Source organism: Dermacentor variabilis, chromosome 10 (assembly GCF_050947875.1).
Source record: "Dermacentor variabilis isolate Ectoservices chromosome 10, ASM5094787v1, whole genome shotgun sequence".
In the NCBI taxonomy this organism is placed as follows: domain Eukaryota; kingdom Metazoa; phylum Arthropoda; class Arachnida; order Ixodida; family Ixodidae; genus Dermacentor; species Dermacentor variabilis.
The window spans coordinates 99,473,133-99,526,574 of record NC_134577.1 but is presented as its reverse complement, the minus strand read 5'-3'; the positions used below and the strand labels follow the sequence as shown (position 1 = coordinate 99,526,574).

The 53,442-nt window shown below is 46.8% G+C and overlaps 1 protein-coding gene across 1 annotated transcript; it reads left to right on the top strand.

The window, feature by feature from the left end:
• The first annotated feature begins 4,139 nt into the window (after positions 1-4,139).
• Positions 4,140-23,131, top strand: LOC142559354 (uncharacterized). Its single transcript, XM_075670966.1, has 2 exons — positions 4,140-4,421; positions 22,275-23,131. The coding sequence occupies exons 1-2, from the start codon at positions 4,140-4,142 to the stop codon at positions 22,587-22,589; spliced, it is 597 nt and encodes a 198-aa protein (XP_075527081.1). The 3' UTR covers positions 22,590-23,131.
• Positions 23,132-53,442: the final 30,311 nt, after the last annotated feature.

Here is a 53,442-nt window from a genome sequence, read left to right as displayed (position 1 = left end):
CGCCTAAGCGAGATCAACGTAATTCAAGCAGCCGCCGGTGCACATGAAAATGTAAGGAGAGCGGAGTATAAGCAGGGCTCTACTCAAAAATCTCTGTTGAATCCGTTCCGACTTGGCCAACTTGCAGTCGTCCTCGAGAGCACCTGCCCATTCCATCGGTGCCAAGTGTGGTGAAAGCCCCGTAAACGGGTGAAAGAGCGGAAGAAAGCTGTTTGCTCGCTCAAAGTCCTTTTGTTCTTTTCACGAGGCTGTCGTGTAACTTGCGAAAGATAGTCGCCCATCTGCCGCCGACAGCCAAGGCCTCTGTGAACGCCTCGACGTCCTCTCGATTCCTTCTTCTTTATACCACCCTGCCCTTCTGCGTGCTTCCTAAGGGGTTGCAGGAAATAGCGCCTTTTCATCTTCACAATCTCTCTGCCTCTCGTATACTTACAAGTAGCGAGTCCGGAGCAATTATTTTTGCCCAGAAAAGTTATCATTTGCGTTCATCGTTCCAAATAGTTAAAAAGAGGTATAAAAGACAAGCGGTCTATGCACAGCGTTCCGCCATTCCTGCTTCGAGTGTAGGGTAGACACGTACTGGAGGAAAAAAATGAGATGGAGGCAGTGGGGAGAGCCATGAGAGGTACAGACGCTGTTTGAGACAGCATTGATGTAGCAGCTCCTCGGAGCCTTTGGCTATATTACGTGGCAGTATTGAAAACCAATGTAAATCCGCCTGTGTGCCTCAGCTGAAAGTAGCGAATTACAGGCATATGAAAAAAAAAATCCAAGGACGGCTAAGCACTTCTTCATAGTTGTGAACGCGAAGGCATTAATGTCCAATTGAACGCGTAGCTAGGCTGACGATGATGATGATTATTATTATTATTATGAACGCCACTGAGAGGTTTGTCACACAGAAGGGAAGATAGACTCCCTCAAGGGACTTTGTCTTTCTGCGATTTCATCAGCTGTTCTATCGCCTTAAATTCACCTACGCCACCTTACCCTCTTTGAGCACCATCCTACGCTTATAGGTCTTAACCTTTCGTTTATTTTCCTTTTTGATTGCACTAGCTTCGGGATCGGCTTATATTTCTACACCACACTATCCGCAGTATCGGCGCAGATTTTTTGTTTAGTAAAGCCACATTCACGGTTGCGGTCTTAAGTGCATGTCGCTTGAGCGAGCGCATCGGGTATCTAGTTCGATATTTTTTTCGGTAATTACGCAGTATTACTGTTCAGTACATAACTCTATGCTAACTTGGTGCGTTTTTTTGTTTTAAACTTAACTTTGGAGCCCTTCTGGTTACGCTACGTGCACGAAAAGGCCTAAAATCATGTAATTTATGTTGCGAAAGAGGTTAGAGACCGACATCTCACGAACCGCCAAATCGATCCGACCTCGTCAAAAAAGATTCGGTCTCAAAAAAAAAAAAAGAATACCCAGCAGCGACAGCCCTAAAACAGCTGAGCAGCAGCCAGAGTAACCTGCTTCAGACACGGCAGCAGCACACCAGACTTGAAAGATCAATTCACTCATACGCTCACTCCTGCTTGGGCAAGCTGGCCTGCAGCACACTGTGAAATAAATAAATACATAAATAAATAAACAGATAAATAAATAAATAAATACAAGGCAGAACACCGAACAGCGCGCTCCGGACATAACGTCCTGTCAAAGAAGACTTCATTGTTCTTTGGCTTTACGCCAAGGAGGCTAATATAATCCTGTTTTTTTATTCAGTCCCCTCTCACCCCTGAATAAAAAAGTCCCTAAACAAGCCACCAGCCATACATTTCTAAAAAAAAATATTGATTCAAATCTCCTTGGAGTCCACCTAATGCTTTTGCATACCCCTTTTTCAAGTCTATCATGGGGAACCTGGCATAATTCACCTGTCTGGCGCTGCGCTTCTTAATGGTGACGCACTGAATAACACATCTATATGTATTTTACGCGTACTAAACCCGATCCTAAAGACGGCGTTCGCAGGCTGCATTTCCGGGCAAGTTTCATGAGATGAGACTCGCCTGCAGCAAGCAAAATCATTCTCTTCATGGGAAATTAAACCAATGGGGACCGCTATGCAGGCCCCAGACGCACTAAGATCAGTTCAAACCAGAAGAAGCTTGCAGATGTCAGCGCGACGCCGGACTAACCCTTAAATCAAAACGCCGAAAAGATCTAACAATGAATTAACTGCACATTGTCACACGACAGGGATGACTGCACAAACAGAAACACCTGGTGACAAGATAAACCATAAGAATACCACTTTTTAGCGGGGAACTTGTGCACAGGAGTAAAACAAACGCGTAATACGAATAACGGCAAATGACACTGCTTCATCTTCGCAGCGACATAAACATTCGTCATCGTGCCGAATCGGTCAACAGATGTCGGACATGTATTTCGATAAACATGAAATGATCGGCGACAGGACTTTCTCTACTGATAAAATCAGGAGAGGGTAGCACCACAGCGAAGAGGAGACGGCTGCCACGGAGGCGGGGCAAGAGGACCGAAATTAGGTCACCGGGGAAGAGGGAAAGGCACTGATGTGTGGGAACCTCGCTGGCTGGTCGTACAGGGACGTCAATGCCACGCTAGAGATAAGGTTTCTCAGTAAAACGAGTTTTCAAGGTAGCGCAACTCCTTTCCTGCTGGTTTCGTCATCGAACCTCCTCTCCGTCACAGGTACAGAAGGGCCCAAGAAAGCTCAAAACTAATCAAGGTGTGCCTAAAAAAAGGACTATTTGTTACTTTCACATCAATTATAATTACTTCTATCATGAATATGTTATTTCACACAGAGAGCAGGTATTCGTTTAGGTTCTAGCACAAGGTATCTATATAAAGAAGCATAATCAATGCACTCTGTCTGCCAACACTGGGCAGGTTGGATTTTACACCACGAGCCACGCTGCCTCACATGATCCCTCACATGAGCCCGCTTCGATCCTAATTCAGGCTTGTTACTTGCTCTCCATCCCGAAGGCAAGAAATAAATGGTAAAGTCAGCCATTGCTTAGTCTCATCTCATGGCGGGGGTAGGATATTAGGCATGTTTTGTTGTTATTGATATTAGGGAGGCTATTCTGCAAGTGTACACGTAGTCGACGTGTCCATTTCGTGTGCTGCTGAAGTGCTGATTGGCTGGGGGTGCCTGTCTTCTTCTGACGCGTACGCCAGCCCAGCCAATCATGACTCCAGCAGCAGACGAACTGGACATATCCACTAAGTGGACACTTGCACAATACCTCCCAGCTCTCTGTTCTGACGCTGTTATGCCTAAACAAACGATGCGGACGTATACGTAAAAGGCATAGAATGGGAAGAGTGCATGAGGAACATAAATGACAGGTCATTACATGAATGTCATTACATGTGTCATGTAGGTCTTTAAACAGCCGTCTACGTCTCGGTACTCTCATGGTTGTTTCGTTGACTTGATATGTACCAAAACTGGCATAGTATGAAAAGAGTGTACGATGAACATAAATGATAGGTCATCAGATGTGTGTCAAGTAGGTCGTGAAATAGCCGCCTACATCTTGGTGCCCTTATGATCATATCATTACATTGGTAGGCTCCCCGCACACTGCTTCGCATAACAACGGTTCCCACAGGACGTGGGATCTGCTGGCTTTATTGCTCTAGGAATTTTAGCTTCTAGGAATCGCTTCATTGACCTTGCGGGTCGACGAAGCGGCGGCCCGGCTTGCCGTTGTGATTGTTGTGCCAGAAGAGGGACAGGGGTGGGAAAAGCGATGCTTAATATATAAAAATCGTGAAAATGCATTTGCCTTGATCAGGCGGATAATCTATTCAATATTTGGCCAACCGTCCGTAGTGGGTATGAGGCAGCCGTGATTCTAAACTTTTTTGCAATATAATCACCAACGCATCTCGCTTTTTAATTGCGGTTATTCACGATTTTATCTTTTTCAAGGAAATTTTTCTAATTTTATCATAAGTGCGTATAAAAAAACCACCCGACTCATCGCTCGTACCTCCTCCCTCCTCCAATTGTAGGTACATGCCATGATCTGAAGGCCGAGCACCACTGTCAGCCAGCTGTGCCCCATCGCCAGAGTCAGCATCGCGGTACACCAGGCGCATCAGCTTCGGAGGCAGCAGCCGGAGGAGCATGGCCTCCCGCTGGGCCAAGCTGGCGCGCAGCCTGCACGGACTGCACGTCCTGCGCAGTGCGCACTTCCTCAGCCTGCTGGCCGAGGCCGTGGGCGTCTCCTGGTGCGACACGACGGGCCTGTTCGACTCGCTGCTCGAGTCGCTGCAGCGCCAGGACGCGCCAGCGAGCGGCGCCGCCGCCCCCGGTGACGTGCGCGTCGGCATGCTGCTCATGGACTACCGGGCGCAGGCCGCCGCCACGCGGACTCTGGTCGCCGACGTGTTCCTCAACCTGTCCAAGGTAATCTAGAGGATTGGCAGATCCGAGCAACTGATACGTAAAACAGCGAAGCTGTACAAGGCAGCTATCCGAACCTTCGAAAAGTTCGTCGGGTTTAGTTCATCGCTGCCTGAAATGTACCCAAGACTTTGTAAGCGCTTCTTTATATCCGGTGCGACTCCTTCACTGTACCCGATTCTTTATGAATGCTGCTATACATCTGCGTTCTGTGAATATGTAGCCACCGCTATAGCAGGCGCATGTATTGGTATTCTGCAGTAGATTGACCAATGCCGGCTGCGTGCTCCACCTACTTGGCCATATGGCCACTTCGAGGCTGCGATGTAAGCTGCGTTGCTGCAGCTCTTCGCGATGAGTCGTAGCAGACACCGGCGACCAGCTGCGCGTTTTCACCAACGCTATCATCACGGGACCACTTCGGTCCCCTAACACACACTTCATTGTTTGCTGTTCCTTGATTGTCAATTGAAACTTGTTACTCCGTGCCCTCTGGTTTCGGATGTGGTAACCATAAAACGGGCCCTGATGTGTAGCATTGCAATGCTAGCTCGTGCAAAATTCTCAGTCTAGCAACAATGCCTGCAAGCGTGGCCACCTCAAGAGTTCACTATAGCCTCGGATTGCGCCGAGCCTACTACCAGGGATGTGAAATGGTTCGCAGAAGCAAGAGATGTGGCCCGGAGTCTATTCCCGCCGCTTCCTACCGCGTTGGTCCACTCCAGATGATTGGCTGTAAGGCCTACCCACGGCCTGCCAGACACCGAGACAACTAGGGTGCTTCTATGAGCACCTTCTCCCCCTCTCCAGAGCAGTGAGAGGAGAGGGGGAGGAGGTCTGCCACCTCACTCCGGCGGCTTTCGCCGGCGGACGCCGCAAAGCTTTGCTGTAAATGGTCCTGTCATATGTTGCACTTGCAAACTCCCCTTGTGTTTTCGCGCTCATAGAAGTTTGAAGCTGCCGATTCTCTCGGCAGCTTTTACTTTTCGCTTCTGCGGGATGTACAGTCGGCAAAATTAGTTTCCGTACCACGTCCCCACAGAAAACGCTGCATTCCGCTGTAGTATGTGCGTGCAACTTCCAAGTGGGAAGGAGCATCTAAATTTCCCCGTTCGAGAATTGTAGTGCGTCACTCACTTCTTGGTTCTACCTGCTGAGCTCGACGATATTCATCGTGTTCTCTGTAGGCGCGGTCCGCAGTCTTCATTCTTCGACGGTATATTTCATGACACGTAAATTATCATTATTAGTTAGCTTTGTGTTTTGATGCATAACGTTATACAATAATAGCCCTGTTCACTAATATAGTAGCATTCTAACGCAGTTTTGTCCTTTTATCTAATACGTGGTTCTCAGATTTTACACAGGTATTATCACGAGTGTGGCTACTGACTTTGCACTCTATGCACATTTAGTTTACACAACGTAGCACAGCTTCGGCTGCCTCCTAGTTGCTGCCATACAAGCCCTATTGCAGTTCGGTAGGCCTGAACGATGATTCAAGGCTGCCAAGTCTTCACTGAGAAAACTCGTGATAACAGGTAAACGTGTGTGTGGTGGGGGGGGGGGTGCATCAGAATGATTTGATGTTCTTATGTCAGATGTTCTCCAGGGCTGCAACGCAAAATGTAGCTGTGTGTAAGGTGAACAGTAAAATGACGACAGAAGGAAGTGACGAACACGACACAGGAGTACTAATTTGGGCTAGAGGGTGGGACATCGACATACAGAGCAAACAACACAAACATGGCTATGGGAACACAGCACGGGCGCTGACAATCAACTAGGTTGATTGAGAATGCATTATCAGCGCTCGTGTACTGGTGTTAGGTTAGCGCTCTTTTGGTAAGCGAAAGAATTTGCTTGAGTGCATCTGAAAATTTAACTGAATTGACTACGTCAGCTACTGATCTCGGAAACAAATTCCACTCCTGAATTGCAAAATGGAGAACAGTGCGGGCGAAAGGTTTAATTATTGTTCGTTATTGAAACGCGCTGCGAATTGTAAATACTACGAGGTGCCCCTCACATTAATACATGGCCTTCGGACGTCCCCTGAATTGTCTGGTTTGTTGCTTACAAGCTACTCACGATCAACTAAATTGCCATAGTTGTAACGCGGTATGCTTTTACGGCCACATTGATTATGGTTGTCTCACCCGTACAGAGCAATTCGAAGAATACGCAACTAGGGTCAAATGTTTTATTTAAGGAATGTGACACGACAGCATACATTATTTGACGTTTTAAGGTCTCGCTGTGCGCGCCACCATTTAGTTGCAAGCTGTTCGTGTCGGCTTTCGCACGTATTTTTGCTGGTCAATTCAGCGTCTCATTTCAAAGTTCTATGACTTTCGCTTCAAGATGGTATTGCTTAGCGAACTCGTAAAGCAAGGGTGCAAATTCTATGTCGTAATGAATTTTCTGCAACAGAATTATTAACTGTTTGGTTAGTAATAAACATCATCGTCAATTGTCTTTTTTTTCTGATGTATAACCTTCTCCTGCAAAGAAAATAATGAACCTTCAATATGTTTCACACTGTATTCTTACTGCACCTGTATTGACACCCACTTTGAAACGTGATTGCATATTGCACTTATACGAACGCATTGAATTTCTTTTGTTTATTCTGGTCGTAACATATATAGCACTATTATAATAAGCTACTCCGCCATAAATATCCCTACCTTGCTTTCGTTCCTTTCTCTCTACCTCGTGTAAAACGCTTGCAACAACGTGGAAATCAGGCTTTCACCTTGTTTTATAAACAGTAGACAAACATTAAACGAAAACAAATCAAAATATTTGAGTGAAATCAGCCAGTTTCATCCCTTCGTACAAATGATAGCATCCTTTCAATTGCAGGCGGTTCTTGTACGTTCACTGCGGATCAAGCGTCCACACGTATCACGAGTCATACACCTTGCTAAACAAGCCGGAACGAATGTTGTTAATGGGTATGCAATTACACCTATTACTGTATAAGCTCAGATAATCATATCCTGTAATTACTGCCTTTATAATTAAAGTATCCTGCAAAATCCAAGCTATACAAAGACATCATGGCATTTGTGAATCTGAATCGTGCTTTTTTCAGATGGTGAGATGCAGCTGCTTAGTGATCTATTTTGTTATGCGATTTAACGACATGTGTGTGCCCAACCACAAAAATTCTACTCTGCCGAGCTCACCCGGACTCAGAATCACCAGTTCTGCGTAACCGAGCTCACCCAGACTCTACCAAACCTCTACTCTGGCGTGCTTGCTCTGGCTCAGCCACGAAAATTTTACTCAGCCGAGCTCACTCGCAGTCAGGTTCATCAAATTTTACTCAACTGTGCTTGCTCTGACTTAGACTCACCAAAATTCTACTCAGCCGAGCTCCACTCGAGCTCAGAGTTACAAAATTTTACGCAGCCGAATTCACTGGGCTCAGACTCAACCAATATCCTATTCATCAAAATTCTACTCCGCCTACTGTAACGAACTCGGCCTCACGGATCGGCCCGAGTCTTAGTGAGCTGACTCTTAGGTGAGTTCACTCATCTATGTATACATATTACATGATACTTAAGTTGTTACCTGGGCGGCGCCTATGAAAACATTCATATGAGTCCGTGTTGTGTCAGATGAAAATAGGGACAATTCCACACATTGCAGTCAGTTTTATAGAATTTATTTGACCATTGCATGAAAGCTTCGCCTCATGTCGATTACAAGAAGTCCATTGGATCTGTATCCTGGTTTTTGCAGATACTGCCGGCTACCTCGGCCACCACTGGGTGGCCATATTTTGTACATTTCAACACAAAGTTGCATAAATGACTGTCGTGCAATACATTACAAAACGTTTACATCACTACAAGTTCAAGAACCAGGACAGAAACACATGCACATAATAGGACTTTGTACATTTCATCATAACTTTGAATAACTGAGTGTAGTGCAACACATAAAAAACGTTTACATCATTACAAGCTCAACAATCAGAACTGAAACGCATGCACAGCATATGATGCACGCGAATCTTAAACACATCTACAGACAGAATAACGCTTTGGCCGAAATGGCCGCAACCTTTCGCAAACAAAGCACAGGTTCACACCGAAATGGCAACACGCATGGTCATGCCGTTTGCTGGGTCTATGGGCTATAGGAGAAACATACGTTGAACCTAGCAGTTTGCGCGAGGTAGCAGCTACGGTCTATAGCTCAGTCCGCAGCTGGTCACTCGACCACTCCAGACAAATAGATACAGTCGGTACTTGTGCTTGTGCACACTTTTATTGTCTATATCTGAATCATAGCGGTGTTCTGCATAGCGCATGAATGGCTTTAGGAAAAGTACAGGGGAGGAAGCGCGTTGACTTCCAACTAAATTTGTTTTCGAGATGAGCTGTATATTTACACAGGTGTCTAAAAAAAAACCGGGGATAACAAAGAAGGGTCAATTGACTTATAGTGCGTGCCCATGATTGCCCCTCAACCAGGCCAAGTAATAACTCCCAAGGCGTGAAATTGCGATAGAAGGGGTGCTTGCTCAGCAGTCACCGAGCTTACAGATTGCTTCTGCTGGTAGTATTTCACTTGTTAACTACGGCCTGTGCCTTGCCAGTACTAGGCACTGATCAAGAAGGGGATATAGCCACAATCGAGGCAGTGAATGTCGTGGTGGCCCTGCTCCGTATTATGCACATTGTCTCGTTTGCTCACGGAGCCTGTCGTTGAGACTAGTTAAGACGTCTGCTGGTCTGCCCAACATGCCTCTTTCCGCACGTCCGTGGGTCCGAGTAAACGACCCCCACTGCGCAGGGGACGAAACTTGACCTGCTCTGGACAGAACACGAAGACATGTTAGCGCGAAGTGCGTTATCTTGTTTGCACGGTTCTTGCAGCTTCTCAGATGCCGAAAGCACACCCTCACACTGGCGGGCTGACTAATCTTTTCTTGCCTGCGCGAAATGTTGTGTACGTAAGGCAGAACGTCTACCCGGCTCTTTACAATCACGCTTTTCATGCTTGTCGCCTCGTTCGACGACCTTTAGTATCTACTCGGCGCCCCAGAAAGCAAGTGGTTCGAGTAGCCAGCGCCTACGAAAAGTCCCACCTTCTGTGTGAAGCTGAAATACATTGCGTGCACGGCGGCAGGACCATTTGAGGGCCTGCCCCCCTCCTCCCACAGGGCTTTGTCAATGCCATCAAGAGGGCGTTGGCAAAGAAAATGTTTGTGATGCCCCCCTTAATTGAGTGGGCCGAGTTGAAAGGCAAAAGTGGTTTACCACTTCATGGCTCATACATCCTACAGCGTGAATGGGTGACATTGAAAGCGTAAAGTCATAGAGTGTCATCAAAAGGCGATTCATATGTCAGCTCTAGCGCCTGAAAACAGTCACGAAAAACGACCACGATGTGAGGAGTGCTCTGAAAATTTCCACTGAAGCTTGGAAAAAAAGTTCGGCAGACCAGCCGACGCCTCAACGACAGGCTTCGTGAGCACCCAAACAATGTGCATGGTGCTGTGCAGGCTCGTCTCGGCATTCACTGCCGCGATTGTGGTTGTATCGCCCTTCTTGATCAGGGCGTAGTACCGGCAAGGCACCGGTCCCAGTTAACACGTGAAATACTAGAAGCAGAAGCAATTTGTAAGCTCGGTGACTGCTGCATAAGCACCCCTTCTATGGCACTATCATGTCTTCAGCGTGATTACTTAGCCGGGTAGAAGGGAAATCCTGGGCCCGTGCTATAAGGAGTTGACTCGTCTTAACTGTTATCCCTAGTTTTGCTTTTTAGACACCTGTGCTCATCTAGAAAATAAAAATCATTTGGAAGTTGGTGTGCTCTTCTCTGTACTTTTTCTGAAGCCATTCATGCGCGGCGCATGACACCGCCATGAACTGCGACCGACACGCCCAAGCTTCCACCACTATACCTGAATGTTTTAACGTGGTCTGCTAAAAAAATTCACAACTTGTATTCTGAAACTTTTAAGAGCGAAACTTTATTCCATTTTTGACTACGAAAGAACAATACGTTGTGTGCTATTGGCATTCAGGCCACTATTAAACAGCAATAAAAGGAATGAGTTTCTCTTGTTTATAGCATTGGGTTAATGCAGGCAGTTGAAGCAGGCATAAACTTTTGCTAATACTATCCAGATTAGATTGAACCTTGAGGCTTTCCTTGCGTTTTCTTATTTTGGTCGATGAACCTAGTTTGAAATGGCTGTTATTACCATGCTGCAACATTGCTCTTATACAGGCTAAGCATATGGTTTCCTTAACAGACTGGGATGCTTGCTTTTATTTATACTTAAAGGGACACTAAAGGTTACCAGAAACTCAAGTTAAAGTGGTAGGGCAATGTTCTAGAACGTCTAAGGCGTCAATATAATCGCGAACAGAGCTTTAGTAACCGAGAAATTGAGGTAAATGCATGACACGATTTGAGACCCCCCAGCGACATTCCGGTACTAGCCCGATGACGAAAGGTCTCCTCATAATTTGTGTTACTAATACTCAACTACTCGTATTAAAAATATCATTTCATTCGATTATAAGCCGGAAAAAATGCTACTTGTCTACGTCTATTCGATTCTAGGAAAAAATAACATTTTGACGTTACCCTTCAGTAATATGGGTGTTCGAAAGGTTTCGTTTTCGCTCGACTCTGCGCCGCGCACGCTTTGGAGTTTCAGTAGTTTCGTTATCGCGTCGTGCTGTGAGGGTTCTGCTCGCGAAACTTTCATTTGGAACAAGCAGCGAGAATGCCACGTCCATGTGATGTCGTGGGAAGCCCTCGTTGCTTTCCCGCTCCGGAGAGCCGGTGTCGAGGCCGCCGTCGTAGTACGCAACGACGCCGGCAGTGCGAGCCCTCAGAAGCAGGTCGCGCTCGTCGGTGCTCAAATCGCTGAAGTTGAGCCCACCATCGCGAGCCAATCTGTCGGTGTCAGGGTCCATTGCGACGAGCGTCGAAGTTAGCGTCATAGAATGAAGTACCAGCTTATGGGCGTCTTGCGCTGGAGTGTGAGGTATAGTAGCGGCGCCTGGTGGCGGTGCGGGAAACGACATCTGGGTCGTGCCAGCTTGGGTCGTATTGAGCCCTGGCTGTGGCGAAGCACGTTTCTAGGCCGAGTTTTGCGTCGATTCGCACATTTTTATGCCCTGTTGCGAGTGCGAAAAGGCTCTTCGCTTCTCATAGACCACGCCGACCACGCTGCGAGCTCGCTGCAGCCTATAGTTTAACGAAAACGGACTCTCCGTGTGCCGTGGGACGTAACGTGGGACGTAATTCGTTTCTCCTTCCGCTAGCCACGATACTCCCGCTTTCGCTCTGCTGTCGGCTCTGTCTTGGCTCTGTTTCTGGCCGCGCGTTCGCGTTTTGCGCAGAAAAGCCGTAGCGCCGTCTGCGGACGCCGTTCTACTCACCGATGGCGCAACGTCACTATGAGACCATGATGTCAGTTCTCCTCGATCGGAGGGCGGGCGATTTGAACTGCGCTAGAGGTACGCGGACGCTTCAGAACGCATTTTCTCTTAAAATAAGTCTCTCCTTGGCACGAAACAAGCGTTTCGAGGTTTCTGGGATGGTATTTCAACAGTCCACGTTGACTTAATAGTAACCTTTAGTGTCCCTTTAAGGAGCCACAACGTTTACTCCAGCTGCACAGTCTTTTCGTAACTTGGGTTTTCACGCACACTTTAAGATATGCGTTGAAGCACCTAGTACCCCACGCATGTCAACAAGATTGGCCGATAGCTTCTTACTTTACGCTCTTGCCATTACGAGCACAAAACGTCTAGCGCTCTATTTTGTGATTAAAGAAGCAAAGATCCTAAGAACATATTTCATGTTTTCCGTCAGGCCACGGCACTGCACTACGTACTGCAGCACATTGATTTAAGCTTTTTGGTACAGATTCACAGTATACCAATAGCGCGAGACGCAGCACGACAAGGTAAACGACGCCACTGTCTGTTAGAATGCTATGATGCTACGCACGCAAGTGACTACAGCGCCTAAAAATTTTGCGGTGCCGGCTTTTACGCCTTTCGAAATAATCAGAGAGGAACTTTATGCACAATTACAGCACACGCGCCGCGATGGACGAGCCAGGCTAGTGCTAAGAATGAAATTCACAGCGCGAATTCCATTCCACGTTCAGTAGTCAAGCACAGGTAATTTGCGGCTTCCTTCAAGGGCAGACTTGTGCCTACGGCTTGGAGCTTGCTGCTGCGTTTTGTGCAACAATATGGCTAGGAGCAGGCACCGCCTTATGCGCAATTACAAGTCACACAATTTCTTCAGAAGCCGACGCTGTAAGCATAAGTAGCGCGAGGATCTCTCTGTGCTGACATGGCGACTTGGCTGCAGCTGGATGCCGAATACTGCATATGCGATGAGAGTAGCTATATGGGCTTGTTGATAAGAAATCTAATTTTTGTAGCCCAGGCAGAAGGACACGGTGGAAGGCGCGCGAGACAACACACAGCGCTGAACGACCAGCTACGAACGTCCACAGTGTCTCATCACACTGACCTTCAGGAACCGCTGTCGGGCACTCCAAAACAAATGATAAACTTCAAAGCATTTTTAAATTACAAGACGCGTATTATTTGCTCGACAGGTCAATCTTATCCTAACAGACTATTCATTTATTATGTATGAAAAATTACGCGGCCTGTGCCATAAAACCTGGCAGCAACCAGCCCTAGGCGTTGCACCAGCCGCATTGTTGAAATCGCAGTCGTGTGAAATGAGACCTGCAAAACTCGCATGTGAACGCATGTGACTGCATCAATTTATCACTCTCCAGTCGCAGCATGTGAAACAGGCCTGACACTGCACTGAACGCCTTGAAGTAGGTGGCTGTAGGGCTAGCCTCGGCGCGAATGTCCGGTGACGTTTCACATCAGTGAGTAAAAAAATTCGGCAGACACACTGAAGGCTGCTCACGTGGCGAAAGGCGGAAACATTAGAGTCGCTGTTCTGAAATGTTTTGGACTGATGTTTGCGACATGCATTAATGTTTTTTTTTTCTGCTGATTCGGTGTGTGTCTTTACGTATATGGTGGCCACAGACCGGAAACATACGGACCACTTTGGCGTCGAGAGTCCATCGCAGCAGACGCAGCAATTGTGGAATACGAAGAGCAGGTGACGCGCGGGAGGCAGGGCGGCCATTTTATACCCTTGTGACGTGGCGCCACCTGCTCCCGCTCGCGCATTTTGCTTTCCGCGGAAGATTCAACACGCGAGAGTGAAAAAAAGGAGAGGAGGACGGCGCAACTCCCGCCGGACGCCCTTGCACACTATTGGTTCTCACCATGAGGTCACGTGTTGCCTGCGTGGCTCTTCCCGTGACTGCCGGCAACCCCGTACTAAGCTAGCTGACGCGCGCACGTGGTTTTCGCCGACGGCGTCACGCGCGCGCGTTTTGTTTGAGCGTGCGGATGCTGGGTGCCCTGTTTGGGCGTCACCTGTTTCATACGCGCTGCTAGTGGATCAATAATACTTGCAGAACGGAGATGTGCCTTCCGGGTTGCTTGTATTTTCAGTGGAAGACATTACAAATCTATTCGTTTCTATGACCAACGTGGATCCGACTGGCCTGGCGGGCACCAGGACATTCACGTGCGAGCTGGTCGCCAGTTCGAACTGCCCAGCGAGCGTCAAGTGCTTCCGTGTTGACCTCTGCACGGCCAAAGACGCGTACGAGTGGATCTCCAGCTACAGTCAGATTACCAATACGACATGGATTTTCGACTGGGAAGCATATCCTGACTGAATGTGAATTTTTTTGTTATTTGAAAGTGAACTAAGGAAATTTACTTGAAAGTTCGAATATTCAACCAGCTAGCATGTCAAGCCACGCAAGTGTCGCAGCGGCATCTGCTGTACAACGTAAGCAAAATACACAGAATCTTAGAAGCAGCATACTAAACCCTACGCTGGCAACGCTATTTCGCGTACGTAAGCCGCTTGTGATCGCCATGTTAAAGGAACATTCGCTAGAAAATGTTCGTATGCTGATCCCCTTTCGTTGTCAACCCCATTTGCGATTTTCGTTAAAGGCCACGGTTTATTGTTTAATATACTAATGATCTGGGGAATCTTATTTTGGTATCGCACGTGTGAGGCTGACGGTGGAGCCGTGCCAGCTGATAACATGGGACAAGTTTTATTCTCCCTATTCATTCACGATTAGTTTCACGATTCACATAAGCATTCACGATTCGCGATAAGCATTCACGATTAGATAAGGCTGATTATTCTCGAGTGATATTCTAGCTGCATGAAGTTCTTATTAATTTTAAGCATACGCTTTCCTTTTTGAGTTGCATTGGTGCCAGTGATGGCGAAATCATAATCGCGCTACTACTAATCAATTCTTGGCCGTGCTAAATGCGTAGCAGGGCCGTGCCCTGCACTCGTCTGAGCGACGTCGTCTACCGTGATAGGCTCGTTTCGGTCGTCATTTCCCGAATCCGAGATATGGTCGCACATTCTTAAATTTACTAAACCCCCAAACTTAAAAAATAAGATTCCTTTCAGTGTTACTCCCAGTTTCTGAACGCGCCTCCGGTATATGCATTACTGGTACACTGTACGTCTCGACAACTAATCGTTTCTTCATTCGCCGGTATTGTGGACGCGAGCATACTTTCCGCCCGCAAAGACTGCACCATTCACGCACGTGGTACGGTCGCGTCCTTCGTCGGCGCGAACGCAGTAAGAGTCATTTGAATCGTGGCGCCAGTTAATGTAATAATAATATTTGGGGTTTTACGTGCCAAAACCACTTTCTGATTATGAGGCACGCCGTAGTGGGGGACTCCGGAAATTTTTGACCACCTGGGGTTCTTTAACGTGCACCTAAATCTAAGCACTCGGGTGTTTTCGCATTTCGCCCCCATCGAAATGCGGCCGCCGTGACCGGGATACGATCCCGCGACCCAGTTAATGTACGGAGAACGACGTCGACGAAGGGTGCATCAGCGATTGTGTGTCGCTCAGTAGTTAAAATCCTGAAAACCTTACGGCATTGAATTCACAGCTGGCACTCGGAGCGGTGCGAAGAAACACGAGTGGAAGCCACATACGCGAAGCTTGACACAACTAAATTGTGAACTAGCGTGGGGTAATGCATTCGTCAAACTGGAATATACACCACCCACGCGTCACGTAACGTAAAGGGCACTTTTGAAGAGCTACGGTCAATCACACGCCAGAAGTAGCGAAAAGAGCTTCCGTAAATGAAAATTTATGCTGCTGCTATCACGACTTCTTGCCTGAAAGGCGCCATCGAAAGAAACCCGCGGTGTGCGGCGCGCCCTGATGCCTGGAAACCACGTGCGCGCGACAGCTGCTTAGTAGACCGTTGCCGGCAGTAATGGGAAGAGCCGCGCAGGCAATACGTGACCTCATGGCGAGAACCAATAGTGTGCAAGGGCGTCCGGCAGGAGTTGCGCCGTCCTCCTTGCCCTCCTTTTTTTCTCTCTCTCGCGTGTGGAACCATCCGCGGAAAGCGAAATACGCCTCCCGCTCGGCTGCGCCGTGACATGCCCAATGACGGAAGCACTACGCAACCGCTTTAGTCAGCCAGAACCATGGAGCCGCCATGCCGTCGGAGAAGCTTGCTCTTCTCGCACCCCGAAGTTCCGGATTCGATTCCCACTCTGACCTAAATTTACCAAATTTGCTTTTCAGAGGCGTTGATTTACTTTGTTTGCAGGAACCTCCCTGAGAAATTTGACGTCAATCCGAGTATTTTTGACGTGTTTTGCTCTTCGCGTCATCGCTCATTATGGCTACCATCGCTCGGGGACGACGGTGACGACGCCGTATGTTCGCGTAATGGGGCATTAATGCCTTTGCAATTAAATAGAAATAAATATGGGCAAGTACACGTGCTCACTGATCAATCCTGCAGTGGTGGTTATTCTATTCTTTCGTGCTCTACAGTGGTGATCTAAAACCAGAACATGAGTGAAACTAGCAACAATTATGCGAACTCAAGCTCTCGCCGCCACAGTATCGCAGAGATGCAATTTCAGTTGACGCTTTCTTAGACGCAGAACCTCCATGTCTACTTTCTCCTGGCCAAAGCACAATTTCACCTGCACTAGATAAGCTCGCATAAAACGCAGCATTACAAGGTGACCTTGGAACTGTCACCGGAGGCAGTCAACGAGCTCACTGACATGTTCGCCGAGCCGTTGTGCGAAAACCCATACGAGCCCCTCAAACGAACCAAACGAGTACCGCACCTTCAGAAAGGGCCCGCTTACATCTTTGGACCAGCGAAGAACTTGCTCTTATCAGATGCTTCATCGGACGCGACAGCTGCTTGGCAGGCACGATGTCCACAGCGTTCAGCTCAGACAGCTTTTCTTACAGCGCCTACACCAGCCTAGTTGCCTCGTCCTTGTCGCTGGTGTCGCCATGCGACGCTTGATCGCCTGGCCAAGCTCGCCGATAAGATCCACGAGACCGCGAGGCCTTCATTGAGGACCACATTATAGCCATTACTTAGCTCCACCCGTCTAGGCAGCGCCTGCAACCTTCGAGCCCACGTGCTTCACTCTCTGCCCGTGACACTTGTGCAACGGCCCATTGGAGCCAGTGGGACTGCTGGTACCACCTACGCTATGCTCGGCATGCTAGGAACTGTACGCCTCTCTGCTCTCGGTCAAGCCCGAACTGTGCTCTCGATCAGCCGAGTTGCAGGGTTGGGCGGCAAAGAGGAGGGGGGGGGGATGTCGCTCACTCGATCATTCTGACTATTTTTTTGCATTGAACATCATCGTCGACGGTTTCCGAATAACTTTTGTATTGCTGATACTGTGTTTACTAGCTTTTCTGCGCCATTCACCATATATCATCTTGGTTATTTCTTTAGGAAGCTACAATCCGTCGAGACACGCTACAGCGTCCACGGTCTCTGGCTGCTCACCTTGTAAGCCACCATTCGGCACTTTCGCCACTTACTGGAAGGACACAGTTTCCAAGTGTTGACTGATTTGTTTCCAGCCCCAACATTTTGAAACGCGTGGTTTGGAAGACTCCGCATTTTCCGTACATGTCCGCATTCACCACTGAAATGCGGCAGGTCAAGTAGGGTGTCAACGGAGCCGCCGATACCCTCTTAGCTCTGGCGGCAGTTGGTTCCACCTCTACTGCTATTGAATGGCACACCATACAGAAGGCATAGCGCAATGATTCCGAACTCCAAGCACGTGTTTGCGCACTTTATTTTGCGATATGGAAATAAATACTTCTACTGCTTGCTCATCTGTCTCTACCCTGCTCAAATGTAGTGTGGCATGTTCGCGTCTCTTCAGTGCCCCTTCATCCTCGCAGTGCTCCGACGCGCAGTGTGCCAATCTGCGCATGGCGTTGCTCATCGTGGTATAGCGCCCACTAAATACCCCATGTGACTGCGCTAAGTCTAGGCTAATGTAAATTCGCAGGTTAGTACGGGGTCCCGCACTTGCTTTACGTACCAAGCGACCAATGTGACCCGCCACAATACGGCGCCACAGCAACGTTTCTGTTTTTAAACCAGAGGTTCGACAATATGCATGCTGGTATAGTGAGACCACTTGCTCCTTCGGATGATTATTGCTGCGTCTTAAGCAGCGTGGCCACTTTTACACGCTGGTACGAGGTGGTTGCTGGAGTCGACATTACAATGGAGAGTCGACATCACGCGCCTTCGTCTCTGCTTAGGTTTTGCGTTCAGAGTGTCAATCAATTGTGATGACAGATTGCGGACGCCAGTTTGAACATGCCCTAATCGCTGCTCCTTTCTGCCTTCCGGGCATCAAGGACTGTCGCAGTATACTGCTTACCATCTGCGTGTCTCTGTATAGTCAAGCGCCAACATTGACACCTGAAGAAAGACTGCTCTCACAGCAAGCCGAGACCGTGCGCACTGAACCGACTACTTGCCGTTTGTTATGCTTGGCCTTTGAACTGTCCTTCGCCGCGACTTTGGGTGTTATGCGGCTGGACTGATTTGTTAGCTGCCCCATACATCTTCCAGGTGACCTGTTAGCCACTGAGAAGGCAGGACTGCAACACCAGCTTTCTCTCAAGAACTCCTAAGGCTGCTTCCGCTACCTGCAACGCCTCAACCAAGGTCAGCCAAGCAACCAATTTTTGGGCGCCCTTTTGCGCATAGGTTTGAGATGGCGTCCGGGCCTCTGTAACGCTGGGCGATCACGAAACCTGTCCGGTTGCGTGCCACTCCTACAAAACATGTGTTATCGCGCAAAATGGACATAAAAAGACAGTTTCTAGAGATTGTCTCAAGCGGGCGTACGCAGAGCCATCCGTCACCATCTGCGCCTCTGAAACACAAACTTCTCGAAATTCCGGCTTTGAAATCTGGTCGCATTTACAAGAACGGCCACATTACCTATGTTTTACGCTTTAGCTCTCGCTGAGGCACCCTGGAGGGGTGCCCGCCTCCGGTCGGGCGGTGAGTCCAACGGCAGCTATCGCATTAGTTTCAGCGGTGGCACAATCTCGAGTATATCGATGGGATGTCTTCTTCCAGAGTGCGTATACGAAGGCTTCCATTTGCTGACACAGCTTTATCCACTTGTTCAGCATTCACTGAGCCTCCAAGGGTTCCGTTTCGCACTCCGCTTGTCGAGCGGACCACACTGTACATTTGTAAAGCACCGCTGAGCCGCGATTAGGCACGCAGTGACCAGTAACTGTGCCACGCCTCGGCACGTTTCTCCAGCGTCCGCAAGTTAGCACTCGTTTTTTCTCACTGCGCCCTTGTTACTCTGCTTCCTTCGTTTAATGTAGCATTTGCCAGTGCATAGCAGTGTCGCATATCACGCGAACTGCACAAAGTTTTTTTCGTGCTTTTTAAAAAAAGTGCAGTAATTATTTGTCAGGAGCCTCGGTTTTGATTCAGATCAGACGGTCGAATAGTGGAAGGTTTGCATGACGTAGCACATATTTTAAGATCTTTTTGTGTTTTCAGTGCCTTCGCCGGTCTGGACGGTCATTCTGTCATTCGGTCAGTTTGTGTGATGTAATGCATTAAGTTAGAAGTGAACAGCGTGTAATAGACCGCGTTCTTGACCAGATACGGAATTCGGGCTTTTGTCAACTGTTGTCGCTGTTCTTTGGCATATATTGTTGTATATAGGGTGTCCCATCTGACATTAGCCAAGCTGTTCGAGTATATAAAAAAAGGATGCGTATTCCACACACCTTGGGAATTGATGTAAGCGAAGCTTTGTATGCTGTTTGCTTTGATTGACGATTATTAGTGGTGATGTTGGCGGTGAATATGTAATTTCCTCAGCGTTTAGTCCAATACGAGAGTGGCGAGTTGATGTTAAGCGTTACTTTGCGTGCACCACTGCTGTGTATCTGCGTAGTCCACAGAACACGCAGGGAGACGTGCTTGCTCGAGACGTTGTTGTGCGTCATTTTTCATTATATCTGAGAGGGTTGAACATTATCATTGCCTCGCATGGCACATCGCACCGTGGCAGAAGTGTTAAACTTTAATTGAAATACGGAGCTGTACGTAATTCATTTCATTAATATAATTGTATGTATACACTGTATACATACATTACCGGTCCGCACCTGGTTTCGCTGCGTAGCGAAGACGCTCCTGTTCTGCGCGACGTTTCTTTCGGGTCTGGGTGTCCTCGATGCTGAGTGCTCGCTTTGGAGCCATTTTGCAGGGGCAAGTCTATGTGCTTCTTTTGCACACGTGGCCTGCACGCTGTTGAGATCCAAGCTCCAAGCGCTCTCTTCAGGCTATGGACTATTTCAATGTTTACACTATCACAGCCCAGCACGCGATCTCGACAGCCGAGCACCTGCATTTCAGGAACGCAAGGACAGCACGTGCCACACGCACAAACTGAAACGCTGCCATGGCGGCGCCGGCCTGGGATGGATGGATGGATGGATGGATGGATGGATGGATGGATGGATGTTATGAGCGTCCCCTTTGGAACGGGGCGGTGGGTTGCGCCACCAAGCTCTTGTAATTACACTGCCTAATGTCCTACCTAGGCTAAAAAAAGAAAAAGAAACCCTATGAACTCCCACAACCAAATTTTCTGATCCCCTATTGCGAACTTTGCCTTTTCACGTCTCCGTTCTTTGTCGTTTCCTTACTTCCACCAATCTTCTGATCGCCTCTTACTAATCTCTATTGCAGACATGTTTACTTTTCCACTGCTCTCGCTGAACCCAATGGCTTCAAGGAGGGCAGTGGTGCCTAAATCGACCACTGGGCAGACGTCTTCACATTCTAATAAAACATGCTCCATCGTTTCCCTAGCTTTACCGCATCAAGCACGTGCTTCTTCTTCCTTCTTATATCTCGCTTTATAGCTGCGTGTTCTAAGGCATCCCGACCTCGATTCGAAAAGTGATGAGCTTCCCTTTGAGCTATCATAAATGGTTTCTTTCCTGATTTCTTTTTTTTCATCTTAAGTAGTTACTCACGGCAGGTTTCTTTTCCTTTGCCGCTACCCATGAGATTGCCGCCACCCATGATGGGATGCGCGAAAGCGAGTGCCATTTGGTGGTGTTGCAAGAAATCCAGCGGCGCACGCGAGCAAGACCACAGCAGCAGCAGCGCCAGGAAAGTCGGGAAAGAGGCAAAGAAAGCTTCGCTTTTAAATATTACAAAAAAGACGGTGCAAAATATGATATTACGATACCACCAACAGTTGTTCAAGAGGCGAGCCGCCGCGATAAAGACGATGAAGTGTCAGGGCTACTGGCACTAGCGACTGTCTGCCGGTAGTGGTATGCCTCCAGTGTAAACACCGTGTAAATAGTCTCTCTTGCCTGTGTCTTTCCACCTATAACAATGTTAAGACCTACGATGTTCGGTTGTTAAATCTCTGACGGGCGAGTTCCATAGGTCTTATAGTTGCATCATGCACCATGTTTTTATATATTCTTTCCCCGCCGAACAGCTTGGATAACGTTAGCTGGGACACACGGTATATCGTTCTTTAACGTAAGTGCGGACGCAGAACTCCCTGCTCCGCCAACGATTGTATTGCAGAACGTTGTAGTTCGAAAACCGGTTATCAGCAGCCCACTGGTGAAGATTAGTACAGCCCTCACCCGCTCTGATATTGTACATGATCCATGGATTAACCGCGTGAGAAAAGGCGCCACGTATTTAAGTCGTGCATCGCAATCTTGTCACGTTTTAGTCTCACTTTTAGTCATCTGTTGTTACCTTCCACAGGAAGGAACAACCATTTATCTAATTTTTGCGTATGCAAGTTCCGCCGGAAATCAGAGTACAGTAAACGTTCCTAATAAGGAAATCACCGGAACAGTAAGGGCTTTTGTCAAAATCGGTGGTTTGTTAAAGGTACAGCGACTATGAATAATCCCCATTAACGTGGGGAGTGAAATGCAACAGTTTGGAGGCTCCAAACATAGTATAGTGACAGACAGCCATGCACGATGAGGCTGACATGGTAACAGAGCGATTATGATGAAACCTGTCATCAGCTGTCCAACCTGTCGGTTACGGCCGCCACAGTGCCGACGACCTGCAGCCACGTGGCGGACTGGGTTTAGCAGCGCTCCTTGCTTGTCCAGATTGAGGCGAAGAAATGCAAAGTGTCGCCATGTGCTTTTGCTGCACCAAGCTGTCTTGTGTGGGCTTCCCGCAGCGCACTTCCTAGAAAGCGGAGTCAGGCGCCTCTCCAATTCGAATAATCCGATATAAAAAGTCAAAATGCAGTTGGGACCCAGTAGAACTTACAATAAAGCCATAGGTCTAATAAAGCGATTTCGCGTTAACCAATAGTTTACTGTACTTTTCAAATTGCGCAGGCTGTCGCGGCGGTGGGGCTTGAGGCGGCGACGCTGGTGTCGTCGCTTCAGCCGCAGTCTGTGAGCCCGCAGTCAGAACTGTACAACCTGTTCGTGAACGGCGCCACGGCGTCGCTGTGCGGCTGCCTCAAGCTGTGCCAGCGTCACGCCGCCTTCCTGGAGCTCACCGAGCAGGCAGCGCATCCCAGCGCCCTCGACGCGCACAGGCGGGCGTCGCTGCGATGGCGGTCGCAGTGCGAGCGCCTCTTCGACCTCACCGTCAACTTGCTCGCCGACTTTGAGGAGCGAGTCCACGAGCAGCTCTTCGTCGAGTGAGCGCGGCGACTCCCTCAACAACTGTCATGTCGTCGTCACTGTCCGCTGCTGGGAGGTGCCGAGCGAACCTCGGAGCGCGTGAACAGCATTGTAGAATCGACACCGCCTTAAGTGTACTGCCGGTGAAACTGGCAGTAGAAGGTTCAGTAGGGTGTTACGTCGACCGCTGAACAACGGCGACATCGTCGTCCAAGTCCAATTCTGTCACACAGGCCTTAGCGAAAGATACGAGAAGATAATCTTGCAGAGCGCACTGCGTAATCGGAGGCAATGTCGACCGTGGGCAGGCTGTGACTGCGGTTGTTTTCCACAAGGTGCACTTCATTCTCGGTAACTCCAGCGCAACCAGTCTGCCGTCGCAACCGAAACCTGAGACTGTACATTCGTACGACTATGGCTGGCCAAGGGCGATTTTTGATCCTCTACAAACTGGTTGCCATCCCAGTTATTGAGGTCTGTGGAAGGGAGTCCCATTCCGCACTGACGTTACATTCACGCATTTCTGGGACAAATATATGCACGGTTGGCCGCAGCCTGGAACATTACCCCCCCCCCCCCCACACACACACACACAAGGACTACCCAGTTCTACGTGCGCAAGACATTGTCGTCTCTCTTTTCACTCACCAGGACGCAGTCAAACAATTAATGTATCTATTTGAGCAGAGTGCTTCTGCACAGCTTTTAAGGCGAGCAGGAGTGTAGTATAACCAAAATACTCACATTTTCTGAAAGTACGTGTAAATGGCACGCCTCTGAATTTCGATGAGAATGGTTATGTTGACACGTACCCTCTCTATGACCACTCACCGGGAGCCACTTGCTCGTTGCAGTGTGGATGGCCTACAGTCGTGCGACAGAAAGGGTTTTCCACCGGTTGCTGTGCAACACAAGAGCCAAGGCTCGCAAGCAACGGCGAAGAAGCAGACGAAGACTTGTGCAGTTCATATCGCATAGGGTCGACGATTGTTAATTCGCTCTGGGCCAGTTCGACGTCATCTTTTTCTTCTCGGTCAGTTGAAATGTGTTTCGCCAGTGGTATAATGAGTTGACAAGTAACCTTGCTGACTAAGGTGCTACTCATTAGGCCATGGATAACACGAATGGCGGAACGGACCCGCGGCAATAATGCGAGCGCGTGCTTTTCACCCTTCTGTGCTAGTCCAAGTCATCTTTCTTTCAGCTGTCGTATGGAGCATGTAAACAAAGCAACCCAGGAGCTGTGTCCTACTTGATAGGTTACCTGTAGCAATGTATGTTAGTGCACTGCTTATGGATTGCCGCTTGCTTAGGTGCAGATGCGAGCGCGACTGTGACGATTGCATTTACCTAAAGATGCGGTTGTGACCGAACAGTTGAGTGCGATGCCTTCCGCGTGAACCAGATTGTGATGCCCCATGTTATGTGTACTAAATTCAAGTTCAAATTTGAGCAGAAACCGAGTACTCGAGTACATTTCTGTAAAACCGCACTTTAGGTCAAGCAGACTGGACCACGCTGTTGTGAAACTTAATAAAAGGTACGACATGAAGGTTGTTCAGGTCTACGCCCCTACATCTAGTCATGATGACCAGGAAGTCGAAAGCTTCTATGAAGACGTGGAATCGGCGATGGGTAGAGTGAAAACAAAACACACTATACTAATGGGCGACTTTAATGCCAAGGTAGGCAAGAAGCAGGCTGGAGACAAGGCAGTGGGGGAATATGGCATAGGCACTAGGAATAGCAGGAGAGAGTTATTAGTAGAATTTGCAGAACAGAATAATATGCGGATAATGAATACCTGCTTCCGCAAGCGGGATAGCCGAAAGTGGACGTGAAGGAGCCCGAACGGCGAGACTAGAAATGAAATAGACTTCCTACTCTGCGCTAACCCTGGCATCATACAAGATGTGGACGTGCTCGGCAAGGTGCGCTGCAGTGACCACAGGATCGTAAGAACTCGAATTAGCCTAGACCTGAGGAGGGAACGGAAGAAACTGGTACATAAGAAGCCGATCATTGAGTTAGCGGTAAGAAGGAAAATAGAGGAATTCTAGATCAAGCTACAGAACAGGTGTTCGGCTTTAACTGAGGAAGAGGATCTTAGTGTTGAAACAACGAACGACAGTCTTGTGGGCGTCATTAAGGAGTGTGCAATGGAAGTCGGTGGTAACACCGTTAGGCAGGATACCAGTAAACTATCGCAGGATACGAAAGATCTCATCAAGAAACGCCAATGTATGAAAGCCTCTAACCCTACTGCTAGAATAGAACTGGCAGAACTTTCGAAGTTAATCAACAAGCGTAGGACAACTGACATAAGGAAGTATAATATGGATAGAATTTAACATGCTCTCAGGAACGGAGGAAGCCTAAAAGCAGTGAAGAAGAAACTAGGAATAGGCAAGAATCAGATGTGTGCGTTAAGAGACAAAGCCGGCAATATCGTTACTAATATGGATGAGATAGTTCAAGTGGCTGAGGAGATCTATAGAGATTTATACAGTACCAGTGGCACCCACGACGATAGTGGAAGAGAATAGCCTAGAGGAATTCGAAATCCCACAGGTAACGCCAGAAGAAGTAAAGAAAGACTTAGGAGCTATGCAAAGGGGGAAGGCAGCTGGGGAGGATCAGGTAACAGCAGATTTGTTGAAGGATGGTGGGAACACTGTCCTAGAAAGATTGGCCGCCCTATATACACAATGCCTCATGACCTCGAACGTACCGGAATCTTGGAAGAACGCTAACATAATCCTAATCGATAAGAAAGGGGACGCCAAAGACTTGAAAAATTATAGACCGATCAGCTTACTGTCAGTTGCCTACAAAGTATTTACTAAGATAATCGCAAATAGAATCAGGAACACCATAGACTTCTGTCAACCAAAGGACCAGGCAGGATTCCGTAAAGGATACTCAACCATATTCACACTATCAATCAGGTGATAGAGAAATGTGCGGAAGATAACCAACCCTTATATATAGATTTCATTGATTACGAGAAAGCGTTTGATTCTGTCGAAACCTCAGCAGTCATGGAGGCATTACGAAACCAGGGTGTAGAAGAGCCGTATGTAAAAATACTGAAAGATATATATAGCGGCTCCACAGCCACCGTAGTCCTCCATAAAGAAAGCAACAAAACCCCAATAAAGAAAGGTGTCAGGCAGGGAGATACGATCTCTCCAATGCTATTCACAGCGTGTTTACAGGAGGTATTCAGAGACCTGGATTGGGAAGAATTGGGGATAAAAGTTAGTAACTTGCGATTCGCTGATGATATTGCCTTGCCTAGTAACTCAAGGGACCAATTGCCATGCATGCTCACTGACCTAGAGAGTCAAAGCAGAAGGTGGGTCTAAAAATTAATCTGCAGAAAACTAAAGTAATGTTTAACAGTCTCGGAAGAGAACAGCAATTTACAATAGGTAGCGAGGCACTGGAAGTGGTAAGGGAATACAACTACTTAGGCCAGGTAGTGACGGTGGATCCGGATCATGAGAGGGAAATAATCAGAAGAATAAGAATGGGCTGGGGTGCGTTTGGCAGGCATCCTCAGATCATGAACAGCAGGTTGCCATTATTCCACAAGAGAAAAGTGTATAACAGCTGTTTCTTACTAGTACTCATATAATATATATAATAATATTTGGGGTTTTACGTGCCAAAACCACTTTCTGATTATGAGGCACGCCGTAGTGGAGGACTCCGGAAATTTTGACCACCTGGGGTTCTTTAACGTGCACCTAAATCTAAGCACACGGGTGTTTTCGCATTTCGCCTCCATCGAAATGCGGCCGCCGTGGCCGGGATTCGATCCCGCGACCTCGTGCTCAGCAGCCCAACACCATAGCCACTGAGCAACCACGGCAGGTTTACCAGTACTCACCTACGGGGCAGAAACCTGGAGGCTTACGAAAAGGGTTCTACTCAAATTGAGGACGACGCAACGAGGTATGGAAAGAAGAATGATAGGTGTAACGTTAAGGGATAAGAAAAGAGCAGATTGGGTGAGGGAACAAACGCGAGTTAATGGCATCTTAGTTGAAATCAAGGAAAAGAAATGGGCATGGGCAGGACATGTAATGAGGAGGGAAGATAACCGATGGTCATTAAGGGTTGCGGACTGGATTCCAAGAGAAGGGAAGCGTAGCAGGGGGCGGCAGAAAGTTAGGCGGGCGGATGAGATTAAGAAGTTTGCAGGGACGACATGGCCACAATTAATACATGACCGGGGTTGTTGGAGAAGCATGGGAGAGGCCTTTGCCCTGCACTGGGCGTAACCAGGCTGATGATGATGATGACTGGACCAGGACTTAGTGAACTGGCAGGCGTGCTTTCGACGGGCACTGAAGACATCTTCACATCGCATTTCCGCCGTATCTGAGCCAGGGTGCTCTGCATGGTGAATCACCCTAATTAAAAGCAATTAGCGTAGTCAATTTAGACATTACGGCGACATCGCGACTGGTGTATTGTCTTATGAATATTTCTTCTGTATTCAGCATCATGAAGAATAAAGCCTTAGTGCGCCTTAAAATCAGCAGACACACAAAGTAATATATCCAGTAATAGAGTATAGCTCATCTCGCGTTATAGTGTTTGTGTGCTATTGGACACCTTATTGAAGCAGCGCGGGCTTCTGTTACCTGCTTCAGAAAAGGTCTGGCGGTCAAGTATCCGCTTTCGTGCGTCTGAAATTCTTGATATGATCACCTATAAAACGTTTTCTTCCAGCGCTTTTTCTCAAAAAGGAAAGTGGAGCAGACATAACACGGAGCACACCTGCAAGTTTTTCACGGTGTTGGAGCGTTCATTTCTCGACGCACAAAGGCCGACGTTCTCTCGTGGCTGGTGCGCACAACATATAGTACACTCTCTCATATATAACATCATCAAAGACACGCCATCATCATCACCATCAGCCTGACTACGCCCACTGCAGGGCAAAGGCCTCTCCCATACTTCTCCAGCTACCCCGGTCATGTGTTAATTGTGGCCATGCTGTCCTGGCAAACTTCTTAATCTCATCCGCCCACCTAACTTTCTGCCGCCCCCTGCTACGCTTCCTTTCTCTTGGAATCCAGTCCATAATCCTTAATGACCACGGGTTATCTTCCCTACTCATTACATGTACTGCCCATGCCCTTTCCTTTTTCTTGATTTCAACTAAGATGCCATTAACCCGCGTCCGTTCCCTCACCCAATCTGCTCTTTTCTTATCTTTTAACGTTACACCCATCATTCTTTCCATAGCTCGTTGCATCGTCCTCAATTTAAGTAGAACCCTTTTCGTAAGCCTCCAGGTTTCTGCCCGGTAGGTGAGTACTGGTAAGACACAGTTGTTATACACTTTTCTTTTGAAGGACAATATTCAGCCTGCGGTTGATGGTCTGAGAATGCCTGCCAAACGCGTCCCAGTGCATTCTTATTGTTCTGATTATTTTAGTCTCATGATCCGGATCCGCGGTCAAAACCTGCCATAAGTAGATGTATTCCCTTACCACTTCCAGTGCCTCGCCACCTATTGTAAATTACTGTTCTCTTCCGAGACTCTTAAACATTACTTTAATTTCTTGCAGATTAATTTTTAGACCCACCTTTCTGCTTAGCCCTTCCAGGTCAGTGAGCATGCATTGCAATTGGTCGCCTGAGTCCCTGAGAAGACAAGTAGGCATAGATAATGCGGCAATATAACAGAATGGCGGGAAGCCTGAAGTACGTGTGAAATACACTCCATGCGGTCAGCTGACAGTAAACCGAGAGAGTTCGGCCTCCTAGAAAAAGTAAATAATAATAACAATCATCATCATCATCAGCCTGGTTACGCCCACTGCAGGGCAAGGGCCTCTCCCGTACTTCTCCAACAACCCCGGTCATGTACTAATTGTGGCCATGTCGTCCCTGCAAACTTTTTGATCTCATCCGCCCACTTAACTTTCTGCCTCCCCCTGCTGCGCTTCCCTTCCCTTGGAATTCAGTCCGTAATCCTTAATGACCATCGGTTATCTTCCCTCCTCATTCCCTCCATCCTCCCTCCTTTTTCTTGATTTCAACTAAGATGTCAATAACTTGCGTTTGTTCCCTCACCAAATCTGCTCTTTTCTTATCCCTTAACGTTACAGCCATCATTCTTCTTTCCATAGCTCGTTGCGTCGTCCTCAGCTTAAGTAGAATGCCTTTCATAAGCCTCCAGGCTTCTGCCCTGTAGGTGAGTACTGGCAAGACACAGCTATTATACACTTTTCTCTTGAGGGCTAATGGCAACCTGCTGTTTATGATCTGAGAAAGCCTGCCAAGTAAATATGTATCCTCTATTCAGAGTGGATACACTTCCAACGTCTTATGGCTGCAGACAGCAAGCATACATAATTTTGGGCCCTTTCAAGCAGGCAAGCAAGGAAGCAAGCAATGAAAAATTATTCAAATTGAACGAGTATGTTTAAATTCATGCGAAGCGAAGCTTTAGTCGAGGTGCGTATCAAGCATATATAAATTATTAAATTATTAGGAAGTGTACAATTGCCCTTACTTTCATCTTACACAGCGTGCATCCTCATGCAGCGACGCTGTTTATCCACCGCAAATATCGCAATTTTAATTTCACGCAACTTTTCGCATTTATGCATTGCGCCGTCTACAAACTACGCCAAAATACAAACTCCAAAGCAGATGGATACGCAGGGCGAGATTTATAGGCAGCGATGTCGCAAAAACTAAGGCGATGCATGTCGCTCCTCGACTTGGCAATGCTGATGAGAGCTGTGTTGACATGAGTATTACACATATATAGCTACATTTAAGTATGTATTTTGTACCTATTGAGCCACAGTGGCACCATTGTCATTAAATTTTTACTCTATAAATCGGTCCTACGCTCAAAACTGGAATATGCATGCTCGGTGTGGGATCCTCGTCTTGAGTGTCTCAATCAAACTTTGAAATCGGTGCAAAATCGAAGCGCAATATTCCATACGTCACAACTACTCTCGTCTATCTAGTATGTCCACGTTTAAAGTTACTTTGAGCCTTCCTCTTTTTTCCTTACGAAGGAAAGTGTCTCGGTTATCACTCTTCGACAAAATTTATCATTATCGCCATCTTAAAGAAGCCCTTTCATCTGAGCTAGAGTACATTTCATCCCGTAGAGATCACCTTCATAAAGTAGGTGACCCGTTTTCTCGAACTAGCTCATATTTTTACTCATTCATTCCTAAAACAAGTGAAGATTGGAACCGCGTGCCCACCTGAATTGCCACAATTACAGACACTGACTTGTTTAAGTATGCTATTGTAGATCTTATTTATTTTCAGTAATGTGCATTTTTCTGTAACATAGGTAACAGTTGTTTCTGTTCCTCTTTTCTGTGTTGTAGTATTTCTGTTTTATGCACTTGTTCTTCATGCATTCCACTCCCTTCTGTAATGCCCTCGGGCCTTGAAGATATTTAAATAAATGAACAAACAAACGAACAAACAAACAAGCAAACAAACAAACAAACAAACCATTCTGAAAGATTACACAAGTACAGTCACATACCCTGTAGCAGTACAAAATTGCCAAACCAGAAAAAATCATAAGAAATAAAGGAATCTTCCGATTATACTGCGCAATTCTATTACGAAATCGGTGTGCTTTAGAGTCATCTATAAGCCGACATTATAGTAGCGGTTCATCACCCACCGTGGTTGCTCAGTGGCTATGGTGTTGGGCTGCGGAGCACGAGATCGCGGGATTGAATCGGGATTGATCGCGGGATCGCGGAAAATGCGGCGGCCGTATTTTGATGGGGGCGAAATGCGAGAACACCCGTGTACTTAGATTTAGGCGCACGTTAAAGAACCCCAGGTGGTCGAAATTTCCGAAGTCCTTCACTGCGGCATGCCTCATAATCGGAATGTGGTTTTGGCACGTAAAGCACCATATTTTATTACTGTTCATTTACATCATGCACATATTAAAAAAGAAAAATCACCACTGCCGTGGCATCATTCTGGTCATTGAATTGGATTACTCAATGCGGTGGGCAGAATTTGCACGGGAAATTGAAATACATAAATAGCTAATCAACAAACATTCACTACTTACCTTTATAATTAACAAATTGATGTCACCTATTGGAATTTATGAGTTACAGCTGGTGAGTTTGCGAAGGCGTATCCACTTGGAACAAATTTTCAAGATGACACCAATTTCGAGACAGTCATTCCGAAAGTCTGGAACAAAATACATGGGCGTTCCAGTTACTTTTGAGCCCGAATGCATGAAAAGGCGGTTTGTTAAAGTAATTGGAACATTAGTCCATTTTTACCACAAGTATCGGGGTGCATATCTCGAAAGCCGCGCGACCCCTAGAATTCATTCCAAACGCAACTCGTAACCACTATCATCTTGAGTTGAGTTGAGTTGAGTTTAGTGGCACATAAGCAGCTTAGGCTATCATGCGCCAATCAATAGGCATGGATTCTTTTTAGAAAAATTGGGACACCTCAGTGAGTCCTTCTCTGGGCAAGAGCCCGGAGAGTCCCAACAATTTAACTAAAGACCTCGGCCTTCTTCTCAGGGATGAGAAGGTGGATGAGGTGTTCTGTAATATGTACTTAAGCACTCTGCCAAGTTTTAAAGTTTTATGAGAACTCCTGCTTCTCTTAAAAAGCTAACAACACATGATACATCAACAAGCGCATCTTCTCCTGAAATCAAAGCTGGGGGAAAAGGGATGTGTTCTTTGTAAAATATGGTAAAAAACGTCTTCCTCAGTGGTTCAAGTTTTCTGCATGAAAATAGGATATGGTTTACTGTTAGTTTATCTCCACATAGTTCACATTGGGGTTTGTCTTGCTTTGTTAGAATGAAGTTGTGTGTTAGGTGTGTGTGTCCTATGCGAAGACGGCACAGAATCACTTCTTTGAAACGTTCCTGCTGTGTGTAAGATTTCCATTCGCCGAACACGGGTTTCAACAGGTGCAATTTGTTGTTTACTTCATTGTTCCAAGCAGACTGCCATTTTTTCTTAGTTTATAATGTATTAACGTCATGCAGTCGCTAGGAGGTATCTTTACTTTTGTGATTTCTTTGTGCCTGGCTTGTGCCGCGCATGCACCTGCTCTCTCATTGTTACTAATTCCGACGTGGCTCGGAACCCAGCATAATTTATTGTTCAGTCCTTGTGTGGTGGCTTTATTGAATTGTGTATGATGTCTCCTAATAATGGTGTGACTGCATTTCTGGCATGAAGAGCTGCGAGTGCACTTAGGGAGTCTGTGTATATGATACTATGTGCGAGGTTGTCCTTTATTATTTTGTCTATGGCTATAGAAATGGCGTAACATTCAGCAGCGAAAATGGATGTGCACTGCGGAAGTCTTACTGTTTCTTCCCAGTTTCCTTGTACAACTGCGCTTCCAACATGTTCATTCGTTTTCGAACCATCAGTATAAAAATTTTGTGAAGCTGCTGTATTTTTCTTCTAGTGCAAGGAATTCCTGAATTATGTGTTGTGGCGGAGTTTGTGCTTTACGGAACTGTGTTAAAGTGAGATCGCAAACTGTGGGAAAGATGAACCATGGGGGTAGTGGATTTTGTCTGTGGGTAATGCCAGGTAATGTGTCCACTATGCCAAGATTCCGACACATCTCTTCAAATCACAGGAGCAGTGGTCTTGTAGTTTGCGGTTTGTTGTTGAAAATTACTTGTGAAGGGCATTTTGTTACAAGGGGATAGCAAATGTGTTTTGGTAGATTGTACCTTAAGGATATATGCACAGGTTAGAGCGGCTCTTCTAGTTTCTAGTGGGGGTTCGTTTGTTTCTACGTAAAGGCTAGTTATAGGGGACGTTCGGTATGCACCGCATGACATACGCAAGCCTGAGTTATGTACTGGGTCTAATTTTTTAAGGTATGTCGGTCTTGCTGAGTCATACACTATGCAGCCATAATCTAAAGAGGAACGCACTAAGTGACGGTAAATGTGTAGCAGGCATGTTCTATCAGACCCCCAATGTTTATATGATAGTACTTTGAGTATATTTAGTGACTGGGAAGCTTTCTTTTTGAGAGTGTGTATGTGTGGTAGGAATGTGAGCTTTTTATCGAAAGTTACACCTAGAAATTTTTGTTCATTCTTTACTTGAAGTACGGTTTCATTTAGGTGTAGGGTGGGGTCAACCTGTAGGCCTCTTTTGAGTGAGAAGAGGACAGCAACTGTTTTTGGGGTAAAAATTTAAACCCATTTTTGTCTGCCCAAATCGCAAGTTTATTCACTGTAAGTTGTATCTGTCTCTCGCATGTTGGTAAGCTGGAGGATGTGCATGCTATTTCAAGGTCATCGACATATACAGAATACATAATGGATCTAGGAATGATTTTTGCTATGGAGTTAATTTTTACTATGAAAAGTGTTGTACTTAAAATACAACCCTGCGGCACTCCATTCTCCTGGACGAATTTCTTCGAAAGGGTTGCACCCAGGCGCACATGAAATGAACGGTCGCACATGAAATCTTTCAGGCAGTTCAGCATCCTGCCACGAATACCAAGCTCTGCTAGGTCGAGGAGAATACCAAACCTCCAGGTGGTATCGTAAGCCTTATCGATATCGAAAAAGACTGCTAAACAGTGTTGCTTGTGTACAAATGCTTCTCGGACTGTATTTTCTAGGCGGACGAGATGATCAGTTGCTAAACACGCTTTTTTAAATCCATAATGGTGGATGTCAAGGAGTTCACGTGATTCAAGAGTGAACATCAGCCTCATGTTCAGGATACTTTCAAATGATTTTGCGAGGTAACTTGTGAGAGCTATAGGCCTGTAACTGCCAGGGCTGGTTGGTGGCTTTGCAGGCTTCAGAAAAGGTACAATGACGGCTTTTTTCCAAGCCTCTGGTATTTTTCCCGATACCCATATTTTGTTGAAGAATTGTAAAAGTGCGTTCACAGCAGCGTCTGAGAGGTGAGCCAACATTTCATAATGTATTTCATCAGGGCCGGGTGCCGTCTGTTTACCTGCGGGCAGTACTTTTTGGATGTCGTGAAATGTGATTAATGCATTATAGGGCTCATTTGTACAGCCACTTGTGGGAAGTTTGTTTTTCGGTTGCATTTTTGTGCTTCAGGAATGATTAAGTGTAGTGTGAGGAACTTGAAACATTAGAAAAATGTTCCCCTAGTACGTCTGCCTGTTCCTCTATACTTGTTTGTGCGGCAGGAGCTGTTAAAAACGGGATTGTGAAAGGGGAGAAGCTGCCATTTAATTTATGGACTTGTTCCCACATTTCTTTGGATGTGGTTTAGCTGTTAATAGATGATATGTAGTTCTTCCAGGAAGTTTTCTCAGCATCTCGACGGATGCGGCGTGCGTTGGCTTTCGCCTTTTTAAAATTTACAAGATTAACATGGGTTGGGTATCTACGAAAGATGCCCCAGGCTTTGTTTTGTTTTTTTTTGCTTCCCTACATTCTTGCGTGTACCAGATTTTATGATTATGTTGAACCATTCCTGAGGAATGAGGAATAGCTAGCCGCGCGGCATTAATAATACAGGTTGTGAACAATTTGTTTTGATCGTCGACATTTAGATTACTCGAAAAAACTTTTTCCAGGCTGGCCTGTTTCCGGAACAGTGCCCAGTTTGCTCAGTGCAGCTTCCAACGACGTGGTTTGCTTGGGATGATTTCTGGTGGGGATGATAGGTTAATTTTTACAGGAAGGTGATCACTTCCGTAGGGGTTGTCAACAACATCCCATTTAAAATCTGTAAAAAGTGATGGAGAACTAAAAGATAAATCTAAGCAGCTCAATTTTCCTGAGCTCGGAGAGCAATATGTGTGTTTGCCTGTATTCAGCAGGCAGAGTTTTTTGATAAAATAAAATCTTCTAGGATACGGCCTCTAGTGTCTGTTTGGTCACTCCCCCAAAAAGACAAGTGTGCATTAAAATCCCCTACTACTAAATATGGCTCTGGTGGTTGTTTATAAAGTGCTTCTAAATCATGAAGTGTAACATTTAGATGTGGTTCCAGATACACAGTACATATGGTAATTGATTTAAAATCAAGGACGGTCACTGCTGCAGCTTCATATTTCGTTTGAAGCCTGATTTCGTGAGTAGCAGCACCATTTTCGACTATAATCGCCACACCTCCAGAGAGCCTACTCGCTTGCTCTCTGTCACAACGAAATACTTTGTAGTTTTTTTAAATGTTCTTATGGTGTGGTCCTAAGTTCGTTTCTTGTAAGCATAAAGCCACAGGAGAAATAGTGTTTAGGATATCTTTTATGTCGCTATAGTTTTTTATAAGTCCACGACAATTCCAATACACCAGAAACGCCATGTTTAATTATGTTGTAGGGGTGTGGCTATGAATGATTAGGTTCCTCGTGTTTGAGGACCCGTTATTGGGGTTCTTTCTTTTTCTTTCTTTCGAATGAGTTCTGCCTCCGCGGTTGCGGGGACGGATTGGAAGTTGTCTCCATGACCTCTCCTGAGGCGCTGGAGCTCCGCGACACCGCGTGTGTGTGTGTGTGTTTTAGGCCTCTCCCGTTGGGGAGAAACCTCTTGGGCGGCCGACTTGATGGCTGGCGGGCCCTGATTAGTAGGTGGCAGGGCAGCTTGCACTGTCTCTGCCTGGGGCGTGGGTGGCTCCGCTGAAGGCCCGGTAACCGTTGCCTCAGCAGCCGCCGAAGGTTGGTGTGGCGCTACGCCCCGTCGCACCACATCGGCGAAGTTATTTCTTCCATTGAAGGAGAATGTGTTTGTTAGTGCGATGCGCCTTCTGGCTTCTTTGAATGAAATGTTTTCTTTGGTTTTCAGCGTGATGATTTCTTTTTCTTTTTTCCAGGACGGACACGCCCTGGAGTACGCGGCATGTTCTCCTTGGCAGTTTACGCAGCGCGCTGCACCGTTACAGTTTTCAGTAGCATGTTATTTCGAAGCACATTTTGCGCAAGTTTTGCGGCCCGGCAACCCTGTGAGCCGTGGCCGAACCTCTCACAATTGAAGCATCTGCGGGGGTTGGGAATGTAGGGCCTTACACTGATCTTCAAGTAGCCGACTTCTATTTGCTCAGGGAGTGTGTTGCTGTTGAAGGTGAGGATTAGGAGTTTCGTGTCGATTTCTTTGTTGTCCTTCCGGATTTTGATCCGGTGAACGTCTATAACATCTTGGTCGGTGAGCCTTTCAAGCATTTTCTTGTTCTGTTAAGTGTACGATGTCGATTTCTGATATTACACCGTGGACAGTGTTGAGGGATCGGTGGGATGTAACGGAGACAGGGTTGTCCCCAATGCACGCAAGGTTTGACAGTTTGGTGTATTGCACATTGTCTCGAAGTTCGAGCAGCAAATCGCCACCAGACATTTTTGACAGCTTTTAGCCAGAGCCGAGGGCTTCTGTCAAGGACTTTGATACTGTGAATGGGGACAAGATTCTTGCTGGCTTTTCTTTTACTTCACTGTGTATTACATGGTTTTTGGGGAAGGCTACTTTTCTTTTCTGGAAAAATTCAGTTGCTTCGGTCCGCCCTCTTTTATAAGAGGGGCGATCATTTTGGGGGAAGGGGGGAGCCATACAAAATACAAAAAATGTGTGGTTCAGTCACGGTGCCAGCCGCCCACCATGGAGCCCAACGAGGGGACGCGACAGGAACATGCGAACCAGTCCTGTGCACGCCAGCTGTACATCGAGACTATAACCTAATACAACATAACCAAGGTAGGTTAGCCACACAAGGTTAACCCTTGCCACCTACGAAAAATTTAAGTGAACAGAAGATACAAGGAGAAAGGACAGGTGTGAAAGAAGAGGGTAAAGAAAAAGCGTTTAGAGAGAGAAGACCGGAAAAGGTGACTGCCGATTTCCCCCGGGTGGGTCAGTGTACAGGTGTGTTGCCTCCGCCGGGGGGCCTTAAAGGTCCGAACACCCGGCATCGGCTCAACCCCCAGGATCCCCTTTTCCCCGGACGCGGCTAAGACGCGCACGGTTACACGCGGGAGAGTCCAACCCTCGTGTTCTCGGGTACGTGGTGTCGCAACGCACCAAACGCCTGCTGACGCAGACGCCCCTGCGGGGCACTATCATCTTGACAAGCACCGTAAATCGTCTTCGTCCTTGTGACATCGTCGCCTGTACATTTAACTTTCTGCATCCATCTGCTTTAGTGTTTGCATTTTGGCATAACTTGTGAACGGCGCAGTTCACAAATGAAAAGAAAATGCATGAAATTAGTGCCTTCCACCTTCACCGGCTACAATTCGTAAATTGCAATGTGTGCCGTAAAGTAATTAACTGCCCGTTGGTAGATTTCTTGGGTGTCAGTCGATTATGCAATTTCCTTCTTGTGCTAGTAATGTCCGCCCCTTCAAGTAACCTCAGTTCAAGGACTACAACTGCGCGATCCGTCACGGGCGATTAAAAAAAATATTCTGTATGATGTAATAAACGCCCTGTATATAACGGGTTTTGTATAAGAATTCATTATTTGTAGTACGCGGAGCAGAGGCGCACTCACTGTCATTAATTTGTGGGTCGACATACACGAGTTGAAGCCCAACTATGGGCAGTCCAACGGGCCCGCAACTTGGCGGAGAGGCTAGGCCTTTCTGTCCCGACGGGGGAACGGCCCGCTACGTGCTAGTGCACATTCCAATGGGCCTCAATCATGTTTTTTCCATCAATCCCGGCCACGGCGGCCGCATTTCGATGGGGGCGAAATGCGAAAACACCCGTGTGCTTAGATTTAGGTGCACGTTAAAGAACCCCAGGTGGTCGAAATTTCCGGAGTCCTCCACTACGGCGTGCCTCATAATCAGAAAGTGGTTTTGGCACGTAAAAACCCAAATATTATTATTATTTATTGTTTTTCCATCCATCCAGCACACACAAGTTACGTAACGAAGTGTACGGATACACGCACTCAGCGCACTTATAACGGCCATATGCAGGGTGTTTCACCTAACTTGAGCCAAACGTTAAGAATGTGCAAATGCTGCGTAGCTGGATACAACAAAGGTAATTTTGTTGGTCGTCACTTAGAGATACTCAGATTATTTTTTGCATTCCAAGAAATTAGATAATTAGTCTTAATTAATGAACTCCTCATTTATTGTAATTAGATGAAAAGTGTCAATACGAAAATGGTAGAGCAACATGAAAAACTTCCGATACAGCTATCTCTCGCTCAATACGCGCTATATAAAAGTGTTTTTCCGAGCGCGAAAGAACCCCGTGCATGCAAACAAAATGCCCAAGTGGTTTTTAATTATATATATATATATATATATATATATATATATATCCAGGAAATTTCTCTAAGTAACCCGTCTTCTTAAGGCCTCAGGTAAACAACCAGTATTGCCATAATATATATATATATATATATATATATATATATATATTCTTGCAATACTGGTTCTTTAACTCAGGCTTTAAGAAGCCGAGTTACTGTGAAAAAGATATCTCCAGGAGCCCACAAACGCCCCTGGATGGCACGCTAAGCTAATTCTCTTGCACATTCTAACCAATTTACTCGGTGGAAAAATTTACCGTGACTCCGCCATGAATAAATTACTCTCTAGTTAATCAACTAAATCGTCAAAGCGTAAAGGTTAAGCCTACCCTCGCAGGTTTTCAAGTGCAGTTAAAGAAATCTGAAGCAGGTGGTTACAAGTACTTTATCTAGGAACTCCTCATTTACATATTAGCCATATTTGATGTTCGTGACACAGAACACATCGAACACAATTAAAAGCCTTCTAGAGTACGTAGGAACTTCACAATAGTTACAGAAAAAGGAGATGAATCGAAATTGCACATGCGGCAATGACAACGTGTGTACTGAAACAAGGCACGCAGCATAATACGCATGAGGACGGAAATAAAATTTAACGTTCTTGCGAAGCATTAAATTTTTGACTAAGAACGATCATGGCCACTGATTACAACGTGCCATATACCGGACGTTTCACGTTACTTGAACCAAGGATTTAGGAAAAGTGGTTAACCGCAGCTGAATGAAACCAACGGCATATGGTTAACTTAATTAGTTAACTAAGATCAATTGTGCAAAATATTAACATTGACTTTAGACTCAAGTGCATTTCTTTACGTTGTAGAGGGGGTTCACAACATTCTGTGTGGCGGTTTGTTTTGGCGTTTGAATAAAAGAGAAATATGAAATATCACGTGACTGCGCTCACGCACCATCGTATAGCAGCGCCCTCAACGTGGTTCGAGCGAAGGAGCCGTGGTGAAGTGAGCGGCCTCGGCTCCAGAAATCGGCTGCAGAGTGCGTCAGCACCTTCCACGGCGGCACGCGGAAAATACGGGTCGCCGCCTTTGATAAGCGAATGCCAGGCCACCGAAAGCAGGGTCAAACGAAATGTTTATTCTCACAGAATGAAAAGGCTACGAAGTTCGGTCACCTGAATACACCGGAATCACGGAATCCTTGAAAAGTCACATTGACCTCTTGTTCGTCAAGTGTTGAAACAGCGAGCCATCAACAGCTATGCAGTTTTCACACTTCTTTGCCACACTCGCGGTCGCAGCCCTCACCATGCTTTCACCAATATGGCAACAAACTTGCGTGATCTTATTCAGGGCTTCTGACGTTGTTGTCTGTGTCATAAACACTATCCTTGATGTATCCCCATCAGAAAAAAATCCAAAGGAGACAAGTCTGGCGATCGAACAGGCCACGCGGCAGGCCTGTGGTGACAAATCCACTGATCAGGAAAGGATAGACGAAACTGCGTTTTCGCTTGGATGGAGCTAGGAGCAGCAGCCCCGCCTTGCTGATACCCCAAGTTGGAAAGTCGTGCTAGGGGCAGGCCGCTGCACAGGTTATCCACTGCTCCTTCGGGGATTTCAGACACATATTGTTGTCCTGTCAGCGATCCATGAAAAAAAGAATCAATACGGCCAAACAGGTTTTCATGATAAATCCCACACCACACGTTGACAGACCATTGGTGCTGGTTGCGGGATTCAGTAAGTCAATGAAGGTTTGTAGCACTCCAATAGTGCGCACTGTGAAGGTTAACCTGCGCTTTCCTAGAAAAAATTTGCTTCGTCAGTCCAAATCACGTTCTTCAGAAGGTCCGCATCTTCGGTTCGGTAGATCTCGTTCTTCTAGCTGTTGATACAGCTGGACGTGGTAGGAACGGATGCCTGCGACTTTCAGTACCCTCCATGTCGTCAATGCCGGCGTACACTCCTGTTCGTCATACACTCCAGTCATGCTATGCCAGTTTTGGCACCTACCAAGTTAACAAAGCGACCACGAGAGCACCAACACGTAGGTGGCTGTTTTGTGGCCTACGTACGTGATACGCATGTCGTGACCTATCATTTATGTTCGTCATACATTCCTGTCATACTACGCTAACTTTGGTCAATACATTGTTAACGAAACGACCATGACAGCACCAAGACGTAGGCGGCTGTTTTGTGACCTACGTACATGATACGCATGTCGTGACCTATCATTTATGTTCGTCATACATTCTTGTCCTACTACGCTAACTTTGGTCAATACATTGTTAACGAAACGACCATGAGAGCACCAAGACATAGGCGGCTGTTTTGTGACCTACGTACATGATACGCATGTCGTGACCTATCATTTATGTTCGTCATACATTCTTGTCATACTGCGCTAACTTTGGTCAATACATTGTTAACGAAACGACCATGAGAGCACCAAGACGTAGGCGGCTGTTTTGTGACCTACGTACATGATACGCATATCGTGACCTATCATTTATGTTCGTCATACATTCTTGTCATACTACGCTAACTTTGGTCAATACATTGCTAACGAAACGACCATGAGAGCACCAAGACGTAGGCGGCTGTTTTGTGACCTACGTACATGATACGCATGTCGTGACCTATCATTTATGTTCGTTTTACACTCTTGTAATACTGTGCAATTTTGATACATACGAAGATGTAGAGGGCTGTTTCATCGCCTACATTACACGCATGTCTTGACAACCGTTTCATGATCTATCATTTATGTTCGTCTTACACTCTCGTCATAATGTGCAATTTTGATACATACGAAGATGTAGAGGGCTGTTTCATCACCTACATTACACGCATGTCTTGACAACCATTTCATGATCTATCATTTATGTTCGTCATGTACTCTTGTCATACTGACTAATTTTGGTGCATACCAAGTTAACGAAAAGACCATGAGAACACCAAGGCGTAGACAGACAGACAGACAGACAGACAGACACTATGGAAGTGGCAAATGGTCGCCAAGAGATGACTCGCATTTAAAAAGTAAAACCGGGGTAGACACTGTTTAGTATGGATTGCGGTTTGAGGTCACGGGCTCCATAGGCACACCACGTAACCTCATCTGAGTTCCCTTTTACCCGTACAATGGGTAGGCCGCATGCGGTGAGGATTGCGGAAGAACAACGTCGTGAACAGAAGCGGGAATGTGCGCGGCGAGGATGGGCTGCACGTAATGCGGATGAAGATTGTGGCAGAAACACGAAGCGTATGCACCTTCGGTTGGATCACCCCTACCAACTTCACTCCCATCGTAATTGTGGCTGATTTTAATACACACTTGTCTCGGCCAGACGGAAAGTGGTTCGTGGCGTTGCTCCTGCAAGGGTTCGACGTTCAACGTGACACAAACATCAGCGTGGCCTCGACGTGTCATCGGTGGTCTATAGATCTCAGATTAGCCAAAAACCTTTCCAGTGTCGTCACAGAACCACTGGTCGTATATCATAGCGATCATAAGGCGATAGTTACCTTGGTGACCAAATGATAAATAAAAAAAAATCATTGAGTATGCAATTGAATAAAACAACAAAAAATCGTCAGGGAACGAAATTCATTGCGGTGTGTGTTTTTATTTATATCAACATATTTACTATCAACATATTTATCACCGTATATACAGCTCACCGGTCATCCACCTTCACAGAGTGGAATGGCTCTAAATCCCCCCTCCCTCCCCCGCACGGCCGGCGCCGCCGCTGTGGCGGATGGACGGATGGATCGATGTTATGAGCGTCCCCTTTGGAACGGGGCGGTGGGTTGCGCCACCAAACTCTTGCTGTTATACTGCCTAATGTCCTACCTAGGTTAAACAATAAAAAAAGAAAACGAAAACACTATGAAATCCCACAACCAAATTTTCTGGCCCCCAATTGCGAACGTCTCCGTTTTTTGTCATTTCCCTACTTTTCTTCCACCAATCCTCCAATCGCGTCTTACTAATGCCAATTGCGCGCGTGTTTACTTTTCCACTGCTCTCACTGAACCCAAGGGCTTCAGGAGGCCAGTGGTGCCTAAGTCGACCGCTGGGTAGACGTCTTCACATTCTAATAAAACATGCTCCATAGTCTCCCCAGCTTTACCGCAGCAAGCACATGCTTCTTCTTCTGTCTTATATCTCACTTCATAGGTGCGTGTTCTGAGGCATCCCGAGCTCGCTTCGAAAAGAAATGAGCTTCTCTTTGAGCTATCATAAATTTGTTCTTTCCTGATTTCGTTTTTTCCTCTTAAGTAGTTACTCATGGCAGGTTTCTTTTCCATTACCGCCACCCATGAGATTATTTCAGCCTCTCTGACATTCCACTTGACCTTCTTTGTTGCTGTGTTGCCCACCCTACAGGTTGCATACTTGCTGGTAAGCTTCCTAGTTCTTTTCCTCCACTGTGAATCAATGTTTTGCCTGTACAGATACATGAACACTCTCCCAGCGCATTTACTTTCTTCCACATTCCTCAGCCGTTCTTCATACTCAATTTTACTGCGAGCTTCCCTCACTTCAAAACCAGTCCAACCAGTATCACCCTGCACAGCTTCATTTCTAGTGTTCCCGTGAGCGCCCAATGCGAGGCGACCCACTGACCTTTGGTTCCCATCGAGTGACTGTATCCCTGATTTAAAGCAAACAACCGCATTTCCAAAAGTAAGTATTGGAAGCATTACACCTTTCCACATACCTCGGAGTACCTCGTACCTGTTGTATCCCTATAGCGCTCTGTGCTTCGTTATGGCTGCCCCCATTTCTCTTCCCCTTTACTGTTATTGTTTTTTCCTGTGCTTCCATATATTGTCACGTGGTCGTGACGTCAAAGAACACAGTAGCAATACTGTGAGAGGCAAAACTAGCTTTTATTGGGCGAACCTGTGCCCACAGAACAGGCTACACTTAAAGCACAACGAGAGCGGCGAACACAGACGGCGATCGTCGAAAATCTGATCAGCGGGTCAAGCGCGTCGGCTTTTATACGGCAGTCGTCGAATGTTCCAGACTAATCGTTCGGACCCGCGTGCCTTCCACAAAGTTCTACACCATTCGCCTCACGCGATGAAATCAGATAACATAAGGTTCGGCGACGACAGAAAGCCGGGTAGAAGCATCGATAACTTTCCAGAAACTTCGGATACATGCAGGCGCGTCCCGCGCTGTGCGATTACATTTGTTAGGCGGCGAAACGTGGTCGCCTGATAAAGATAAGTACACGTGTCAATATCTATTGCCATCACTTATCCATATACTTTATATTCTGTTACCCGAGGTATTTCCTTGCCCTGGATCTCCACTGTCCACTGTTTTCTTTGAATACCGTAACACCTGATTTTATGACACTAAATTTAAACTTAGATTGTTGCCTTCCTGCCCACAGATATTAGCCAGACGTTGCAAATCACTTTGTTAGCTAGCAACACAATGTCGCCCGCATAAAATAAACCTGGAAGCTGCTGCTCTAATACTGTAACCGCCTGTTTATATGAGAGATTAAAACCGATATTACTTCCTTCTAGCACCCTCTGCATCTTCACCACGTACAGCCTCGTCCACTCTTATGCCCCAACCACTGGCACGCGCTGGAAAGCTTCGGCGCGCGCCGAAGGGTCAAATGCGTGAAAGCGTCGGTCGGGAACTCGGCGAAGCGGAACGTCGCGCAGCGATTATGTCTACTGCCGATGCTAGAAGTTTGCCGACGCGCGGCGAAGCTGCGCCGGCGTGCACCAATGAGAGGCTGCGACGCCTCGCAGGCGTCAACCAATCGGAGGCTGCGGAGCCTCCGGCTGCTAGGCCTGTAATGGCCGACCGTACGAAGGCGCCCGGCACCAACGATCGTCCGGGTTTTTTGGACGCACGACGCGCGCGACAGTGTTCCTGAAAGACAGTGTTGTAATAGTAGGCCGACAACGACACGACCGACCGACCGACGACCGTGGGTTGTGGCAGTGCGACGTGGATCCGAAGCGACTTCGAACGACGGCGACTAATCCAACCTGCCCACTGGGTTCCGCCGGGCTCGGTACGATCGTCTGCTAAAACAGCCAACCGAATCACGATTGCCGCAATGTCTGTGCTTGTATGTGCATTTTGTTGTTCTCAAAACGAATGGAAACACGTTTACGAGCTCCGAAGTCTGGATAATCAACACTCGCCTATCGCCGATGTTGTTTACGTTACGCGTAGGCCTAGCGCGTCCATCGAGTTCGTCACTGGCGAGTGAACGAACTCACCTGAGAAATCTGTCGAAGGAAATGAATTTTCAGGTCCATTTGGTGCTGCAGTGATTTAAAATGTGGCACTCTTGACTTCGTGTGACCTGTGATGTGGTGATTGAACCGTGTGGAAGTTGGGTTGGTCAACCGCGGCGTGTTTCGTGTGGTGTCGGTTGACTCAAGTTTAACGGGCAAGCTCTGCGCTGTTTCCAGTGGTAAAGATAACTTCCGAAAGCGAAATACACTAGTAGCCGAACTATTGGAAGTACTTACAGAATCAGCCGTGCCGCCTATTTCAGCTGACACTGCGCTCTTCCATTCGGCATGTGAATCCAGTTCAGTACAAGTTCACTGTACTCATTCACTCACTTCTTTCTAGTGCGTCCGTCTTTTGGGTTAGTTGGGCATAAATCGCTCGTGTAGCAATCAAGAACACTGACGCACTGAAGCAAACGTGACAACGCAGTCATGTTTGAGTCAGTGTGTCGTTATAGTTGAGCACTGCAAAAAGAAATCTGTTTGCAACGTGTGCCCTATGTGCAGTGCATAGCAGGACCTGCATCATGCAAGACCTATGCATGTAGCAGCGTATACCACGATTGCTTCGATGCCCGCTTCAGAAGCAGCAAGTACTGAGTCAATGAAACTGTAATTGATTTTTTATCTCACTTTTTGCTTATGAAAAGTGTAGATGGTGTGAGTGCATTGTGGGGAAGGTGAAAAGGCGTCATCAGTGTTTTGTGCAGTCAGTATGCTTAAACTGCTGGAATCCCTTCAGCCTCTATTAAAATGTTTCTTGCTGCGATACTATAAATTGTAGTCAGGACAAAGATGTACTCAAAACCAGGTTACTAATGCATCTGCGCAGAATGTGTTTGATTAACAAGTTAACGCTTCCACAACAACAATATGCCGATGCACAGCATATGTGCTTACAATAAATACATTCCGTAAAGGTGAACGACTGGGCCTACAATATCAAACTTTGTAGTAGCACCGTAAAAAGTGCTGCCATGCGTATCAGCCACAACGAAACTGCTGCACGTCCAACCTTCTTCCTTGGAGGCACTTCTATAAAGACTGTTCGGGCCCATCTCATTCTGGGTGTAGCATTTAGCTGTTCTCTCAACTTTTCCGCATATGTCACCAGCACTGTATGTAAGCACCGGCCCTTTCTTGGGTTTGTGTCCCGTGTCTCCCTTCCCTGATGACCTAAGGTTTTCCGAGCACTCTACACTTCTATCATTCTGTCACGACTTGAGTACTGCTCATCAGTATAGTTCTCGTACCAAACTCGCGACGCTAACAAACTTAAGCTTGTTCAGCGCCGGACAATGCGCACCCTTTACTCCCGTCTTTTCGGTTGTCACAAGCTCATGCCAGCCTTCGAGGATTGCCTCGAACCCCTCAAGTAGCACACCCTGCAATACCAACGCAACATTGCACTAGTCTATACTGCAGGGTGTTTGACGTCTCTCTAAACAGCACTAATCTTTCTTCAGTTCGTCTGAACAAGTGGTCAGCACAGCCTGAGCCCTCATCACGCCTGTATGGCCCGACACCACAACTCCATGATTATATCTGGCATGCAGAGCTTTCTCTCCACGCCCCTGGCGATTTGGATTCTCCTTCCTTGGAACCAGACTTCATTGGCACTCCTGTGTGTTGTGCACCTGTCGAGTCTGTGCGTGTGTGCCGCGCTGTGTTATTGAGCAAGTGTGTGTGCACGTGGAGGGGAAGGAAGTGTCTTCTGCATCCTGCAAATTCCTGCTTTAGATGGCTGGTTATCAGATGCTCTAACATACAGGCATCAGCCTTCTTTTTAGTCCAGTGTGCCAAGTTACCACTATGATTATTATTAACGCGGTAGCGTTAAGGAGCTCGTGTCGCAGAAAAGCCGGTGTCGTCGGCGTCGGCGTCCGCGGCGTTGGCCGTGAGCGATAAATCACGGCAGGCACTTCATAAATAAAAAGCAACTTCCAAGATGGGCTGGGTGGGAATCGAACCAGGGTCTCCGGAGTGTGAGACGGAGACGCTACCACTCAGCCACGAGTTCGACGCTTGAAAGCGGTACAAACGCGCTTCTAGTGAACGCGGTGTTGCCTTAAAAACGTGCCGTACAAAGTTATACTGCGGTGTATATCGGTAATTATGAGCATGTAACTTACAGAAGTCGCATTTACACGAGTAGCGAAGTAAGTTTCCGCTACATTTCTTCTGCGCTTACCGCACACGCAGAGCCATCTTGCGGCAAACACAGAAGACCCCCTCCTCTCAATGTACGGCGCTGCCCCGACAGGTGGCGCATCATGCGCGCATTGGGGCTGTGCGCGGACCGGTGCCAGGCGCGTCGCGGCTCCGACTCCCTCTCCCCTGACGACGCTTCGCCGTGCTCCCACGCGGGTTGCAGAATCAAGCGCCGTTCCTTTCTTTAGATCACTATCTATCTATCTCTCTGCCCGTGCCGATCACGACGTTTGGCTGGCGTAGATCGTTTCCCCCTCCGAGATACCGAGTTCTTTGGTTCGTTCCGTTTGCTCAGGCGCACGTTTCGTTGCCGCGCCGAACGCTGCGTTGCTCGACGCTCTCCGTGTGATAGGTGGCCGCAAAGTCCGATGCGGGGCGCCTCGTAAGTGATCCCTGCGCCGTAGCGCATTGTCTTACACCCCTTGGCGGGTCGATGGGAACGCTGTCGCGTTCCACTCTTGAAGGCGAAGCTTAAGCGTCCTCCAATTTTTATTATTATTATTATTATTATTATTGGAATCATCACTTTGACCACATTGATTGTGTTGAAGCCAGCGTGACACATAATTCAAAATATTTCTGGAGCTTTGTGGGCTCTCTCTTCTAAAAGGAGTGCCAAAGATGTACGTCTTCTCCATGAAAATAGTGGTGTTGTCTCGAACACTGCTGATGCCTTTGCAGAACATTTCTGTTTGCTATATGGTGTGAAATATGCTTCAAGTAACCTTCCTTCTCAGTGTGGCGCAGTGTATGCTAACAGTCTATGAAAACCTCGTTTCCAAGTATATGAAGTACCTTAAACTTTGCCTTAAACTTTCGCTTCCTTGTGGTGTTGATGGTATTTCCTCCACAGAGCTTAACCCTTTGAGACGCTGTCTGCACAATTGGGCACAGCAGGAGCGTGCATCAATAGCAAAAGCACTGATGAAAGTCATGGTATTTAAAATGTGTTTCATACATCTTGAAACACTTATTATTGGAACTGTGCTGCAATTTTGAATAATGTGCAGAATGTTTTAACAAAATGAGTGGGAAGGTAGACGGCTGGGTGTTGTTACTCTGTGTCAGTATGTTGTATGTAGCGGGTTCACTTCTTTCATTGTTTTTTACAATGTCGTGCACCAGGCATAATTGTCAAATGGCTGGATAAGTGCTTTTCAAGCTTTTCAAAACACGAAATAGTACATGTTTTCATATTTTGTGTTCCTGTAGTGAGTTTTCGCATGGAGTCGAAATTTTGTAAACTTGACAAAACTCGCTAAACAATTGAAAATTCTTAATATTTGCTGCAGCTGTACACTTTCTACGATTCTGAGGATGCAAGAGATGTGGTGAAAGCAACTTCTCAATCAACGGGATAAAGTGGTGTCTGAAAGGGTTAAGACGTATGGAAGCATACTTGTTCCTCGTTCTCACAAGCATCTTCAATAGTTCCCTAAAGTCTAGTACCTTTTCTAGCACTCGGAAGGTAGCATGAACATTGCCCATGCACAAATCAGGTGCTAGATGTGCAGTTACTAACTGCCGACCTATATCTATCCTTTTCAGTGCGTCAGGTGTTTGAATCGATATGGGATTCCTCGCTTTCTGTTAGTTCTAAGAGCATTTTAATAAAAGAACAGCATGACTTTGTGTGCCGACATTTCAGACTTTCAGACTATTTCAGACTGTCAACAGTGTTCACTACTGCATCGACTTCCAAAAAGACATTTTTTCACTCTCAAACTGGTGCAGAAGCAATAAGTACTCTTAAATGCTTCCAACACTATGGCATTAAGTTATATGTACAAAACGCACCATGTCAAATTTTGATACACCCTACGTGATGCTCCACTCCTTAGGGTCGATGAAATGAAAGATCTTGGTGTGTACTTCGACAAAATGCTAAGCTTCTCTTCACATAGATAATTACACAAGATGCCCTTCACGCTCTTGGAATTGCATGCCGTATAGTGCATGATTTCCACTCACCTGTTGTGTTTCTGAAATTCTGCTGTGTGCCTCCAACTACTAGAGTGTGCCTCTGTAGGAGGGGGGGTGCAATGAGCAAATCTAATTCTGACCTCATTGAACGCATCCAGAATAAATTGATGTCTATCTTCAAGCACCACTTTTGCCATTCTGGCGACCACAGTTGAGCCTTCTCAAATATACTTCAACTCGCACCTCTAGATTCAAGTCTTAATTAATCGCACCTTTTGTTCCTATATAAGGTGGTCCATGACATTATACATTCCTTAAAGCTTCTTGATCATATGCATTTGTTCGTGCCGCAACAGTATACCAGGTAGCATTCCACATTCGTTGCCTGGGCTTGTTACAAGATTGTGCTAATAAGACTCCACTCCAAAACATACTTCAGAGTTCATTTCCAGTGTTTTGTGTATTTGTAGATAATCACGTAGGATTAACTCCCTTTTACTTTTCCGCGTTTCCTTTTTTCCCTATTTGTTTCTCTATCTTCCATTTTTTTGTCTACTGCATTCATGTTTTCTCTACATTTTGTCACACATAGTGCTCGTTAAGTGCACCAGTACAAAGGCTCTCTAGCTGTTCCTGGGCACTACAATAAAAATTTGAATGATTGACTATTATCGTAGTATAAAATTGTGCTTTTTAAGTATGTACTAGTATACTATTTTAGTGCAGTAGCTTTCGTGCAATTAAAGAAAGGGCATGAATTAAGAAGAGAGAGAGAAAATGATAAATGAAAGGTAGGGAGGTTAACCAGGACTGAGCCCGGTTGGCTACCCTACACTGGGGAAAGGGGGACGGAAAGATTAAAAGAAGAGAAAGTCCACTGGGGATATCAGTCGGTCACTCAGTCTGGATCACAGACGCTGACTCAATCCGGTATCTTTCAAATATCGCAGCAGCGCTTTTGTGGCCTTTTGTAGCTGCGATATGCGAGGCCATGGTCCCAAGATCTTGTTCAAGGTGAACGGCTTTCCATCTAGCTGATTGAGAGCTCTGCAGAGGTCTTGCCTTTCATCTTCAAAAGATGGGCAGTAGCACATTAGGTGTTCTATGGTTTCCTCGACACCGCAGGTATTGCACTCGGCGCTATCAGCCATTCCAATCAAAAATGCATGTGCACTGGTGAATGCGACGCCCAAACGTAAGCGGCACAGCACTGTTTCATTTCGCAGAAGACCTGGTAACAGCAGCAGTTGCATAGAGGGATCGAGGGAATGCAATCGATGTTGAGTGAATTCACGTGTGTGCCACTTTTCCAATGTCAAAAGAGTGCGCTAGCTTGCCTAAGTGTTGGGCTGCTTCGGTCCGCGATAAAGGTACAGAAACAAGGGTTGCTCCTTCGTGGTCGTTGCCGGAGATACCGCAATGACCAGGCAGCCACTGAAACACGACGTCGTGTCCTTTCATGATCATGTGATGGTGCATTTCTCGTATCTCCGACACGAGTTGTTCACATGACCCGCGACGAAGAGATGACAGAAGACATTGTAAGGCCGCCTTTGAATCACAGAATATTGCCCACCGATTAGCCGGTTGGTTATTAATATAATCAACGGCACCTCGGAGGGCAACAAGCTCCGAGCCGGTCGATGTTGTCAAGTGAGAAATCTTGTATTGGATGCTTAATGATCGTGATGGTATAACCACTGCGCTGGTGGAGCTGGTCTGAGTGGAAGAACCATCCGTATATATGTGGACTCGATCAAAGTAGAAAGTGTGCAAACAATCCAGAGCTGCTTGCTTCAAGGCCAAGGTAGGCAGGACGGTCTTTCTTATCCCTGGAACCGTAAGACGCACTTGAGGTTGTTTTAAACACCACAAAGCTGAGGTTGAACGTGCTGAGGGTGTGAAGCCCGATGGTAAGGAGGCACGATGGATGCTGACCTTGTTGGAGAAGGACGCCTGTGGTCGTCGTTCTGGCATGAATTAAGAAAGTGCAATAATATGCTATGTGCCTGATCATATGCATTATGCTATTAATTTGTTCTGAGTTTTAATAATGGCTGGCTACTGTATGCAGTGTTGTACAATAAAATAATATGCCACAGCAATTATTGCGTGCCTCGCAGAACAAATTGAATATATCTTTCTCAGTCAAAACATCATAGCAGGCTGAAAACAATAAGCTGCAATTTTTCTTTTTGTGGTGACGAAGTGTATAAATTGTGAAAATAACCTGTTTATATATTTCTTATACTATGCAAATGAGCTGCTCCCATACATTCGAATAAGTGCTTCAATAGTACGACTTGGCAAAGGGCAACGAAAGACTCCTATTAAAACCCTCTAATTCTCAAGCTTGTATTATCTGACGGTATGTCATTTCATTAATGCAAAGAAAGGCAAACTTGATATGTGGAAATCAGTTACAATAGAACATGGCCCTTACACTGTGAAAATGTTTTGTAGCAATACACTCAATGTGAAGGCCTCCGGATGCGGTGTTGATGCATCAAAACAACCTAGAATAATAGAGGTGCTCCATGGGCTAGATTTGGCAGAATCAAGAATTGGGGGGAGACAAGATACGAATTACATACATTTTAGCTATTCTTTTTTTTTTGTGAGTGCTACAGGTGTTTCAATTCTGTTTTGCTGATTTTCTCAGAACCCACTTGTTCACGTTTCTCTCATGCACCAACAAGCATAATTATATTGACACGGATGCTCTATCTGTATCCGGTTACCGTATTTCACCGGCTAAAAAATGTTAAACGTTATCGCTCGGTGCAGGGTGCGCCTGAACGTATCGGAAGTTTCGCGAATGTTATCGATGGTTCTGTCTGTTGTCGACGAACCTTGCTAATCTGATTGCATACGCGACACGAATTGGGTTGTAGTTTCTGGAAGGCGCGCGGGCACCAGCGAATAGGCTGTAACTTTCGACGACTGCTGTATGCAAACCGACGCGCTTGACCCGCAGATGAGATTTTCTACGATTGCCGACATTGCTCGCTGCTATCGTTGCGATTGAGCCGGCACTATTCATTTACAGTCACTACTAGGTGGCAATATTTCCAACACAGATTTTTTAGAGCGCAGCTCTTTGGCGTCCGTTCCTGGGTTTCGCGTCGTCGTCGGCGTTGTCGTCGGCCTCGTAACCAGCTCCGCCCCCCTTTCATCCCCCCAGCGCTAGCAGCGACCGACTGATACCGCTGGATGCCGCTGTCGCCGCTAGAGAGTCAAGATAACGTGACTGCATAGAACACCGTCGCCGACATGCAGAAAGAGGAGGAAAGGGTTCCCCCCCCCCCCCCCCTGTTCTTGTGTGGCGGATAGGGTGCTCTTCAGTTGCATCAGTCAGTCGCTGCTATCTCTTCCCTCCTCCCTTTATCGTGTTGTCCGCTTGCTGCGCGCGCTTCTGCCCCCATCGTTTGCCGCTGGGTGTACACGCCGCCCCCCTCCCCCCTCTTCCTGCGAGTCTCCGGTTGTCAAAGCGCCGGCTCGAACTTAATTCCTTTCTTCGCTCCTCCTCCAATGCAACCCCTGTGCGGTGGCAATCAGAGAGCCAGATCGGTGGCGGCGGATCTGTATATGTGCACCGCCCGAGCCGAAATTGCCGCTGCCGTTCGCCCTGTGCGGTGGCAATCAGAGAGCCAGATCGGTGGCGGCTTGACATAAAGACAAACAGCAATTTCCTAACACTTATGCGGGAGAACATTCCGTTCCTCTCGCTCGTAACGCGTCCCACGGCTGTGACAACCTCGCGAGGCACTTGTATAGATCTCGTCTTTGAGAATCAAGCATTGGTGTACCAAGTCGAACATATATCAGTCTATTTCTCCGACCACAAAGCTTCCTTCATGACTGTCAAGAACTGTTAGTGGAGTCTTTGTTAAAGGACTACGTGTGAAAAATAAAAAAAAAATTCTGTGATAGCGCATACATGTGTTGCTCGATTTCTTTGCCTCAATCTATCGAAAAGGTGAAACAGCTTATTTGCTGCGCTCAAATTTCGCATTAGGAAGTAACGTAATCGTCGGTAATTTTTTCAGTTATACATTGCACGCCTAATTCTTACGTAGTTGGCTGTGCAATAAGCTACCAAAAAATGAAATGGTGGAACAGTTTTTGATATATGGCATCGTCGTGCAGGTGAGCCCGGTACTTCCTAGTCACGAATGGCATGCGCGTTATCAGTGTGACGCAGCATTCTCGACAGGAAAGTAGCGAGCACCGAGTTTTAAAGAAAGGAAACGCAAGCGAGGCAGATGACGATAATTGTTGTGGGAAAATATACACCCCAAAGGTGCAGCCGTTTTAAGAGTGTAGAGTGTGGTCGTTCGCTCAGTTGCTCTGAGGGTTCCCGAGGCACACGTAGGCTCAAAGCAAGAATGGGCGCCTAAGAGATGCGCTGCAAAATATAAATAAATAAAAAAGTAAATAAATAAATAAATAAAAATGCGGAGGCTCTCTTTAAGAGCGAGACTTCAATTCTTTCTGTTTCTTTGCTTGATTGATGCAATGACTGAATATAAGGTTTGTTCCAATTGGCTTCCGGTGGTCAACATATCGCTTATCAGGAACGACGGCACTTCCTTTTCGTGTGTCTCCGTTAAAGATGTTGGCGCACTGGCATGGCGATGCCTGTTGACCGTTTTCGCGAAGCAGTTTGCTATTGGGGGCGAGGGGTTACGGAGTAACCGTCTGTCGGAAACGTCTCCCTTGCGTAGTACGAGAGATCACGCGGGGCGCTCCTTAGAGGTTTCGCTTTCGGCGCTGAACAAGAACACCACGCAGCAGCCCTCCTGGACATTTATCTAAGTACTCTGAACACGAGGGGCGTTTTTCACTGTCAGAATAAAAATTGGAGGACGCTTAAGCTTCGCCTTCAAGAGTGGAACGCGACAGCGTTCCCATCGACCCGCCAAGGGGTGTAAGACAAAGCGCTACGGCGCAGGGATCACTTACGAGGCGCCCCGCATCGGACTTTGTGCCCACTTATCACACGGAGAGCGTCGAGCAACGCAGCGTTCTGCGCGGCAACGAAACGTGCGCCTGAGCAAACGGAACGAACCAAAGAACTCGGTGTCTCGGAGGGGGAAACTATCTACGCCAGCCAAACGTCGTGATCGGCACGGGCAGAGAGATAGACAGATAGTAATCTAAAGAAAGGAACGGCGCTCGATTCTGCAACCCGCGTGG

Coding starts and splice junctions, on each gene's coding strand:
- LOC142559354 (XM_075670966.1), top strand. CDS start 4,140: ATGGCCTCCCGCTGGGCCAAGCTGGCGCGCAGCCTGCACGGACTGCAC. Junction 4,422..22,274: donor TGTTCCTCAACCTGTCCAAG/GTAATCTAGAGG, acceptor CAAATTGCGCAG/GCTGTCGCGGCGGTGGGGCT.